The following is a 72,089-nucleotide window of genomic DNA, read 5'->3' as shown; positions in this document are numbered from 1 at the left end:
AGTTAAATCAGGCAGAAATAGCTCTTTAAGGTAACAAATATCAGGCTACCACTCGTACTCACATTCGCCATCGATAACATCTCCCTCCCAAAGAGGAAAACTGCAGATACAGGGGCATACAAAAACAACAGCAACAACATTGTGAGTGAAAAAAAGGAAGGAGTTTCTGAGAAAGAGAGCAAAAGATAAACAGACTGGGAAAAATATGAGTGGAAAACACAAAATTAGCTGCAATTTGGTTAAATTTCTGGTTAATTGTCCTTTGGGACATGATTTGATCTACAGATCTAAACATGTCTAGCTGTATAAAAAGCCTCAGTCAGCAACAGGAAAACCAAAAACTTAATTATTGCCAGCACAAGCAACTGATTATTTCTAGTAGCAATAATATCAAATGCCGAATTCTCACCCGATCAGGAATAAAACGATCACCCGGTGTGCATCAGCAGGACGCCGAGAAGAAGACGGAGATTTTTAGATTTTCACTTAATGGTCTGAGATCTGAGCTGCCGACATGGAGGAGGTGCTGTTTGTGCCTTAATATATTATAAAGTTTATTTATAAGATTTCATTTGAGAAGGTTACTGCTGACCATTTAAGATAAAAAATAAATAAATAAATAAAAAACATTTTCCATCTAAAGGCCCAAAGCACCAGTGCAAAATACTGCCTAGACATTGAGGAATATCTGATATTCAGATTAGTAGTCAACAATTATCTGTTTTCAGTGACTGATTCTTAAACTATTTACTCAGATCTTAAACATGGTTTTATATGTTAAAATAGGAAGAGATGACAGAAAACATCCTGGAGGTATTACTTTCAAAGTGCAAAAACACATAACCCACACCATTTCTATATTAAAAAAAAAAAACAGTAGAAATGAAGGATGACTTCATTCCAGGTGACTGTCTCCACAATTAGTGCACTGTGAATTGCTTTGGATGTTCCTGTTTAGTAATGAGGCGACCGATTAACTGTGACCACAGATTAATGAAGTCATACACTCTCACAGGCCTCTATGGACAAATTTCAGAGCAACAGTTTGTGAAAATGTGACTGTGTCCAGCTGTCAAACTTCTCCAGAGTGCACCAACACAAAGTACCATGTGACTTTAGCACTTTGTACAACAATAGCTTTAATCATCTCAGTAATATAAAACCACACTTTCCCATCTCAGACCAGTCATTACACCGGTCCCTGTGTAATTTGTCTCTTTCATTAGTGAGACGGGGTATCAATGAATTTTTTCAGTCTTGTACAGTCTCTATACAAGACCTCCCTATCTCATGTCAACTGAGGTCTCCCAATGGCTCTGTATCTGTATATCGGACAAACACAGACTTCAGTGTGTTTCCTCAATTGCGCTTTATCTGAGCCCAAACCCAGAGGATCATAACAGTTTTGCCTGCTTGAGCCCTGGGCTTTGACTGCTCTGAATGGGTGGGTAATGGGATGGAGGGGGGGTCCCAGCGTGATAGAGGACATGAGCTGAATACCTCAATACCTGTCAGGTGTACGGTGACATGGCAACATTGTTTGGGGAGGTTCAGACTGATTTCGGATAGCCTGGCCTGAGCAGAGGGGGCTGATTGCAGGATCGCTAAATAAAGCCATTGGTTTCATCTGTTGTCATGCCAACCTGGATGGAGGAGAAAAGAGGAAAGTAAAATGAAAAGTGACACGCAGAACTGAAAGATGGGGGAAGTCACCACAAATGACTGATGATTGCTGATAGTGTTGTGTATTTGCTGTTTGTGTTGTTTTAGAACCCGACTTAATAAAGGAATTATGCAAATCAGTTAATGCTGTAAACACAGCCCCAAAATGTGTTCTGATTGCAATTCAGAAAGTTCAGTTCTTCATCTTGCAGCCTGGTTGTGAGCTATGAACATGCTGCAGACTAATACAATCTGGCATACTTTACTGCGACTGGCACAGACAAATAGCTCTGACCTCCTAACTAACTGGTGGTTAGCGCTGAACTATCGTCTGCAAAGATGACTGTTTAGTGAATTTGAATGTTTAAAGCCAAGTATAGGATTAATCAAATTGAGTTTTTGGCTTTGGATTGTATACTAGGGGACTAAACATTATTATGTACTATGTGTTATATATAAGTAATATCCTATGACTTTCAATTAAAGTGAACTTTGCCTTTAATTCCTGAAGAGCAAAATTTTTTCCCAGTCATTTACACATTACAATATATATATAAAACTCAATCTGACCTAATGATATCATTATCACATGGCACAGCTGATTGGTTCTCTCCTGTATCCGTAGCCAATGAGCTCACTGCTCAACATTCAAATATATTATTAGTGCTTGCAGTAGCAGTTGCAGCTTGCTTCAGAAACCCTCCACCTTCCCCAGCTCCACCTGTATAGATCTGCTATGAGGTGATTCATGTATGCTATATGGGGGTTATTTCATGTATGTTATATTTGTAGCAGCAAAATTTCCTACATGCTCACAGTACTGTATATATTACAATATACTCTATACACTAAAAAGTAAAAAGTAATCAGTTACTATCCAGCACTGGAATCAGATTCCTTGTAATTAGATTAAATTTTACATTTTTAAATACTTGTAATCAGACTACAGTTACTTTTCGTTGATTACATGATTACATATTATTCACTCAATATCAATATATTATTCATAATTTATTCATTCAAAAAGTTTTCCAGTTTTGTGAACATTCACACAAAGAACAGTCATTAGCCAGGTGGCTACACAGCCTTTGACCATTGGGTTTTGTAACAATATATAGTACGTGTGTGTGTGTGTGTGTGTGTGTGTGTGTGTGTGTGTGTGTGTGTGTGTGTGTGTGTGTGTGTGTGTGTGTGTGTGCGTTATATATCATCACAAAATATAAATTATAAAATTACACAGCTCTGTATTATACATGCAACTTTATCCTTTAGTTTATCCTTATTTTTACTTTAGTTAAGTATTTATACTTACTATAGATAAGTATATAAGTATAGTACAGATAAATATTATGCAGCAAATCTAAGCTGCTTGATTGCTTGTATCATTGCAAAATGTAAGCTGTATCAATGTCTAATTCTAATCTGATGAATGCGACTATAAGGCATGAAGATTTCAAGATGTTAAACATTACTATCATGATTTTCTGTAAAGCTGCTTTGAGACAATGCAATTGTCAAAAGCTATACAGATAAACTGACTTGACCAGGAGAGACAGAATAAGAAATCTGGGGTAGATTAAATGAGAAATTAATTTAATTAATAACTGAATAAATCGGTTCCCAGATATTTCTTTTAACTAATCTATAAAGAGACGCAAATCTTGGCAGAGAAGTGTTACAATCACAACTGGAGCGTTTGGAGAGTGAAGTCCATTAACCAGCCTCCATTACGGGCCGTGCCCATGTGTGAGGTGCGCTGTGTCCTCTCCCTCTCTCTACATGTGAGAAGTGTTCTACTGATATTGAGATGCTAATGGCTTCAGTACAATTATCTCTCCATTTGAGCAAATGGACTCGGCCATGCGTGTGTGTGTGATCGCCTGCGCCGCTGTCTCAGAAAATGCGCTCTCCTGAACATATCGCGGTGAACGGCTTCCATGAATATGTAACTACATCAGATTCTGTCTTTGTCACAGAGGGTCATTATGGGAGCAAAAGCTCCACAATGAGACTTTTATATTGGGGCAGCCAAAGAAGAAGGCAAGCATTACTTTACAAAACACTGTCTGTTATAGAGATGGATCCACCATATATCTGGTGTTAACCATTCATTTTATGAATTGTGGGTATGTGCTGTGTGCATGAATGCAGCAATCAAACATTTAGTTAAGGACAGCACTGTTGCTTTTGTTGGATTCTACTAAGGGTAAGGATTTAAACCAAACCATAACAAATACAGCATGTTATTTGCCCCACACCTTGTGAGTTAAGAACACCAAATCATAAGCTTAAGGAGAGGTAGGCTTCAATGTAATGTAAGATTTAAAAAAAAGGTAACAGTTCATTTTAAATAGTCTTTATTAAGTCACGTGTACTATAGCAAAAACATTATGCATAATTATAAGCAACTAACCCTGAACCAATCCTAACCTTGTAGTCAATACATGCTGATAATTAATATTGCAATAATACAATAATAACAGTACTTATTTGTGAAAGTACTGCACAAACCGCAGACTAACACAATCTGACATACTTTACTGTGACTGGCACTCAACTGCACTTCTGGTAATATATGGTCTTTCAAACTGCATTCTGTAAAATCACAGTTGTAATATCGCTGCAGACAAATAGCTCTGGCTTCAGTTAAACTGGTGGTTAGTGCTAGACTATTCTTTGCAAAGGTTCTGCAACTGCTAAGTGAATTTGGGTAACGCTTTATCTTAAGGTGTCCTTGTTACACGTTTAATGTACTTACTATAGTATTAGCACAAAATTATGCATAATTGCATGCAATAACCCTAAATCAAACCCTAATGCTAAATCTAACCCTATAGTACATGTTGTTAATTAATATTACTAAGTACTTAAATGTAAAAAATACACTGTAACAAGGACACCTTAAATTAAGTGTAACCTGAAATTGTAACAGAAAGTTTAAACCAAAATGTAGAGTTAATCAAATGGAGTTTTTGGCTTTTGCATGTATAATAGGGGACTAAACATATTAAGTTTTATGTACAATGTATTATGCATGAGTTTTATGCTATGACATTCTATTTGATTTTTTTAAATCTATCCTGATTTTAGGATGCCCCACAGATCATCTTGTGCTTCATTGGACATAAGAACATATAACCATCTTTAAAAGGAGTTCAAAATATCATGTTTTGCCTATTTGATCAGTGAGCTATAGAAATAGGATAGAATATGAAATCTTTCTTTGTTTTAGTTTTCACATTTTACCAAATCATTTATTTATTTTCAGTTTTAAATAAAAAGAAATGCTTACGTTTCAATACGGTCCCTGATTTTTTTGGGACACTGTGTATTTTAAAATGGCATGTATAGTAGCAAAAAAACATACAAATAGCTTTTTATTACATATAAAGGTGTGTGTGTGTGTGTGTGTGTGTGAGAGAGAGAGAGAGAGAGAGAGAGAGAGAGTGTGTATGAGAGTGAGAGAGAGAGAGAGAGAGAGAGAGAGAGAGAGAGAGAGAGAGAGAGAGTGTGTGTGTGTGTGTGTGTGTGTGTGTGTGTGTGTGTGTGTCTGCGGCAGGGGATTTCCAGGTTTTTGGAAATCTCACTGCAGTCTCTATCCTCAAGATGTGTGTGTGTGTGTCTGTGTGTGTGTGTGTGTGTGTGTGTGTGTGTGTGTGTGTGTGTGTGTGTGTGTGTGTGTGTGTGTGTGTGTCGGCACGGACACAATGGTTGTCGTCACATAGTCTGGGCTAGTAATGTGCTGAGAGAGAAGGGAAAAAAGAGATTGTACATGAAGATGAGAGCAGGTTGACTCTCACAATACTCTCATTTAGAGCTCTGAGTCTTCCAGGCTCACAGGCCGTCAGCCCCTCTGTCTCCAAGCCTCAGCCCCAGGACCGGATCTCCACCCTGGGGACAGACAGACCGCTGACGCCCCTCTCCACACATGAATCACGCACTGAAGACACGCTCAGGGCAAACAGAGTCAGATAAGAGCTGGCCTAAAATAGGGACCTCCAAATACAGCATTCGGTGGTATGGCTGGTGCTTAAATAAACATTGCACATCAAAATTATAAAAAAGTTCAGTCATTTTCTCTTTATTTTGAAATCTATAGTGAAAGACACATTTGATTTGATACATTCTGCACAATAAAACTGGCAAGCAATTTCTTGATCCAGCAAGCTCTAATGTGATTGGGAGATTTTAAATATAAATATTAATCAGTTTTTAAAATATATTTGAAATGTATTTGTTTATTTAGTTAATTAGTTAGGATTTGGTATTTTTAGCATTGGTTGAGTTCCAATCCCATGTTCTATCATTGTGCTATCAATTATTTTTCTAATAAACTTACTCCTAAATAGCCCTGTATTGGGGGAAGTTCATTGCCTTAATAGTTTGAAAAGTAGACCAGACTGTTGACAGTCAAATGTCTGGCTACAAGAGACAAGCTGGACTTGACCGTGCATCACCTACAAGAGCACCAGGATCATATAGGGTGGCCACCTGTTACTGCTCGGTTGCAGGACCTAGATATGATTTTAATGCAGGACACATCTATGAGATAAATTTACTGCTATTATACTATGTAAATATTGATTTACATTAGCAGAAAAGCCATCATGTTGGATGATAACGTTTTAAATCACCAGTAAGCTTTGTTAATTGAGAGCTGGTCTATGATACAATTGTCTATTGAGTGATACAATGTCATTTACACTACTCACTATACTAAATATAATGACCTGAATAACAGGTTAGAAGGTATTTTCCTTTATTACACTATGCATGACTATAACAACATTTCATAAGGTCCACACATTCCTTTGCTCTGTCCATGCGATGGGAGAAGAAAAAAAAAACCTTTCTACAACTGCATTGGTTGGTTATTTCCCCTCTCTCCAAGAACATGACAGCTCGCAAATGGATTTTAAACCAGTCACATTTTTATTATCATATTTCTTGTATTGTAATTTCAGGTAAGAAAAAAACAAACATTTTTGCAGGAAATCTTGCGGGATGCAGGACGAAGCTCCAAATTTCAGGAAAATAAAGGAGAGCATGGGTACCAACCACTACCTTACACGGCCTTTAACACCTTTCCATATGAGTTATGAATAATGTGAATAAAAGGCTAAATCATATTAAATGATTATGTCTCTTTAGAAGATTTAGATTAAACCTCTTGGATCTTATGGATTGCTTTTATGCAGTTTTGGTGAAAAGCCTAACGTTTGGTGAAATGCCTAACTTTTGGTAACACTTTAGCATATAGGGACCAATTCTTACTATTAACTAGTTGCTTATTAGCATGCCAACTATTAACATATTGGCTGTTTAGTAGTGCTTATACAGCACATATTCAGCATAGCCATATACTACATCCCTAATCATACCCAATAAACTTAACAACTATACCTTACCATCTATAAATAAGCTGCAAATTAGGAGTTTATTGAGGCAAAAGTCATAGTTAATGGTTTGTTAATAGCGAGAATTAGAATTAAAATAAAGTGTGAAGGAACAGAAATCTCTCAGGTTTCATTAAAAATCTTAATTTGTGTTTTGAAAATGAACCAAAGTCGAATGGGTTTGGAAAACCTTGATGGTAAGCAAATGACAGCAGAATTTACATTTTTGAGTGAAATAAATCTTTAATTTCAGCCTGTTCTTCAAAAAATGCTATCATATGGCTTCATAAAAGGAGGGTGACACTATTCGTTCCATTCACATGCATCTAAACGCAGGAGACTGGAAATGCAAGCTCATGTGAATTTAGTTGAGGCCCAAAGTTTTGGTGAACATTGTCCTTTGAACTATCACATAAAGATGTGTGACAAACAGAAGACTGAATAGAAGTGTGACCATTAGAAGATTGATACATAACAACATGACCTTTCAGCTGAGTTAGATTTTTAGACTGGCTGGATACACTTAGATTTAGCTGATTTTTACATTTTAGATGTATTACCTGTTGAATTAATTATAAAAAAATTTTTTAGAGACACCGCAAAGTGTGATGTCATGTTAAATGCTAAATAATTTTATTTTATTTTATTTTATTTTATTTTATTTTATTTTATTTTATTTTATTTTATTTTATTTTATTTTATTTCACTCATTTTTTTTTAATTTTATTTCACTCATTTTTTTTTTATTTTACTCATTTTTGGAGCTCAGAGCCCATAATGAAAATAGGCTCTGGACAGTCTACAATAAAAACATCTTTGGGAAAAAAATACAGGTTTAAAATTATATATGGGTGAATTAATGATGATGCAGCTTGTTATTTTTGGGTAAACTGTTCCAAACAGAGGTAGCAAACTTTCAGATGGTCACTGTACTTAAAAATCAGACTTCTGCACTCTGTCACAAGTGATTCATTAGACTTGAGATTGAACAGTGCATTTCTGGACGCTGAGACGGCAGTGTGGTCATCGTAATCCGGCCACCTCATGTGAAGATGCTCACTCATGATGAGGCGCTTACATGTGTTTCTCTGAAAATGCTGCCTGTTTAAAATCCTACACACACACACACACACACACACTGCAGCTGGACCGGCTGGTGACCTGTTTCCCCGCTCCGGTAATCAGCGGGGGTCTATGGGTACAGATTCTCTGGCGTGTATGTAAGTGTGAACGGGGGGCCGGTGATCTCATGGGCCAATCAGGCCCGAGCGGAGAGCCCAGAGGGTCCTGCAGAGCGGCGCTGTGGGTTTCAACACTGTCTTTCTCCTCATCATCTTCATCACCCACCAATCAGAGAACAGCACTAGAGCCACTCTCAACACACTGCGCCCAGCGGGAAGACACACACACACACACACACACACACACACACACACACACACACACACACACACACACACACACAAACACACACACACACAAACACCCTTCGACACAGACATCTCCTGGCAGAGAACAGCATGAGTCCCAAAACACACTCACATGCATTTCAAAAGCCATCAGTGGGCCACTGAATATACAATCACTCACACACACAGGCATATTCTCCACCAGCCTCAGCAGGGCCTCCAATAGAGAGCCCCTTTTCTTTCTCAGACACACTCATAAATTCACATTCTTCATTCACAGTAAGATACCTCAACACACACACACACACACACACACACACACACACACACACACACACACACACACACACACACACACACACACACACACACACACACACACACACACACACACACACACACTTTCTCTCACACAATCTCATATCCTTTTATTTCTCTCTTACAGACAAATCCTGCAGTTATCATGAATCTCCTATACTCTTACCTAAACACACACACACACACACACACACACACACACACACACACACACACACACACACACACACACACACACACACACACACACACACACATTACTTATGTCATTTCTTCAAGTTCTAGAGGCCCAGAGAAAAGAGAAAAAAGCAAATGATATTTCTTTATTATCTCAACTGTTTCTTCTAGACAAAAATGCAGTGATAGAAATTGCATTCTCAAGAAAAAATATGAGTGGAACTTGGCCATCAAAACTCACTGGCACTATGTTTGAGGCCTGACAACTTTCCCAGTAAAATGTCATAGAGACCTGATGGTGAACATTTTGAATTGAAAAACGAGATTTAAAGAGATCCATAGAAAATCTTTAACCATTTATTTATGAAATTACTTATAAAGATGCACTTATGAGGTCAAAATGGCTCTGAAGTTCAGGTATTTAATTTAAACTATAAAACTCATTTAATTGCTACATACATATAAAAAGTATCAGAATTGTCAGAAAACATTACATCCAGTTCACACTGAAGTATATAATTTTAAAGTATCTTATTTTCATATTTAGTATTCTCTTTAATAACGTGCTACCTGTAAAAGTGTTTTCTTTTTTCTCAAGGGTGCCCCCTTTGACTTCCACTGTATAGATTAAAAAAAAAAAAAGAACACATTTCTCAAAATATTTTTGAGATTCAGAAATCTTTTATATCTAATGACAGAGTTTTATTTTATTTTAATTTTTTGGGGGTAAATTATCCCTTTTATTAATTGTGCGCACGATTTACTAATTTGTTCCCTTGATTTGCTGAATTGTGCACACGATTTATAAATCAAGCAAACAAATTAGTAAATCGTGTGCATGAATTAATTTTATTTATTTATTTATTTATTTTCTTGCATGTCATGTGCGGGGCTCTGTAGTAAGCAACCAGTTTGGTTACTATTGACTTCTACTGTATGGAAAATAAATAAACATGAAAGCATGAATTAATGAATGAATGACTCTTTATATATATATATATATATATATATATATATATATATATATATATATCAAGTTTCACAGAAGAAATTCTGCTGACAGAATTTTTATTTTTGGCCGAAATATATCTTTAAGTCTCCTGAGCTATGAAAGAACAACCTAAGAGAAATCAAACCATCCTGAATCAAAGGTTAAGGTGCCCTGAGGTCAAGAGGTCATTAGGGGTAAATCTAAATCTAATACTGTAAATCTCCCCCGTGCATCCTCACTGATTAGCAGAACATAAAAAGTGTGTGTATGCAGACCTTCTGATTAGGGCACGTGTATATCTAGATCTGATGGGCTTGTGTGTGTGTGTGTGTGTGTGTGTGTGTGTGTGTGTGTGTGTGTGCAGTCCTCCAGACAGTGCTGAGTGTGTCTTTTAAAATGTCTGTGATTACCAGAACCTGTGCGGCCCACCATTTCAACCAATCAGGTCACTCCATTACGACAGCACACGCAAGCAGCTCATCAATATCTAGAAAGATGTGATGAACCTCTTCCGTCCAGGTGGAGGAAAGACTGAATCCTTGATTGTGCAGCTGTTACTACACTGCTGACAAGGGCCATGACCCACATCTATCTAGCCAGTCTCCCTCATTCACTAGACCACTGTCTAGGAGGAAAGACCAAACCAGTCTCATCTGCCAGTTAGCTGTGCTACAATCACATCAGTAAGAAAAGACATCTTCAGTTAACTTTACTCACTCTCAGATCTCATTCAGTGTTGTGTACAGTTCAAGAAAAGATGTGTCAAGATGCATTGCATCAGTAAAGTGAGATGTCCTTGGTTCTGCACGTCTCGTCATTGAAGTCAAAATAAGTGAAAGCATATTGAGAGCTATATCAGAATATTTTCAATGAATAGGAAGATCACCTTCACCATCCTTGTGTTTCACGGAGGAATTAAAGTCATGCAGGTTTGTAAAGGCATAAAGGTGAGTAAAATATGTCTGAATTTAAGATTTGGTATGGACTACTCTTTTAAAACCCTAAGCAATGGTTACGTTTTGTCAAGTTGAACAGGTTTGCTTATTTAAAGGGTCAAGCATGCCAGACATGTCAAATATATGTTATAAAAATTCATATGTCCTATCAAACTAGTAAGTAACCATCAGTCGGCCCTAACAAAGATTATTGATAAAAATCAAGATCAAGAATGTTTTTTTTCTAGTTCAGAGCATTTGACTCATGTTTTTTTCCTGTAATACAGGATGCAGTAATTGCGTTACTCATATAGCTGTGACTTGAAAGATGTTGTTCAGCGATGATGGTGTTTAGCCTTCTACCTCACTTAACGTGGAGAACTAAGCAAGCTTTCATCTCCAAATAAGCTTCAGAAAGGATGGACATTGTTAAAATAAATCTTTCTCTTCATACACAAAGGACTGGATTGAAATCGTGCTTCCTCTCGGTGTGGAGTCAATTGAGAGGTTAGTAAGTGGTCTGCAAGAGAGAGAGCAGAGAGAAAAACGCATGTTGCTCTCTTGCTTTTTACTTTTGTGTGTTTTTTTTTTTTTCTGTTTTTGCCATGACTCCAGAACAAACATCATCTTCACAGACCATTTCATAGAGCTACACCATCAGAGAGGGCGGGGTGGATGACCTATCTGCTGAACACTTACACAATCACGCTCGCTCGCCTCTCCATCAACACGGCTCTGATTATAGTCACAAAAATCTAGCGTTCTGCTCTGATAAGGAAAGGACAGTTAGATATTAAGTCATTTTTGGATGTTTATGATGTTATGGATGCTTATTATTATTGTGTAAAAATCACTGTTACAGTTGAAAAAAATCATTATGTTAAAAAAAAAAAAAAAAGTATTTTGACCAGATGGATCAAACAGAAGTTTCACTTGCAGTCTTTTGTCAATTTCAGTATTTTAACCCCGTCATGGAAAATAAATCACTGTGATCTTTTTTTTTTTTTTTTTTGGTAATATAATAATTTTCTTTTATATTGAAGTTTATGAACTACAAATACAACCTACAAAAAGTTTATGAACACACACACTGCCAAATTTGTATTTATCTATTTATTTTTACAATTTTAATTAAAAAAGTCAATTCTGCTCATCAAGGATGCATTCATTTGATCAAAAAAAGTGTGATATGTTATTACAATTAAAAATAATAGTTTTCTTTTTAAATATATTTTAAAATGTAATTTAGTCCTGTTATAAAACCTAAATTGTCAGCATCATTACTCCAGTCTTCATTCTGGTTAATGATTTATTATCAATGTTGGAAACAGTAGTTCTGCTTATTTTTTTATTTTTATTATGTTTTTGAACCCGTGACACTTTTGATGAATAAAAAGTAAAATAATAATAAATAAATAAATAAACAAACAGCATTTATTAAAAATAGAAATCTTTTCTAACAATAAAAGTCTTTACTATCACCTTTTTATATACATTTACATTTATGTATTTAGCAGACGCTTTTATCCAAAGCGACTTACACTGCATTCAGGATATAATTGTAATTTTTTTTTTACCAGTATGTGTGTTCCCTGGGAATCGAACCCAGAACCTTTTGCGCTGCTAACGCAAATCTAAACAAATGATACACATACATCGTTCTTGCAGCTGTATGATGTTCATATACATTTTTATATACAACCTTGCTGAATAAAAGTAGTAATTTCTTAAAAAAAATAAAAAAAAAGAAAAAAAAATGCCCCCAAACATGGTAGAGTATATTGCTACAAAAGATTTCTATTTTGAATTAATAAATAAATAAAATAAAATGTTCTAAAATGTTTTTTTACCTACATGTTATTCATCAAAGAATCTTGAAAAAGTACCACAGGTTCCAAAAGAAATTGAAACTGGAGATATGATTTTTAAAACATCAGCAGTTACTTTTTCAAATATGGAATATGTGACTGTTTCTTGAGAATGGAAGGCCGTTTTTGGTCTAGCATGCCTCTCAAACTCAAAATATGGCAATGGAGATCTAAAAAAAGATTTTCCTAAATTCAATATATCCAAACATTTTGAAAATAACCACATTTCATCATACAGCTGCAAGATGATCATCTGAATTCTGCACGTGCAGATGCGAAAAGGACTGGCTCAAGTCTGATAATGCTAAATAACCTAGACAAGTGGATTAAGACGGGCACCACGGCTGTAAAAGTAGCTGAGCTGAGATGTCAAAGGCTGAACTCGCTGATGAGAGGCATCTAGAAAGTGCCAAGGTTTGAGCTCCCATTGCCAACAAATAATATTGGAAAACCTCTATTGACTCTGTGCGGTGCCATGTGCAAAGGATTATTTAAGGTTTATCTTTTTAGATGTCTACATGACGTGAAGATCAAGTTGTCAGGACAGCCATTTTCCATCTAGTAAACAGGTATTATGTCACTGACAGACTCGTCAAAGCCTTCACTGGATCAAACCAAGATGAAGAAGATGTCTGAGGTGTTTACAGCCCCCCCAGAGCAGGGCTAGTTCAAGGGCTGACCCACCCGTCCGCCAAGCAAAATACTCCAAGACGCATGCAATTACAGACTCAGTCAAAGGGCATGCACAATTTGCAAGCCTATTTACACAGCGGAGAACGTACCTCCCACCCTGCCAGGAATAGAACAGATCAAGATCAGACGATACAGATGCTCCCAAATGAACACAGGCCCTGTTTCAGTGGAAGTCAGAAGTCCTCAAACAGAAGAGTCTTTTGAGAAGTGGCGAAAATTAGATTGAATAAGGTTGAAGAAATATTAAAGGGGTCATGAACTGAGAAACCAAAATTCCCTTGATTTTTTTTTTTTTTTTTTTTGACATATAAGAGGTCATTGTACGATAAAAACATTCTGTAAGTTTCAGAATTTAAAACTTTCTCATTAGTCTAAAAAAAGCTTGTATTGAGGCCAATCTGCCAAAACGACAGCTAGTGGAATGTTCTACTCTATGATGTAATAGTGTGGATAAACACCGCCTCCGCAGAAGATCAACTTCTGCTTCTACATCGCTGCCTGTTTAGCCCCGCCCATTGATTCTACATCACTGCCTGTTTAGCCCCGCCCACCGATTCTACATCACTGCCTGTTTAGTCCCGCCCACCGGTTCTACATCACTGCCTGTTTAGTTCTGCCCATTGATTCTACATCACTGCCTGTTTAGCCCCGCCCACCGATTCTACATCACTGCCTGTTTAACCCCGCTAGCCGATTCTACATCACTGACCGTTTAGCCCCGACCACCGATTCTACATCACTGCCTGTTTAGCCCCGCCCACTGATTCTACATCACTGCCTGTTTAGCCCCGCCCATCGATTCTACATCACTGCCTGTTTAACCCCGCTAGCCGATTCTACATCACTGCCTGTTTAGCCCCGCCCACTGATTCTACATCACTGCCTGTTTAGCCCCGCCCATTGATTCTACATCACTGCCTGTTTAGCCCCGCCCACCGATTCTACATCACTGCCTGTTTAGCCCCGCCCATTGATTCTACATCACTGCCTGTTTAGCCCCGCCCATTGATTCTACATCACTGCCTGTTTAGTCCCACCCATTGATTCTACATCACTGCCTGTTTAACCCCGCTAGCCGATTCTACATCACTGCCTGTTTAGCTCCGCCCACCAATTCGCGCATGTGGTGTAAATAACAAGAAGTGAATGCAGGTCTACACAGAAACTGAAAAAGATCGTTCTTAAGACAACAAGATGCTGTGCAAGTTGTGGAAAAACAGTATATGCGTTGCCAAAGTTAGGAAAGAGTGAATGAACCTTATTTTTAATGAAGATCCAGACCACATCAATAAGAATTTGGTCCTTTGTTCACTTCATGTTACCAAGGATTCATTTACAAACAAGGCACAATTCAACTATTTCAGAAAGATTGAAAATAAAAGACAATGCTATGCAACAATATTTGATCCGACAGTAATGTCGCACAATTGTGAGTAACTGTTTTCAATATGTGGTCACTATTGCTTTCTCTTCTTACAGATTGTTTGATATGTATTGAGTTATTTATGCGTTTATGGCCTAAATCACAGTAAATCTAAATCCATCTATGAGGAATGTACGCTGTCAAACATACACTAGCCAATCGTAGCAGTGGGCGTTTACTTCCAAGTCTACAATCCTCTACACCAATTCAAACAGAGCGATCTGATGAGGGGGTCAAAAACAGGACAGAAAATAGCCTATTACTTCTAAATTATGAAGTTTTTTGATGTTAAAAATCTTGATAACATTATAAGTGGACCTTAGAGAACAGTACAAAATAATAAAAAAGGTAGTTCATGACCCCTTTTACGGTTGAAGAACATGCAAATGATGTGGGAATGTACATTAGTCAAAGGACTCAGTTTCATGTGGTTTTCTGAAGATGTGGTCACAGCAGGAGCTCAGATGAGTTCAGCTACAGAGCTCCTGTGACTGTGCTTGAGTTGACAAACACACATGAGTCGCAGGTGTCACCACGCACATTCCTCCAAATGAATCCATATGAGGGCACCTAAACAGCAAACAGGCTTCCCCTGCTGTATAATATCCTCCCAACACCTGTCTGAGGCAGTCGTGTGGGCTTTCTTTGCGCCACTTAAAGTTTTAAATCAGAGCATTTTCTCATTTCTACATTTCATTGCATTTGTGGAGTTTCACAGCAACACGTTTATAGGAATAGTTCACCTAAAAATGGAAATCAGCTGAAAATTGACTTAGGCCTCAGTCCTTTCGAGATGTAGATGAGTTTGTTTCTTCAACAGATGTGGAGAAATGAATCATTCCATGACTTGATCAGCAATGGATCCTCTGCAGTGAATGGGTGCCGTCATAATGAGAGTCCAAACAGCTGATAAAAACATCACAATAATCCAGAAGTAATCCACACCACTCCAATCCATCAGTTAACCTCTTCTGAAGTGAAAATCTGTGTATTTGTAAGAAACAAATCCATCATTAAGGCATTTAAACCATTGCTTCTGTCCAAAATACAAGTTCCCAATCCATAATAATGCTTCCTTCAGTGAAAAAGTCTCACATCAAAATCCATCCTAATATTTGTTTAGAACTATTTTGGACTGTTTTGATTTGTAAAGTGTTTAATCTGTGTACATTTCTTTCCTGATTCAGACGAGAAAAAGCTATATTATGGAATGAAGAGTCATATTTTAAAGCAACGGATTGAAGTTAAAAACATCTTAATGATGAAATTGTTTCTTGCAAACACACTGATTTTCACTTCACAAGATGTTAACTGATGGACTGGAGTGCTGTGGATTACTTGTGGATTATTGTGATGTTTTTATCAGCTGTTTGGACTCTCATTCTGACGGCACCCATTCACTGCAGAGGATCCACTGGTGAGCAAGTGATGCAATGATTCATTTCTCCAAATCTGTTCGGATGAAGATACAAGCTACATCTTAGATGGCATGAGGTTAGTAAGGCGATTTTTATTTTTGGGTGACCTATTCCTTTAAAAACGATGATTATTCCTAGTTGCTGGTCAAAATAGCAGCATGTGTTGAGATTCTTTGAGCTCAAAGCAGAGCGAGATGTTTTAAGGATTAGAGCGTTTCCCGCCTGATTGGGTTGGAGCAGGTCTCTCCCTCGAGAGCGGAGCAGAAAGGAGAGACCACCAGACCAGCACAGCTGCTCTCCAGCTCTGAGATCCAGCGGCCCTCTGCGTTTCCTCTCCTGCTCGGGACGACAGGCTGCCCGGAGGGCACAGCGCACCAATAACAACAACATTCAGCGTACAGAGAGCAGGTCAGCCCTGCCTTGACCCGCCATCAGAGCACTGAGGTCTGGACAGGAGCCAGAGCCCGGAGAGAGAGAGAGAGAGAGAGGAAATGTTACCACAGTCAAAGCACGAACACAGGCCACTGGATCACAGGGGTTCACATCACTTCCTGTTCTGTGTTGTCCTTCCTGTTATAAATAAACAGAACAAACAGCCCAAAGGGCCTCAGCAATGACACCTTCTAATGAGAGGCACTCATTCGGCTTTAGGCAAGGTGCACTGACTCATAAATACCAAGAGGTAATTATTAAACAATAATTCTTGCTGCATTTTTATTGGATCCTTTGATAACATTTTTTGAAAAAGATTTTCTCTAAACATTGTCTTTATACACATATATCACATTTGTTACCCTGGACCACAAAACCAGTCACAAGGGTCAAATTTTCGAAATTGAGATTTATATACCTGAAAGCTGAATAAATAAACTTTCCATTGATGTATGGTTTGTTATGATAAGACAATATTTGGCTGAGATACAACTATTTGAAAATCTGGAATCTGAGGGTTGCAAGCTCTTCGCAATGCATATTACTAATCAAAAAAAAAGTTTTGATATATTTACAGTAGAAAATTTGCTAAATATCTTCATGGAACATGATCTTTACTTAATATTCTGATGATTTTTGGCATAAAAGAAAAATCTATAATTTTGCCCTATCCAATGTATTTTTGGCTATTGCTACAAATATACCCTAGCAACATATGACTGGTTTTGTGCTCCAGGGTCACATTTTCATAGCACTAAACTGATGGGATTGTTGCTAGGAGACCTTACCAAGGTAGCATGGTTCCCAAAAAGTAACCCTCCCTTCACAGCTTGGATTGGTGCTGATGATGTAATTTTGAAAATGTTAGTAATGTTACTCTGAAGACGCTTCATTAGTCTGAAACTTCAGTGTGTATTATACATCAATAAAGGTTTCAAAATGTAGCATTCTACATTAGTGTCACATTAGCTTATTATTTTGCATGTTCAATATAGTTTTAATGTATTTGAAAAAGTCTTATGCTTACCAAAGCTGCATTTATTAACCATTATCCAACAAAATTACTCAATTACAAACTTAAATATAAATTCCTCATTCATTCATTCATTCATAGTATTATCAATTAAAAAACAAACAAACAAAAAACAAATGTGCTGCTTAATATGTGTATCAACATTATGCATTTACTCACCTAAATCAACATCTGATATCACTTATGATTCATTTTTTGCTCAGAAAATGAAAATCAAATAGAGTGCCTTTTATTGTGGGATACTTTTGAATTGTGTCCTAGTAAGTAATCTGGGTAATATGCATCAAGATATTTGCATATATAAGATGAACTATACTACTAAAGCATAACATACTGTTAAAATCAATGCTGATGCTGCTTCCAGTTCAGTCGTCACACTGGAAATGGAAGGCCATTCAGGTTTTTCATGCATACAAATGTGCATACTGTGGTAGTAGCCTATGTCTTTTCTGGACTGGACTGCTCTCTACAGCCAAACAGCTCGGGATGGATGGAGTCGTCCATGGCTCGTAAATAAAGTTGTGTGCATACTGTAGGGTTTGTGGAGAACACAAAAGCCCAGCAGGGAGAGTGGCAGAGGTGTGTGGGAGAGAGAGAGCATATGCCAGAGCGTACAGACCTGTAATTACAGTACAGTCCCTCAGAAAAACAGCATATGGCTAAGGGTTTAGAGAGGGAGGATGGCGGGAAAAGACCGAAGTGGACAGAGAGAAATTTAAATGTAACTGTAAAAAAAGTTTGACAAATGTCAATGAAAAACAAACCCTCCGACATGAAACTCCCACAGAACAGACACACACACTCGCATCGAGAACAGGTTCCCATGGCATTCATCTCACTTTTCTTTTCACAAACCATCAAAACCATCTTTCTGGAATAACCCTATTATAGCATGACAGTTTCTCGCTTTCTGAAATAACTCCCTGATGGATTGTAAAGCAAATACCGAAGAGCTGTTTGCATTATGTAAACCGCGCCGGGCCTGTAAGGCAGGTCCTAAAGGTTGAGGTGCAGGAGTGTACTGCTAGTGTTTTCCTCTCACGGACACACACTCCTCTGGTTTCTCACACACTCGGCATCATGGGAATACTCAAGGCTAATTAGCTCTCTGCTTCTGGGAAACTTCAGCTTGTCTCCTCGCGGCATTGGCAACATTCCTATTCCCTTAGTAAGATCCCGCTGCCTAAAACCCCAAAAACTTCTCTGTGAATAACTAAAAAATACCCAATAATTGATGCTTCAAATCCGTTCATTACAAAATCATTTACGATTTTTTTTTTTTTTAAAGACCAAAACTAAAAAGGAAACCCCAGAAATTTCTACATGATATGATAATTGTTTTTTTTTTTACAAGTATCCTGCAGGGTGAAAGTATAAAATATACATTCTGCTGGAAACTCAAGATAATGAAAATCCAGCAAAAAATCCATGTGAAATGAAAACCAGTGTAGTAGTGTAACTACCAGTCAAAACTATTTGTTCTTTATCATCGCTGTTTTCCACATTATGAAATAATAGTTATCAAAAAAAAAAAAAAAAACAGAAGTATGAAATTTATGCAGTGACCAAATAAAGTTTAACAAATCAAAACCAGTTGGACATTTGCTTCTCCTTCTGGATCATTCAATTATCAATCTTTATGAGGTGCATCCTGGGATGCTTTTGAAATAATATTGTGCACATATTATAGAAACTCCAACGAACCCATGTAAAAACAGATTCATATATTCATTATTTAATTAACATTTTACTTTTGTAAAGAAATTCATATGTATTCATTTATATGTATCTGCCAAATTACAAACATTTAAACAGGTTTTAGATTTATTACAGTTTATTTTATTTTATTTTTTAAATGTGTGCTCAAACTTTTGATTGGTAGAATATATAGACATTAATTAGTTAACAAACATGTAAGGGGTGGATTATTTGTAGAACTGCATGAATGATGAATGTCCTAATTATTGTATTATATTTTGTATATTATATTAGACTATTTTGTATATACAGTATAATACAAATAAATATATTTAATCTAATATAATGTAATATAATACAGATCATATAAAAAAAAAAAAAACTTATGTGGGCTTACTAATGTGTATGTATTGTTTAACAAATTCAAGCTAACTGTTAAACAAATGTATACATGGCCTCTGCAGCAAAAACACAAACACGTTCTCTCCTCAGAAATCAATCTGTAATCAGGGTCATGACCCACGGGCCCCTGAACGAGATGAGACAGATCTGTAATCTGTCTTCAGTCAGCAAAGCCTCCACCACTAGAAATATTCTAGAAATGACTAGAAATATTCTAGCCTGATCCTGGATTAGCTGCACTTATAGGGAGACATTCACTCTTTATTTATTTATTTATTTATTTTCATATGCACATTTTTTAATATTAAGTCTAAAATGTGTTTTGATGTCACTTTTGATGAGGATTGTATGATCTTTGAATAATATTGGTCTTCAAATGTAAAATATTTCAAGTGTACCTGAAGTATCCTTGCAATAGGTTCACTTTAGCACAATCAAATATATATCTTTAATTGGACTTCAGCACAAATTCTGCACAATTAAAGTGCATTAAGCACAAAAGTAGTTGTTCCAAATTAGCAGACTTTAAGTAGGTCTAAAAGTACAATTGCAGGGCATTTTATTAAGTACATAAATATGAAAATGTATTTGTAGTATACTTAGCATGAAAAAAAATGCATTTAAGTATATTTAAATATTTATTTTTTCACTAGGACTACCTTTACCCCATTCATTCATTACAGATGTTTCAAGCCCTTTGCAAGTTCCATTAAGACAACTTAACACATATTGTGATGTGACAACATTCCCAGTTAATGGGTCAAGTTGTGCCATAAAGAGAATATCAGTCTCCCCCAACAAAACAATACGAATATGAAAATAATAACTTTGCAACCATGCCACTGCACTGCATGACACGATGATGAATTAAATAAGGGCTCTTCAGTAAACGCAGACATATGTTGTGGGTTTAAACTGAATTAGTGGAAGAGTCAGAGTCAGCTCAGATCCATCACCTCACAACATCATAGACTTCCTGTCTGCCTGCCCTGATACCCTATCTCTCTATCTCTCTGTTTCCATCTTCATTTGACCATACCGCTCCTGTCCAGCCCCTCATCTCTCTCTCTCTCTGTGTGTGTGTGTGTGTTTGGTCACACTCCTGATCTTAATTGCACTATACGCCAGACGTCATCTGCACCCGCCGCTCGTTAGATTCAGAGATTAATGTCTCTGCTCTGGACCACAGCGAGACCTGATTTATTCCTTTGCACCAGTTACAAACAATCTCTCCAAGCAGCTCCAATTTCCTTCAAATGTTTCTTTTCCTTTTCAGAAAGAAAGTCACTTGTTTAAAAATTATGCAAATGTAGGTTTGCTGCATGGTGAGTGAATCTCAGCAATGAATTTGTAGCAAAGCCGGCCTTGCAACTTAATTGGCGTTAAAGGAAAACTGGTTTTGTTTCAGCACATTGGCATTGTGCTGCTGTTTGAATTGTGCTCTGTGTAGCGAGACAGCCCCCTCCTGAGGAGCTCAAATAGAAATCTTTCTAACTGTCTGAACTAAGAAAGTGTGACATGTTCACGTTCTGTGAAGGAGAAACAAAAGCCCTCAGTCGCCATGAGCGGAGGTCACTCAGCACGGCTCGTTCAGCCTAATGACATCTGCCCATTAGCATTTGTTCAAGTCAATTAAAAAAGCAAAACGTTAAACAAGCGAGCGAGAGAAATGCGATGTAACAAATGAGCTCATCAGACGAGGGCGACAAAAAAGTTGAAATGTTTGGCTACGCGGCTCTGGCAGGAAGGGGCTTCAGGGCTGCAGACCTGAGCGTTACCGAGCCACCATTCAGGATGAACTGTTTATAATCTCAGCTCTACCTACATACATCACCAGTGACAGAAAACAACAAGCACAGGACTGCAACTGTTCAATCAACGTCAATCATTACAGCCAGATGCGCACTGAACAAGTGCTTTCTTACTGCTTTTAAATGCGTATTAAATTGTAAAAATCGAATAAATCAAAACCACCATTTAGTATTCCAATTCACTATGACTTTGCCTCAGCTAAGCCATTTTCATAACATAGCGTATTCAAAACACACATAATAGCCTATGTAGAATTATTCTGGAACACTAGCAGCTTAAAACAAGTCTTTTGCAATCAATCAATCAATATAGTGCAATCTATTTTGAACATGCATGTCATAGAGTTTCAGTTTCAAGTTTATTTTCAGGAATATACAGCCTCTCAGACCATAGATCCACAAGATCACAATGACATTGCGGATACTCTTTTCTTCATATATACAATGCCAAACTCAATGCATACTCCAAATCACAAAGATTTGACACCAGTACAGACATCACCAACAAGAACAAGATCACCTCTATATTGCTTACACAAATCCACAAAGAGCAGTCATACAAGAAATGCTTCTCATCTTCTATCACTAAGAGATCTGATGTTAACTTGCAATAATTACAGATTCCCTCTGTCACTGGTGTATTGCTCCATCTGCCTGTTTCTGTAGCTAAATGATGACTTGAACATCTAAAACATCTAACAGATGTTGTCGATCTTAATGTGAACAACTTTAAATTAGTTTAATTTTATATATATATATATATATATATATATATATATATATATATATATATATATATATATATATATATATATATTCAGGTGAAAAGCTTCTAAAAAAAAATAGGCATAATACACTAAACAGCTGAGGATCGCACACTACCTTTTTGTAATTCACTTTGACTTGACTTTCAAGTCATTCCAAAACAACAAACTCATACAGAAACGTGCCTCGTTGCTAGGAGACATATGAGAAATTAAAACAATGTGTGTTCTAGATGCGCCTGAAATGTCAACTCTGACCTGATGAAATCATAGTTTGAAGCTCATCATACACTACAAGACTTTCTGTGAAATCTGTCAATTCTGCTCAAAATCTGCAGAATAAGCCAGACTGCAAATTGAGGCAACAATCTAGGCCAAAGTTGCATATTGTGTATTCTGGCCTCAAGACATCTCTGCTTTAAGGCAAGACTCCAAGGTTAGCAAAAAAAGTGCACATGGTATGCGGGGAAAGAGACCAGATGCTGTTTTTAAAAATGTATTTCAATGAAGGAGGGCTTTACTATGCTGAATAAACTGCTTTCAGCTTATCATTTAATGAATCAGCAGCCAGCTGGCTTATCTTCATCATGTTTGCCATAAAACAATTCGGATTTATCTATTTAAAAACAAAATGTTGTTTTATAGAAAAATCAAGAACAATTTTGCAACAGGTAGGATTCAGTTAATGAGAATTCTAATTTATTTCTATGACATCTGCAAACAGTAACAACTGTTGCACAACTCCGACAGAAATTCAGTGATGTCAAGGCTGTAATGTGATTGTTAGACCACTTAGAAAAGTCACACAAAGTCTAATATATAGGAAGTTTATAGGTTAGTAAGATTAGGGGTTTGTTCACATATGAGCAACAGTAATAATGATGCTTGTCTTATAATCTAAATATAGCTTTAAATGACTGAATTCCAATGAAATTCTTCAATAAAGACCTTTTTCTGACATTGATCCTGTATAAGGTTAAATATCATCAAGGATGATCTGGCTTAGAAATTCCAGCTGTGATACAAACAGGTAGATCTTTAAATCTGAAGTGAATCTCAAGCAGGAGAAACACCTGTCTGAGGTAGAGAGTGGTGCGTGTGTGTTTGTGTGTGTTTGCATAGCGTGTCGCTTCGCCACAAGCCCCTAGAGAACCTTGCTCTGTAACACACACACAAACATCAGAGTGCTCAGGTTTACAGCCCAACCTGCCCACCCGATCCCCCCCACCGAAATCTGTTGGCACACACAATTAAAAGATGTCAAACCTAGTTTCTTTAACCGTGTTTGGGTCTGGCTTGTCAGCATGTCAAAGGGTATCTAAAGAAGGTCTCAATTAAGGCAAAATAAGAGAGGGCTGGAAAAGTGAGTTTGAGGAGAACTGCTGTCCCTCAGGCATGGGACGACGCACAGAAAGACAATGGTCCGGGAACACGATAAGGACGGCATGTCTGTCTCTCCCGCCCCCTGGGAACTCTGGGACTGAGACGCTGGGATTCCGAAGGAGAGGTATCAGGTTTGTAAGGCTGCTGCGGACGGCTGGGATGAGTTCCAAGGCCAGGGATACGGAGGCGCCACCAGGTAACGAGAGGCGCAGAGTCGACGTGCCAACAAGCGTAACCGGAGATCCAAAAACCCAGATTGAAACCTCTAGTCTATCATAATTAGGGACACAAACACTGCTGTAACATCAAAATCAAAATAAACATAAACAATAACCAGAACTCAAAAAAACAAAACACTTTCCTTTAGGAAAACTCTGGATCTATATTCACACGGTTTGTATAAACGGACAAGAAGCGTGTTTACAATACTACTCTTATAATAGAAGCCTAGCAGCCAAGTGTTCCACTGGCTTTAGAAGCAGAAATGTGAAGCTTGTGTTTTTGTTAAAACACTTAGTTGTTCTTCAGTGAAACGGTTTATTTAAGCTGTTTAAATCATCATTTGTAATCAGGAATACCTGTCTAGGTGGAATAACCTCTGGTTATGCATCACCACTGTAATTCCTAGAGGTGGATGTCACTCCATATAAACATCCTCTCCGTGTCAACAGAAAATGAAAGTAACTAGGTTTGCTTTCTTTACTGGTGTTTTACTTGACAAGGCTGGTAAACCATACCACATCTCATACTAGCACATGTAATGTTTCAACATTTTGAAACTGCATATTTTAATATTTATCCACAGTGCAGTCCTCTTAGGCTTCCATTGAAAGTGAAATGGATTTTGCAGTGATGCCTCAGAATAACCATTTTAAGTTCCAGAAGAACCTTTCAGTGAACAGTTCTTAAAAGAACCATTTTAATTAACTGAAGAAACTTCTCCATTATGAAGAACCTTTTGGGGAACAGAAAGGTTCTATGAATGTACTGAAACACATGGATGCCAATAAAGAACCTTCATTTTTACAGCATTGATACATATGAACATTTACAATCTAGTTTATGCATGCATTTGTAGCTGTCTCGGTTTAGGGAAGCAAGGATTACAAAACCTAAACCCTGCTAATCTCAAAAAAGAGGTGCAGAAGTGAGATTCCTGTAATCTAACCTTTTCTACTCCCAGCACTGAACTCAGATCACTGACTGAGAGACATTCTGATGGTGATGATGATGGATCCTCTAGAATAAAACACAAAAGGCTCTGTCTGCAGTGTGTGTTAGCTCTGATGCCTGTACTCGGCTCTCAGGGGCTCAGCGGTTTGAGTGACTGCAGTCAGGGGAAACCCTGCAATACAAGCACATATTACAGTTTACACAGCTCTCTGAGTGATGCCGACAAGAACACAGTCATTTTCCCCAAAACACACATACATAGACCGTCAGTTGCTTTAAGACATTTTACCTGTGATTGTTATGGACCGTGTACTAATGTAAGAACTTTAGTGTCGTATTTTATAACACACACTTAAAATATGACAAGCAGGCCAGTGGAAATAAATGGCTGTGGGTTAAATACAAAGTTTCGAATACATAGGAGCAAGAAAGAAATTGTTGTGGAACCAAGATATATAATGAAAAACCTGCTTACGTCAGCTTAGAACACTTTCAAGTTCAAGATGGTCTTTACCAGTTTATATGGAAACTGGTAAAGTTAGTTAAGCTATTTATTGCAGCAATAAGCTACTTATAAAGCTAGTTAAGCTATTTATTGCTGCAGGAAAACCAGCCCAAGCAGTGTAGACAAGATGGGTGAAAGTACACAAATATTCTGGTCAATTACTCCTAAACATAAAAGATTTGAGGAGGTTCTTTGCAGCAATTTGGTTCCTCAAAGAAAGTTTCAGTAAAAAATTCTTCAAAGAACCATTAGTTTTTAGTGTGAAGAGCATTTTAATAATCTAAAGAACCTTTTTCCTATGGTGGCACAGCAGTGCACAACACAACGAACTCTCCATGAAATCGCCATAACACAACACAAAGGACAAATTTTGTTGTGTTGTGCAAATTTCGCTATGCTGTGGCTTGTTTCCATTGTGTTGTGCTAATTTCTCTACAGCTTGTTTCCATTGTGATGCAGTTTTTCTGTTGAATTGCAGCTTGTTTCCATTGTGTTGAGACTTGTTTCCAATGTGTTGTGGCTTATTTCCAGTGTGTTGCAGCTTGTTTCCGTTGTGTTGTGATTGTTTCTGTTGTGTTGTGGCTTGTTTCCGTTGTGTTGAGACTTATTTCCGTTGTGTTGAGGCTTATTTCCGTTGTGTCTTATTCCCGTATTACTTTGACTTGTTTCCGTTGTGTTGAGACTTGTTTCCGTTGTGTTGAGGCTTATTTCCGTTGTGGCTTATTTCCGTTGTGTTGTGGCTTATTTCCGTTGTGTTGGGACTTGTTTCCATTGTGTTGTGGCTTGTTTCTGTTGTGTTTCAGCTTGTATGACTTGTTTCCGTTGTGTTGAGACTTGTTTCCATTGTGTTGCAGCTTGTTTCCGTTGTGTTTAAACGTGTTCCAGTTGTGTTGTGACTTGTTTCCGTTGTGTTGTGGCTTATTTCCGTTGTGTTGTGACTTGTTTCCGTTGTGTTGCAGCTTGTATGACTTGTTTCCGTTGTGTTGAGACTTGTTTCCATTGTGTTGTGACTTGTTTCCGTTGTGTTGCAGCTTGTGTGACTTGTTTCCGTTGTGTTGAGACTTGTTTCCGTTGTGTTGTAGCTTGTATGACTTGTTTCCGTTGTGTTGAGACTTGTTTCCGTTGTGTTGAGACTTGTTTCCGTTGTGTTGAAACTTGTTTCCATTGTGTTGCAGCTTGTAGGACTTGTTTCCGTTGTGTTGAGACTTGTTTCCGTTGTGTTGAGACTTGTTTCCGTTGTGTTGTAGCTTGTGTGACTTGTTTCCGTTGTGTTGAGACTTGTTTCCGTTGTGTTGAGACTTGTTTCCATTGTGTTGTGACTTGTTTCCATTGTGTTGCAGCTTGTATGACTTGTTTCCGTTGTGTTGAGACTTTTTTCCATTGTGTTGAGACTTGTTTCCATTGTGTTGCAGCTTGTATGACTTGTTTCCGTTGTGTTGAGACTTGTTTCCATTGTGTTGTGACTTGTTTCCGTTGTGTTGTGGCTTATTTCCGTTGTGTTGCAGCTTGTGTGACTTGTTTCCATTGTGTTGTGACTTGTTTCCGTTGTGTTGAGACTTGTTTCCATTGTGTTGCAGCTTGTATGACTTGTTTCCGTTGTGTTGAGACTTGTTTCCATTGTGTTGAGACTTGTTTCCGTTGTGTTGAGACTTGTTTCCATTGTGTTTGCAGCTTGTGTGACTTGTTTCCGTTGTGTTGAGACTTGTTTCCGTTGTGTTGAGACTTGTTTCCGTTGTGTTGAGACTTGTTTTCCATTGTGTTGCAGCTTGTATGACTTGTTTCCCGTTGTGTTGAGACTTGTTTCCGTTGTGTTGAGACTTCTTTCCATTGTGTTGTGGCTTGTGTGACTTGTTTCCGTTGTGTTGAGACTTGTTTCCGTTGTGTTGAGACTTGTTTCCATTGTGTTGTGACTTGTTTCCATTGTGTTGCAGCTTGTATGACTTGTTTCCGTTGTGTTGAGACTTGTTTCCGTTGTGTTGAGACTTGTTTCCATTGTGTTGCAGCTTGTATGACTTGTTTCCGTTGTGTTGAGACTTGTTTCCGTTGTGTTGAGACTTGTTTCCGTTGTGTTGAGACTTGTTTCCATTGTGTTGCAGCTTGTATGACTTGTTTCCGTTGTGTTGAGACTTGTTTCCGTTGTGTTGAGACTAGTTTCCGTTGTGTTGAGACTTGTTTCCATTGTGTTGTGGCTTGTTTACGTTGTGTTGTAGCTTGTGTGACTTGTTTCCATTGTGTTGTGGCTTGTTTCCATTGTGTTGTGGCTTGTTTCCGTTGTGTTGAGACCTTATTTCCGTTGTGTTGAGACTTTTTTCCATTGTGTTGAGACTTGTTTCCGTTGTGTTGTAGCTTGTGTGACTTGTTTCCATTGTGTTGTGACTTGTTTCCGTTGTGTTGCAGCTTGTGTGACTTGTTTCCGTTGTGTTGAGACTTATTTCCGTTGTGTTGAGACTTTTTTCCATTGTGTTGAGACTTGTTTCCGTTGTGTTGAGACTTGTTTCCATTGTGTTGCAGCTTGTATGACTTGTTTCCGTTGTGTTGAGACTTGTTTCCGTTGTGTTGAGACTTGTTTCCATTGTGTTGTGGCTTGTTTCCGTTGTGTTGTAGCTTGTGTGACTTGTTTCCATTGTGGTTGTGGCTTGTTTCCATTGTGTTGCAGCTTGTATGACTTGTTTCCGTTATGCTGAGACTTGTTTCCGTTGTGTTGAGACTTGTTTCCATTGTGTTGTGGCTTGTTTCCGTTGTGTTGTAGCTTGTGTGACTTGTTTCCATTGTGTTGAGACTTGTTTCCATTGTGAGACTTGTTTCCGTTGTGTTGAGACTTGTTTCCGTTGTGTTGTGGCTTATTTCCATTGTGTTGCAGCTTGTATGACTTGTTACCGTTGTGTTGATACTTGTTTCCGTTGTGTTGAGACTTGTTTCCATTGTGTTGCAGCTTGTATGACTTGTTTCCGTTGTGTTGAGACTTTTTTCCATTGTGTTGAGACTTGTTTCCATTGTGTTGCAGCTTGTATGACTTGTTTCGTTGTGTTAAGACTTGTTTCCATTGTGTTGAGACTTGTTTCCATTGTGTTGCAGCTTGTATGACTTGTTTCCGTTGTGTTGAGACTTGTTTCCGTTGTGTTGAGACTTGTTTCCCATTGTGTTGTGACTTGTTTCCATTGTGTTGCAGCTTGTATGACTTGTTTCCGTTGTGTTGAGACTTGTTTCCGCTGTGTTGAGACTTGTTTCCATTGTGTTGTGGCTTGTTTCCGTTGTGTTGTAGCTTGTGTGACTTGTTTCCGTTGTGTTGAGACTTGTTTCCGTTGTGTTGCAGCTTGTATGACTTGTTTCCGTTGTGTTGAGACTTGTTTCCGTTGTGTTGAGACTTGTTTCCATTGTGTTGTGGCTTGTTTACGTTGTGTTGAGACTTGTTTCCATTGTGTTGCAGCTTGTATGACTTGTTTCCGTTGTGTTGAGACTTATTTCCGTTGTGTTGAGACTTTTTTCCATTGTGTTGTGGCTTTTTTCCGTTGTGTTGTAGCTTGTGTGACTTGTTTCCATTGTGTTGTGGCTTGTTTCCATTGTGTTGCAGCTTGTATGACTTGTTTCCGTTATGTTGAGACTTGTTTCCGTTGTGTTGAGACTTGTTTCCGTTGTGTTGAGACTTGTTTCCATTGTGTTGCAGCTTGTGTGACTTGTTTCCATTGTGTTGTGACTTGTTTTCCATTGTGTTGAGACTTGTTTCCGTTGTGTTGATACTTGTTTCCGTTGTGTTGTGGCTTGTTTCCATTGTGTTGCAGCTTGTATGACTTGTTTCCGTTGTGTTGATACTTGTTTCCGTTGTGTTGTGGCTTGTTTCCATTGTGTTGCAGCTTGTATGACTTGTTTCCGTTGTGTTGAGACTTATTTCCGTTGTGTTGAGACTTTTTTCCATTGTGTTGTGGCTTGTTTCCATTGTGTTGCAGCTTGTATGACTTGTTTCCGTTGTGTTGAGACTTGTTTCCGTTGTGTTGAGACTTGTTTCCGTTGTGTTGAGACTTGTTTCCGTTGTGTTGTGGCTTATTTCTGTTGTATTGAGACTTGTTTCCATTGTGTTGTGGCTTATTTCCATTGTGTTGTGGCTTATTTCCGTTGTGTTGAGACTTGTTTCCGTTGTGTTGAGACTTGTTTCCGTTGTGTTGTAGCTTGTATGACTTGTTTCCGTTGTGTTGAGACTTGTTTCCGTTGTGTTGAGACTTGTTTCCATTGTGTTGTGGCTTGTTTCCATTGTGTTGTGGCTTATTTCCGTTGTATTAAAACTTGTTTCCATTGTGTTGTGACTTGTTTCCATTGTGTTGTGACTTGTTTCTGTTGTGTTGCTACTTGTTTCCATTGTGTTGTGGCTTGTTTCCGTTGTGTTGCGACTTGTATGACTTGTTTCCATTGTGTTGAGACTTGTTTCCCTTGTGTTGTGGCTTATTTCCGTTGTGTTGTGTCTTATTTCCGTTGTGTTGAGACTTGTTTCCATTGTGCTGTGGCTTGTTTCCATTGTGTTGCTGCTTGTATGACTTGTTTCCGTTGTGTTGAGACTTGTTTCCGTTGTGTTGAGACTTGTTTCCGTTGTGTTGAGACTTGTTTCCGTTGTGTTGTGGCTTATTTCCGTTGTATTAAAACTTGTTTCCATTGTGTTGTGACTTGTTTCCATTGTGTTGTGGCTTGTTTCCGTTGTGTTGCAGCTTGTATGACTTGTTTCCCTTGTGTTGTGGCTTATTTCCATTGTGTTGTGGCTTATTTCCATTGTGTTGTGGCTTATTTCCGTTGTATTGTGGCTTATTTCCATTGTGTTGTGGCTTGTTTCCATTGTGTTGCTGCTTGTATGACTTGTTTCCGTTGTGTTGAGACTTGTTTCCGTTGTGTTGTGGCTTATTTCCTTTGTATTGAGACTTGTTTCCATTGTGTTGTGGCTTGTTTCCATTGTGTTGTGGCTTATTTCCGTTGTATTGTGGCTTATTTCCATTGTGTTGTGGCTTATTTCCGTTGTGTTGAGACTTTTTTCGATTGTGTTGTGGCTTGTTTCCATTGTGTTGCTGCTTGTATGACTTGTTTCCGTTGTTATAAGACTTGTTTCCGTTGTGTTGAGACTTGTTTCCATTGTGTTGTGGCTTATTTCCGTTATATTGAGACTTGTTTCCATTGTGTTGTGGCTTGTTTCCATTGTGTTGTGGCTTGTTTCCGTTGTGTTGCAGCTTGTATGACTTGTTTCCATTGTGTTGAGACTTGTTTCCCTTGTGTTGTGGCTTATTTCCGTTGTGTTGCTGCTTGTATGACTTGTTTCCGTTGTGTTAAGACTTGTTTCCGTTGTGTTGAGACTTGTTTCCATTGTGTTGTGGCTTATTTCCGTTGTGTTGAGACTTGTTTCCATTGTGTTGCAACTTGTTTCTGTTGTGTTTAAACTTGTTCCAACTTTTTTCCGACTTGTTTCGGCTTATTTCTGTCTTATTTCTCTTCTGTTCTGGCTTATTTCCAGTGTGTTGCAGCTTGTTTCCGTTGTGTTGTGGCTTATTTCCATTGTGTTGTAGCTTTTGTGACTTGTTTCCATTGTGTTTTGACTTGTTTCCGTTGTGTTGCAGCTTGTATGACTTATTTCCGTTGTGTTGACACTTGTTTCCGTTGATTTGTGACTTGTTTCTGTTGTGGTGCGACTTGATTCTGTTGTGTTGCAGCTTGATTCTGTTGATGTCAATCTCGTGGCATGAACAGAGAAACAAATAGAGACATAATTAGCGTAGCTGCTGTTCCAACCAAGCAAAATTGATTTGTTTAACCCAAGCTAAGGAATAATAATGTGCATTTGATCAGATATAAATGCAGTACAAGGTATTACTAAAAAGTCCAGAATTTTGCGACCTTAGGTAGCATGATGGATTGTAGCATGATAGAAGACTAGTTAGGTACACAGGAGCTTAACCATTAAGGGCCTTGTAGGTAAGTTATAATATTTTGTAACTGATACGGAACTTAATAGGTAGCCAGTGCAGAGACTGTAGAATTGGGATAATATGATCATATTTTCTTGACTTGGTAAGGACTCTAGCCGCTGCATTTTGGACTACCTGTAGCTTGTTTATTGAAAATGCAGGAAAACCACCTATCAGTGCATTACAATAGTCCAGTCTAGAGGTCATGAATGCATGAACTAGCTTTTTTTTTAGCAGGTAACGTTTCGTAGCTTGGGAATGTTTCTAAGATGGAAGAATGCTGTATTTGTAACATGGGAAATATGATTTTCATAGAAGTTGCTGTCTAATATAACACCCAGATTTTTGACTGTATGAAGCAACAGTATATCCATCTAGTTGCAAATTGTAATCCAAGAGATTATGTGTACTGTTTTTGCTCCAATAAATAACATATCTGGCTTATCCAAATTTAATATGAGAAAATTATACATTATACATATACATTTTTAACACACTCTGTTAGCTTAGATAATTTAGAAGTTTCGTCTGGTCTCATTGAGATATATAGTTGAGTATCATCAGCATAACAGTGGAAACTAATTCCATATTTCTTATAATATTACCAAAAGGTAACATGTATATTGAAAATAGCAGAGGACCTAGGACAGATCCTTGTGGCACTCCATACTTTACCGGTAATAATTGAGATGACTCCCTGTTTAAATAAATAAAGTGGTAGCGATAGGGTAGGATCTAAACCATCTTAAAGCCTGTCCCTGAATACCTTTATAGTTTTGTAATTGATCTATGAGTATGTCATGATCTATAGTGACGAACGCAGCACTAAGATCAAGTAAAACTAGCAAAGAGGTGCAGTCTTGGTCTGACACAAGAAGCAAGTTATTTGTAATTTTAACAAGTGCAGTTTCTGTGCTATGGTGGGCCACAAAACCTGACTGAAATTCTTCATAGAGATTATTTTTTTGCAGGAAGGAGCACAGTTGAGCAAACACAACTTTTTTTTAAAGTTTTAGACATAAACGAAAGATTTTAAATGGGTCTGTAATTTGCCAGTTCACTAGGATCTAGTTGTGGTTTCTTAATAAGAGGCTTAATAACCGCCAGCTTGAATGGTTTTGGGACGTGACCTAAAGATAACGACGAGTTAATAATATTGAGAAGCGGTTTTTCTGCTACAGGTAACAACTCTTTCAGTAATTTAGTGGGTACAGGTTCTAATAAACATGTTGTTGATTTAGATGCAGTGCTAAGTTTATTTAGCTCTTCCTGTCCGATAGTTGTAAAGCACTGCAGTTTATCTTTGGGTGCGATGAATGAAGCTGAAGTATTAGACACTGTAGAATCTACATTTGTTATTGTATTTCTGATGTTATCTATTTTATCAGTGAAGAAAGTCATTACTATTAACCTGTGAGAGAATATTTAGATTGGGGGACATCTGGTTAATTGTTAATCTAGCCACTGTGCTAAATAAAATCCTTGGATTGTTTTGTTTATTTTCTATGAGTTTGTGGATATGTCTATAGCTGGACATACTGTTTTTTTTCCACGCAATTCTAAAAACTTCCAAGTTAGTTTATCTCCATTTGCACTCAGGATTAAGAGTTTCTTTCTTGAGAGAATGGGTATTACTGTTGTACCATGGTTATGACTTGTTTCCGTTGTGTTGGGGCTTTTTTTCCGTTGTGCTGTGCTAATTTCTTTGTGGCTTGTTTCCGTTGTGTTACGACTTGTTGCTGTTGTGTTGTGGAGATTTCGTTGGGTTGCACACTACTGGACCACTGTATTTTCCACTATACATTAGGCCCTAGAGAAACAAGCGAGCAGCCACCTTTAAAATTTGGTCTTTGAACTTCCGTTTAATCCCTACTGATTTTATGTAGCTCCACCCATTTTATTTACTTGTCTTCTGTCTTCCGTTTGTATTTCAGTCACGCTAATTACGAATGAACTGCTCATTTTTAAATCTTCTTGTCTGTTATGTCATCTGCTTTAAAAATTACAATGCACACAATAGCTTTCATTAACTCTACAATAAATAAACCCACTTCTTCAACAGTGATGCAACAGAACTACTGCAAAAACGGAAGTTCAAAGACAGAATTCTAAAGATGGCAGCACTTTTGTTTCTCTGAAGCGTAAGGTCTATAAAGAATGGAAAGGTTCCATGTATGTTAAAGATTCATTGAACTATAGATGCCAATAAAGAACCTTTATTTTTAAGAGTGTATATCATTTTACTTTGCTTTTTAATCTTGTCACCAGCTGAAAAGCAAAGGTCTTCAGAACACTTGGGTTAGCAGTTACCTGGGTCAAATCTTTCTCAAAATCCCAAAAGAGGAGCATCATTATGAGTTCCACCACAATATCTACTGTCAAAATCTTTCCACCTTAAAGTGGAAATCCTCTTTAACACTCCAGATACTCCAGCCACATTAATTATTCCTCTCTCTTTGGATTTAGACGAGAGGCCTTGATATGAACTCAGGATACAGAGGAACATGAGAGGATATAATTAATATCTGACATGGTCAAGAGTTCTGTGCTGAACTTCTCACATTTGAAGTGGATGACAAATGAAAATTAACCTCCAGACCTTAATTTTTTTTAACTGCATAGAGTAAAAGGGAAGAGATGGTAATTCATCCATGGAGTGGTCGGTGTGGCGACAGGAAGGGCTTCAGCTTTACGGTCATTAGTGAAGCACTCAATGCTAAATGCAATCAGAAGATGCATTAGCTGCAAAAGGGAGGGAGCAAATTTTACAGCACATTTCTGCTTGCAAATTGATTTGACTTGAAATGAGTGAATGATCAGAGGTTTAAATTCTGTATCATTGTGCAGTAATATCAGCTAAAACTCTTCTGTGCATTACATCCAGTGTATCGCCAGCTAATCTTCAGATCTCATAAATCAGTGACTGTCTTGACATTAGTGCACTTGGCAGTTTCAGAGACGCCCAGGAATTTAACCATTGGGTTTAGAGTCCACAAATGAAGTAGCCTTCAGCAAGCTTTTCTTATGAAAACAAAGTGTAAAAACAATAAATAAATAAGAATTTAATTTCTTGGAATAGAAAGTTCAAAAGAAGAGCATTTATTTTGAAATAAATCTTGACAAAAATAATTTTTACTGTCAATTTTGATCAGTTTAATGCATCTTTTCTGAATAAAAGCATTGCTTTCTTAAAAAAAAAAAAAAACACAGTTACACTTTATTTTAAGGTGTTCTTGTTACAGTGTAATTATACATTTAAGTACTGAGTAATATAAACTTACTATATGGTTAGGGTTTTGCTTAGGGTTACTTGCATATAATTATGCATAATTAGTTATTATAATAGTCATTACATATACTGTGTAACAAGGACACCTTAAAATAATGTGTTACCAAAAAACGTACCCCAAACTTTTAGCTGTGTATTTCAAAACACATTATTATGCAAGTTTTAAACACGGTAACATCAAACAGTGCAGGGTTACAGTCTGATAAGTAAAATGAAGAAGTTTTTTTTTTTTTCATTTTAGACCCATCACCAGAGATACATTTGAGTAATATACAAAACATTTTATTTGTTTTTCATAGGAAGTGCTTCAAAATCTACATTTTTACATTTTAAGGAAAATGTTTTATGGAAAAACCAATAACAACATCAACTCAAAAATCTTCAGAGTTCATCTTCGCAGTAGACCAATGCACTCATCTCTAATTATGTGAATAACTGCCCATCGTCTGTCAATCACACAAGTAACAAATGCAGATGTGTCAGGTTTAAACCCTTATTAACACTGGATACAATGTAATAGAACAGTGTGTGTGTGTCTGGGCCAGTCTTTTCCAGATCTTTCCAGCAGAAGTCTCCATGTGTTCAGACCTGAGCCAGTCGCTCCAGGACTCTGCGATACTCTGCCAGCACATCCTGGTAGCTTTTCTCCAGCTCCTCGTGTTGCAGTCTCGTGTCCATCTGGCTGATGTGGGACGCCAACTCCTCTGGCCTCAAACATTTCCGCATCTTAGTCAGCTCACGCTGGTTTTTCTACACACAAGGCAAAAGTGTTGGGAGAAAACACACAGGTGTCAGTATGGCGCAGGAGAAAATAAGATGCAAAGCAGCTCACCCGATCCCATCCAAAACCTGCCACTGAACAGAAACCCCAGGGCAAATCTGATTACATCACAGCTAAACTTCATGCATAAAAACACAGCGAGAGAAAGAGAGGAGAAATAAAAGAGCCGTGAACAAAAATTGAGTGTGTAAGGTTGTTGAGAGGCTTTGGCACTGAACCAAAACTCCCAAAACATGAATTCAAAAGAAAGCGCACACACACACAGAACACATCCATATTTAGCATTTAAACACATACACTAAATATAAAATATTCCATCTGTTCATACTTCTGTCTCAGCTTCATAAGCAGTAACAAGTATAAGCAACCCGTCAATCAGCTGATTTCCATCGTAATATACTTGTTCTAAAACAGAAGCACGTTGCATGGCAAATCATCCAACCACTGTTGTCCCTTATATATATACATAAAGCTTTAAAATTTACATTTGAGGTATGTCTGTGTAATTTATGATACACAAATGTTAATGTGTTGCCACAGACCTTATTTTATTTTTTAAAAACGTATGGGAAATTCCAGAGAGAAGCAATGGTAAAGTAGACGATATCACGACTGAACAGCTCTATTGTGTAATTCCTTCAGTGAGACACTGTGTGCAAATCTAGGGATGTCAAAATTATTGGGGCAGGATTCACAAGACATTCTTCTTCTTAGATTAAAGTTAAGAATATTTTGTGTTTCCAAAACATTTTTCAAGAATGTTCTATCTTTTCCCTTAGGGCTGTTCTAAAGACAGATTTTAAGAAGAATTGACATTTTTTATTATTAAAAGTCATCATATTAGAACCACCACACATTAATATAACAACAAAGGAGACAATTCCTTAAAAAAAATAAAAAATGATATAAAATAAATAAATTAAAATATCTTTTTAGGAACAGCACATTCTTATAAACTTCTCAGAATTGATTTTAAACGTTTTTACTTCTTAAGAGGATTTTCATGAATCTAGTACTTTAATACTAAGTGGATACATAAAACTGTACGTAAAAATAAAACTACAATGTCTACCTGCCACAAGCGTCTGCCTTCACACTGTGTGTATGCGGTCTACACAATGAGTGTGACAGCCAATGTTCAAATCCTCTCGGTCTAAACACCTATTTTAGATATATTAATGTCTTAAGTTAAGGTAAACAAGCAAAACTGCAATGTTAATCCATCTTGTATAAATAATATTAATCAAACTACAATTTACTGATATTCTGAGACCTTCAAGCAAGTGTGTACTGAACCAAGTGTTGGACCAAGTTCATTATTAATGAATCACCTCCTACATCCCCACACACACACACACAAGATGTTGTGAGGACAGGAAAATCTGCAACACATTCAGAGTAAAGAGACCTCTAGAGGCATGTGGTCTGCAGATCCTGCTCTATTTCCTTTCCAGCCTCATGTTTTTCACTCTTTCTTTGGCTCGGTCTCTTTCTACTTGTTTATACTTCTTTAATATTCCTCCATACTTCTCAGTCCCATCAAGAGACATCACCAGATCCAACACAATACAACACATTAACCCTCATATAACATCAAACAAAAATAAAACAAAACAATCTGCAACATATCAACTAATATCACCACAACATCCCAGGAGAATTAAGAAAAGAAACAGTTAATCGAGCTAGAATATAAATGAAATGAGATGAAAAGATAAAGACCACTGCACAATATCTTTGGCAACAGAAATATGGAAAAACCTCCAGAGAACTGGAAAGTTCCAAAACCAGTCTGACATTCATTCTACTGTGGAGCTCAAAAAGAGAAATTCGGCACCATGTTCACGCTGCTCTTTTCCATACAATGAAAACATACTGAAACTACAACATATTAAAATAATAACAATGAAATGTCATAAAAAGAATTCTAGAAGTACGTCATATACTATATTCCAAGACTTCTGAAGACATGATACACTTGAAAGTTTTGTGTGAGAATTATGACCTATTTTTTCTCATTTTGAGTTCCACAGTAGAAACAATGTCATAAATTGCTTTTTTGACATGACAGCTACTAGCCACAGTATGCTTTCACTAAAGAACAATTCTGAAAAATATCTTAAAATATGGAAGAAATTCAAACTTTGAACAAAATAATGATATTTGAAATGATAATTCTCTTTTATTTTTTACTACAGCACCAATGAAACGTTTTTTTTTTTGTTGTTTGTTTTTTTTACAGGTGAAAATGGTCGTGCTGTGTGCTTTTTTTAATTTACTGATGAATAGTAAATTATTTAAAAAATATAAAAACAGCATTTCTTTGAAATACACATTTTTAACATCACAAAAGTCTTCACTGTCACTTCAGATCACTATTAATGCACTGTTGCGGAGTAAAAGTCTTAATTTATATATAAATATATATATATATATATATAGATATATATACTAAAATAAATCTTACTGAGGCCAAACTTTTAAACAGTAGTGTATTTCTTTAAATATTTTTGCCAGTAAGATAATGCACATATTTTGCTTCTCTGATAACCAGCGCAGAGGTTGTGTGAGTTTAAGGATTACTACTTAAGACATTAAACTATAACACATACACAAGCCTGCAGAAAGATGACTATCGAGGTCAAAAGAATGTAGTGATACTGCACAGCTCCAGTCCTGAGATACACAACTGTAGCGTGTCTTCATGCAGAGAGAGCGGATTAGAGAGAGTCCGTCCGTGCGCAGGTGACTGGGTGCTGCGTACTCGCTGCTAAATGGCTCCGCTTAAATCAGATGCAAATCTGTAATAATGACACTTGTTGTGAATAGAGCTCGTGGTGTGGATGTGGAGACTGCGGCTGCCGCCCGGTGTGAGCCATTATACCCTCAAACAAACCCAGACCGAGGCCTCGGGTCCCTCTCGCTCTTAACACCGCGTGAGAGGATCACACAGGAAACGGCGCAAACTATTCACATCACTCAATGAATAAATTATACCAGACAAAGCCTGCAGAATATCAGAACAGCAGCACTGAAAGAGTTTTGTTTCTGCTCATTTTTATACAGCACATATAAACACAGCTAGAAATGTGCGGCTCTCTTTGAAGTCCAGAAATGCTTCATTTCACATGTTGTAGTTTGAGCCGTGCGGTTTGGAGAACGTTACACAAGCAGGCCGATCTTGGCAGTCGCGACCGGGGTTTGTTTTGGCAAGACTTCACTTGTTTTGTTGTTTCTTGAAATCCATGTTCAGCACACGAAGCTCAGGCTCCGCTCTCTGTGCTTTATGACTGTCTAATCATTGCATGGGAGTTGTAGCAGTTCAGTGTTTCCCATACATTGATTTATTTGTGGCAGCCGTCACAATGTCAAATCTGACCGCCACAAATAGATTTTCCAAAAAGGCTTTGACTTCACTGAATAAACATGAGCACCGCACGTTTCAAAATCGAAATCCGGTGCGGGTGTTTTTATATCACTGTATTTCTGAAGAGTCATTTTCATTTAATTTTGCATGTAATGTCTGATAAAGCAGGGTTAGTGAGCGGAGCCCTGCTTTGTGTACAGCCCTTACCAGAGAAACCTCTATCTCTCTCTCTAAGCGCTTTCTGCTGGCAGAGAATGAATATGTTTCATAGTAGCCTATGAGACAATGATCCGCACTCACAAAATAGTCTTCTTTTTAGAGTTTATTTTATATTAATCATCAATAGGATAAGACACCGCTGCCTGTGTTTTATAAAAAAAAAAAAAAATTGAAAATTTCCTGAAATTTAAAAAAAAAACAAAAAACAGAGTTTCGAGAGAAGGAGGTAAAAAGCAATACAAAACAAATAATGTACCGGTTATGTTGTCATTCCTTTGCTCTCTAACTGAATGCAATGTTATAATAGGCCTAGTTATTAAATAATAACATTAACAGTGAAGCATGCATTTATCTCTGGGTTGAAAAAGCACAGTATAATAAAATCACCAAAATAAGTCTTCATGTTAAGAATCAATAGTACACAAACATTTCCAAAACTGTAAAAGGCTATTTAAAAATAAAGCATTCATTAATTATGACAAACATTTTACGGTCTTAAAGTGCACTCATTTATTTAGCCTATAAATTAAAATAATAATAATAATAATAACTATTATTTTTATTATTATTATACATTTAGGTCACATATGCATTTAGAAAAAGCTTTTATCCAAAACGACTTCGAAAAAAAAAAAAGAACAAATGACTCCAAAGTCAGTCACAATGGCAGGTTTATTATACAATAATAATCAAGTGCTAAGATTATCATAAATTAAACAAGATTTGTTAACACGTAGGCTACCTATGAGCTTGCTGCATGAATCCATGAGTACAGTTTACAAACCCGAGGGAACGGATTGCGAAAGCGTGCGCATGGATTATGTATTTGTGGGTACAGTTTGTTAATCTGTGGGCATGATTTGTTAAACCGAGGGAACAGTTTAAGAATTTGTGAGTACGGTTTATAAACTGAAGGGATGGATTGCAAAACTGTCAGCACGGATTGTTTATTTTTTCTCCTACAGGTGACTTTGCGGGCTCTGTAGTAATGCACTCCGTGTCCTAAATCAGATTGCAGTCATTCTGCTTCTTAAAAGCAGTCAGTCAATGCAGACAAACAGGGATGGACCTACAGCTAACCTGAGAAGATAAAACACACACTTACTCTGTAGGGTCCATAGAGTCTTTTTTTCACCTCCAAACGAAATTCTCTGGCTTTCTCTTCATCACTCATGTCTGTGTTTCGGAGACGCAGGATTTCATAAACACGGCGTGCATGTTTCTGAAAGTTAGACAGCATACAAGAGACATACTGTAAAGCTTTGTTTGTAAATATTCTAGATTTTTCAAGATAAAGTTTAGGGACAGCATCTGTGGCATCTTGAGCAGAATATGTGATGTTCAGATTTTCTTGCACTTGCATGGATTCTTTAGTAAAATGATTTATTCAAATTGTGAACATTGTCACTACAGTATTTTAGAAGTTGAACTACTTTCAGTTGAAAGTCTGGTTATGTGTTACCAATGTAATTCCAGTGAGCAGAGTTCAGGAAGCCCAACATTTTTGCAAAATAAACACAGTTAGGGTGATAAGGATACAAAGCTGAGGGGCCTTCTATCACCCTGAGGGGGTTTATTTTATGATAATGACCAGCTGACTGTTTTAAATTGATTCAATTACACTGTTTTCCCAAACAAATAAATAAAACATGGACATGAAATATTGAATTGGTTTTTAAATGATTTCATGTGAAAATAAAGAAAGCATTGAGTGATACAAGATCTAAGAACTAGCGCAGCTACATTAGAAAAGCATAAAAACTGTCAGTGTGCCACAGATGCTATCCATAAAGCATAAGCTATGACATTCACAAATGCAAAAGTTAAAACCTGAATCAAAAGAAGAACGTCAGGCATAAATAATCAGATGAAATAATCTTCACTGTGTTATGTAGGTAACTTCCCTAAATTATTTGTTTCTAATTGATCAGACATGAAATCGTACGTTGTGTCCATATGCTAGCTCTCAATGGAGAATAATGCAGTTTTGTAACCGCAAATAGCAGCAATTACAGACTGACTCTTTAACCTTGTCCAACCTTACCCATTTTTTTGGGGGTTAAAAGCATCTTGCCCTGGGATTCCGGTGCTATTCTGAATCTGTAACCATGACTCCTTCAGTAACCATGACTCTGAGAGGTCCACCATACCTCACGCAGTTCCCACTAGGGTAGTATGGAGAGCCAAGCATTTTGCCTGGCCATGCCATAGGCACCACCCTGGGATAATCACTCACAAACAACATGAACAGAGGGGATTGTGGGGCATAAAAGGGGATGCTGGGTTATAATTGGAGCAGTTAAAGAGCGGCTGGAGTGGCGAGAGAGAGGAGTCCCACAGGGGTCACTGTTAGGCCCACTCCTACTCACTACCTGCTAATGGCCAGAGGCCCCCAGAGGAAACGGATGTTCGCTCCTACATTTAGGGGCATTACAAGTTGAAAACCGGGTCATTACCTCTATATATAAATGCACAAACTCTTTGAAGAATTAACTATTTCATTGATTGGCTTTTTATCTACAGTTCACAGCAACAGTGAAGCTTCAACGAAACAAGGCAAAAAGAGGGCTGGGTAAAATAGCTGAAAAAATATTCAAAATACAAAACAGAGTAAAAAAAATAAACAGTTATATAAACATGCTTTCAGTTTCCCAATTAATAAACATAGAATGATATTTAATTAATTTAACTGATATGCACCAATATAACCATGTAAAATAAACAGTGCTGCACACAATATCAACAAAAAAAACATAAAAAATACAAAAAAAACATCAAGCAACAACCTATAACAACTTTTTGTGATAATCACATACATCACATTGCAATTAATCAAACTATTTAATGAGGTTTGAAAACAGGTGCTATTTAAATAATCTTGGTGTTCACACTCTTGTGAAGCTAGCCTACTGGGATGGTCTTCAGAAAACTTAATAGCAAAATAAAACATTAAAATCATTAAAACTCTAAAATATATATTCAATGTATAACACTGAGCTGTGGTGCTCGTGTGGGCAATGCAGGTTTGAATGCAGTTTGTGACTTAACTCCTACAACAATTTCATTCCCACCTGTTCTTCTAATTAATAAAATTAATTAATAAAAATGGACAGAAATAATAAGCAACTAAACCTGCAAGAGATGTTACCTTGTTGATCTTGAGTTTCTCTCTGGCCTCAGACACCATCTCGTCACTGAAGCCCTGAGAGAGTTTCTCACTGGAGAAGGACGGCAGAGTCAAGCACAGCTTCACCAGCACAAAATCTCTCAGCTTCACATAGTTTTCAGACGGGTCCTCCGCTGCAGAGCAGACAATTACGAAAAGTCAGCTCATGAGAGTCTTGAAAGTTTTCAATTGGTAAAACACAGTATTGAGGCACTGACGCCAGACAAACCTTCATGAAAACACTGATTACATATGCTGAATGCATCAGTGGTGAAAATTAAGCTAAATGTATGTTTACTCTGGTAATCAGGGGAAACAAATACTTGCAAAACTACTGGCTAGTAGTTAGTCACTGACTGAAGAGAGAGACAGAAAAGACCTAGTTTGGCGCTGGGCGATATATTTAATATTTACAATATACTGCTGCTGTGCTGATGATGGTGACGATATAAAAAAAAAAAAAAACGTGGCAACAAGCTAATATCATGATTTTAATGAACACACTGCCTCGTAAACACAAGAGCATTAAGAAAAATATAATAATATTTCATTCATTTTTTTAACTGAATATATATAGATATATTGATAGAATCACTAAGTTTGATTTATTTCTTCATCACAATAACTACATTTTGACTGTGTTCTTGAATAATTCTTGAATTACACGCTTTGGGTGATAAAAAGTTATTTCACGGAAAAAATAAATACATTTTATATTTATTTCTCTATACATGGAGAGAAAGAGAGAGAGAGAGAAATAAACAGAAATAGTAAGACAGTGAGTGCTGGGTAGATCTGGTAGAGTGTGGTCGCCCCCACTCTCTCTCTCTCTCTCTATGAATAATCGTGTCTTTGTTGAGGGGGTGAGTGAGTGGCAGCATGTGGCCAGCACATTTCAGCAGCAAACTGCCAGCAATTAACATCACATCCCTTCACCTCCCCAAAACTGAAGGCAGAGCAACTCAAAGCAACAACTGCCTTACCAGAGGAAATTCACAACACTTTGCCCTCTCTCCCTTTCACACAGAGAATATCATTAGAATGGATGTGTGATAATACAGGTTGGCTTTCTGAACACTCTCTAATGGTGCAAGGCTATAATTCCTTTTTTTTTTTTTTCTCAGATAAAACCATTTTAAAAGGATTTGCCAGATCAAAATCAAGAAAACAACAAGCCAAATTATAACTGACTGTATTAGAACTTTCATGTTGTCATTTTTGGCTGCATTAAATCATGTAAAAGTTAAGGATGGATGGATGGATGGATGGATGGATGGAAATAGTCTGATTGAAGATGGATGGATAGATGGAAATAGTCTGATTGAAGATGGATGGATGGATGGAAATAGTCTGATTGAAGATGGATGTATGGATGTATGGAAATAGTCTGATTGAAGATGGATGGATGGATGGAAATAGTCTGACTGAAGATGGATGTATGGATGTATGGAAATAGTCTGATTGAAGATGGATTGATGGATGGATGGAAATGGTCTGATTAAAGATGGATGGAGGGATGGAAATAGTCTGATGGATGGATGGACGGATGGATGGACGGATAGAGTCTGATTGAAGATGGATGGATGGATGGATGGATGGATGAATGGAAATAGTCTGATTGAAGATGGATGAAGGGATGGAAATAGTCTGATGGATGGATGGATGGATGGATGGATGGATGGATGGATGGATGGACGGATGGATGGATGGACGGATGGATGGACGGATAGAGTCTGATTGAAGATGGATGGATGGATGGATGGATGAATGGAAATAGTCTGATTGAAGATGGATGGATGGATGGATGAATGGAAATAGTCTGATTGAAGATGGATGAAGGGATGGAAATAGTCTGATGGATGGATGGATGGATGGATGGATGGATGGATGGATGGACGGATGGATGGACGGATAGAGTCTGATTGAAGATGGATGGATGGATGGATGGATGAATGGAAATAGTCTGATTGAAGATGGATGAAGGGATGGAAATAGTCTGATGGATGGATGGATGGATGGATGGATGGATGGATGGATGGACGGATAGAGTCTGATTGAAGATGGATGGATGGATGGATGAATGGAAATAGTCTGATTGAAGATGGATGAAGGGATGGAAATAGTCTGATGGATGGATGGATGGATGGATGGACGGATGGAGTCTGATTGAAGATGGATGGATGGCTGGATGGATGGATGGGTGGATGGATGGATGGAAATAGTCTGATTGAAGATGGATGGATGGATAGATATAGTCTGATGGATGGAAATAGTCTGATTGAAGATGGATGGATGGATAAAAATAGTCTGATGGATGGATGGAAATAGTCTCATTGAAGATGGATGGGTGGATGGATATAGAAATAGTCTGATTGAAGATGGATGGATGGATGGATATAGAAATAGTCTGATTGAAGATGGATGGACGGATAAAAATAGTCTGATGGATGGATGGAAATAGTCTGATTGAAGATGGATGGGTGGATGGATATAGAAATAGTCTGATTGAAGATGGATGGATGGATAAAAATAGTCTGATGGATGGATGGAAATAGTCTCATTGAAGATGGATGGGTGGATGGATATAGAAATAGTCTGATTGAAGATGGATGGATGGATAGAAATAGTCTGATGGATGGATGGAAATAGTCTCATTGAAGATGGATGGGTGGATGGATATAGAAATAGTCTGATTGAAGATGGATGGATGGATGGATGGATAAATAGATATACATAGTCTGATTGAAGATGGATGGAGGGATGGAAATAGTCTGATTGAAGATGGATGGATGAATGGATGGATGGATAGAAGAAAATAGTCTGATGGATAGATGGATGGATGGCTGGATAGATGGATAGTCTGATTGAAGATGGATGGATGGATGGATGGGTAGATAGAAATAGTCCGATGGATGGATGGATAGATAGAAATAGTCTGATGGATGGATGGATAGAGTCTGATTGAAGATGGATGGATGGATGGATGGATGGATGGATGGATGGATGGATGAAAATGAATTATAGATGGATGGATGGATGGATGGATGGATGGATGGATGGATGGATGGATGGATGGATGGATGGATACATAGATATAGAAATAGTCTGATTGAAGATCTATCTAAATATAGAATTAATCATATTCAATATAAATTCACTAATTAACCCAATCATACAAGAAAACACTCTTTTCTCTAATGCCAGTTACTCACACAAAAACTCTGATTATAGATGGATAGATGGATGGATGGATGGAAATACAGATAGATAGATAGATAGATAGATAGATAGATAGATAGATAGATAGATAGATAGATAGATAGATAGATAGATAGATAGATAGATAGATACAGTAGATAGATAGATACAGTAGATAGATAGATAGACAGACAGATAGATAGATAGATAGATAGATAGATAGATAGATAGATAGATAGATAGATAGATAGATAGATAGATAGATAGAAATAGTCTGATTGAAGATGGATGGATGGATGGATGGATAGATAGAAATAGAAATAGTAATAGTGTTCCTGAGAAATACTACTACTAATAAAACTTACTAGTAAAATCCTCAATAAAAGCAGAAATAAACTACTCAAATAGGACTCCTAACTGTTTAATCTAGGCCTCAGTGTGGGCTTATACCTGTGATGTCCTGTACTTTAGCAGAAGTGCAGTAGTATCGGTGGACTGTCTCTAAGAGCTGAGCCCCGTGCCCTTCTCCCTGGAATGGTGGCAAGATCAGCGTCTGGCTACACACACACAGAGTACAAAAGCTTTAGTGATGCTGGACAGAAGAGAAGATGCTTAGGCACAATACCAATTTAAGGGTAGAGCTCTTGAGCCTTTGAGCAATGCTTCTGCAAACACAGAGGCCTGTTACACCTCCAGCACCCTTCAGACACATGCTACACTACTGACTTTACAGAATCTACTCTGACACTACAAGCCTGTGGTTTTGCTTAAAGATCAACATTTACATTCAACATCTAGTGGGGGCAAAACGCTGTAACAAAATTGTTAATCCCATAAAATGGAAAGGAGAATATGGAGGTCTTACTTAAGGAGGAAAAAACCCTTAATTTTATTCAGAGGCCTAAACTTAGCAAATATACACATTTTGGTGCACTTTCTAATATTTACAATGCAAAAAAGATCAAATTCTGCTTGTCATGTAAATCAATAAAATCTTTTTAACAATATAACACTACTTACATGACCTGCATATAAATTATATTAATGCATATAAAATTCACACTATATATCCCAAAAAAATCTCATAAAAATTATAAAACTCATATTTATAATAAAAAATCTCTATATTTTATTATCGTCACAAAAAAACATACAATGCAATACAATGAAGATCAAGCAATCCTAAGCTGCTTCAGTTCAGCAAGTCTTCATCTTTAAATATTACTAGCAACATAAAAGTTAATCTTATTATACTCAATTAACAAAAATCAACCTGAAGGGGGATGTTTTTACAATTTTATTTGATTAAAAAAAAAAAGTATAAACTATCAATCAGACGGCAGAAGGCATGTAAGAGATTGTTCGACAGCAAATTTCCGATCATGTTGATAATTTAGAGACCTTAGAAATCGGCGTATCAAATAGGACAAAGCTTTCTTTAAAGGGTTAATAGGCTATGCCAATTTGATAAATGCATAAAGAACAGCAGTAGTGTGATATGATAAATCAGAGCTAAATATTGCATTATATTTGCCATATTACCAAGAGAAAGAGCGACTGGAAGCATGACTTTTGACATCAACAACAAAACAAAAGGAAGCGTTTTGTCCTGCCATTAAAAAGTTGATAAGCCTGTTTATTCTACACACGATTATGCACTTAGCTGCAATTCATTATTTGCATTCAGCATGTTTTTTTTTGGGTTGCGACCCACCAGTTGAGAATTACTAATACAGACCGCCACACTTCCTTCCGTCCTCTTCCTTTTAACTGGGAAAAAAATATTCTCAAATACAGTAAGCAATGATATCATCAGTCTCCGAAAGGTTATACGTCTTCATTCAGCAGTGGCCGACGTAATGAAACGTTAGCGCGTCTTGCCAATCAATACATTAGACTCGTTTTCAAAACCAGCTTTCGGGCGGGTGATGCTGAATTCGTGGGTCTTATAATACCCAGAGAGGGGCTGGCGCACAAGAGACACAAGACGGTAATTTGGGAGTTTTAGGGACAAGGGAGAGAGAGATGTGTAATTTTCTTTTCCTTTTTTTTCGCAGAATAAAGCAGATAGTGGGCACGTGCTTCCTCAGTAATTACCTGACACGTGGTCTGGTTTTGTCTGGGTATACGTAGTAATTATACACTGTCATGTAGCCAACCGTCGCGTAGAGGGTCTCTCCATCCTTATTGTACTTCTCGAATCTGTAAGAAAGACAGAGAGATAGAGAGAGATGACAAAGGCGGCCAGGTCAATCGTAGGCACGCTCCCATGCACCGGACCCCCTCCCCGTCATCACTGCAGAGGGCCAGTGGCCTGTCGCTGCACCTGCTGGAGACACTGAATGCATTATGCACTTAATTGGTGCACTGCAACTTAGAGCAGAGAGGCAGGCATCTAGCCTCTTCACATCACTCCAGTCCATTTGCCCATTGTCTGTTTTAATAGGTGCCAAAGCAAAGAAAACACAGGCAGAGTCCCCTTCACTACCGCTGGAGACTTCATTATTCAGCGTTTCAAAAGACAACAACATTCAATTCAGCCTCTTGGCCTGACTCAAGAAAGAAAGAAACACAAGAGCAAAGAAACCAGACAAACAGCACAAAGGAAACTCTTGCCAGATCAACAATTTGCCTCAATGCAGGAGAAAATATAATTAAAGCAGCCTGATAATTGGCCCCACAAAAGCCGGAGAGACGTCCCGTTCGGACGCTTTACACGTGTGTGTGTGTGTGTGTGTGAGAGAGAAACTGTTCAGAAAGTTACTGTTCACTATTAATTGACACTACCTTCTTATCAGCACTCGCTGGCTTTGTGAGAGCACTTGATTATTATTACAGTTATCAACACGAGTCATGAGTTTTTGCCAACAAGTTACATTTGCTCAAACGCTGAGAAAAATCTGAGAGACTCTTTGCATTTTGCATTTGTCTGTCAGTGGTTGTCAGCTGGTTTTGTTTCTGGACACAGATTTTACATTCAAGTGAAGTGGCAAACAAAAAGGTCCTTAAAAAACAGAACTTTATTAGTCTTAGCATGGTCTGCGTTGACTAACAATATGTAAAAAGTATGTTATTAACACGCCATAGACTTAAAAACATTGGATACTGAGACAAACAATGGAATATTGCATTTTTATATCTAACAAATCTAATTAAAAGTATTATCTGGGGTCCAATACAAGGGATAGTTCCCCCAAAAATAAAAATTTTGGCATCATTAACTATATGACTTTCTGCAGCAGAACACAAAAGATATTTTGAATAATGCTGGTAACCAAACCATTCCAGTGACTTGGATATGGATATGGATTAGAAGTACAGTGTTCCTACACCTTGGTTAACTTCAAATTCAAGGACCTTTCAAGGACTTTCCAGGTCCAGTACCCTCAAATTCAAGGACTTAATGTGACACATTTCAAGTGAGAGTGAGGTTACATCGTGTTACCTTGTACGAAACATTGTTACAGTTTCATGTGTCAAACACAACTATGCATAAAAGCTTTTTTGGCCATATGACAGAGATCATATATTCTATTTGTTGTATCTGAATGCATAAACCTGAGAATATTCTGTACATCCTATACTGTATTCTAAAATGATCTGATATTAACTTCAGCATCAGGGTTGCCATCTTCAGAAAATGAAAATAAGGGGCAACTGTGATTCTTTATAGAAAAATAAGGGCCAGAATAAGGGATGCTCAAAATATTTGTTCTGTACCACAAGACCATGTCATTCCCGTGTCTACAGTTTTAGAGTTCAATTTTTAACTAAAATGTTATTGCAACCATGTAGCCTATGAATTAATGAAAATTAATATTTTTTTCAATTAAAGAGAACTCAGAGTGTGTAGGCTGCTTTTGGTGCTTGAATTTGTTCTTCAATATTAATGAGGTCCAGGTTTAGGAATATGCTAGAAGTTACTATTTTAAAAGCGTGAGCGCGAGCCCTGCTCGCTGTGAAGTGGGAGCGACAAGCTGCAGAGGATTCTGCGAGGTCTTAAAGCCTTCCTTGAGTGGCCACTGACTACTTTTACAATTCAAACAATGATTTGTGCAAAAATAATGATTAATTGTTATTTGTATGGTCTAGATCAGCCCTTCTCAAAGCCCGGGCTCCGGTCCGGATCCAGACCGGGAGGGAATTCGATCCGGACCTGCCTCCACGTTGTATTTCAAGTGCACAAACCTTAACCCTAAAACCAATAAAAAAAACAAATACACAGGGGGCACGAACCAGTGTTGCAGTTTTTACTGGCTTTTTTGTAAGACAAAGCGCATAGCAACTAGTGACCTTTTGGATAAACCTTTCTCTTTAATTCAATAGACTAATATCACCAGTTTTGCCCCGCAAAGAGCAAGGTTTTTCCCGACCGGCAGCTGACTGAGCCGCAACAGACTAGTGAATGAATGAGTACAAAACAGCGTTTCCAAAAACCTATCACTGCTGACTGTCTGGGCATATGAATATGAACATCTGTAACTGTCAGGCCTAAATATGCACATATTTTGTTACACAGACAGACGTTTGTGCTGCATGGTATAAATATAGTAATATAATTCACTGCTGTATAACAGCGTATTGCAGTTATAATTCAAGATGTTTGCTACTAAGTTGAAGTGACTATAGGTTACACTGAAGTACTATTTCAGAAACAGAAATAAGTACATGAGAACTGCTTCTTTGGGCCTTTAGTTGTATAAAAAAGGCTGCTTTAATGTAGCTAACAGTTACTGGGAGTAAATGCAAGTACGACTTAATGACAATGAATATGAAAATTGCATAGGCTATATAAAGTTGAATTGTTATATAAAGTTATAAGCATGTTTATTAAAAACTAGTTTTGTAATAACAATTATTTCGGACCTTTTCATGTTGATGACAATTCAGATTCAGTCCTTTGAATGTAAACGTTGAGAACCCCTGGTTTAGATGGTCATATGGCGTATGCCTGCGAATACGGGACTAACTGCGTTTCGTATAGCTTTCATATGGAACGCTTCTCTGAGGCCTTAAATACAGGACAATTCCGTATTATACGAAACGGTTGGCAACCATATTTTGCATGGATTTTATTGAATAGAGCTTAGGCTCATGTAACCAGAAGATTTAACATATATGAATATGCTTTTAAGATTTTCTTGCCAAGCAAAGCAATTCAACATTAATTTCACGGCATGTCTGTGAAACGTTGAGGTACCATAGTAGTTTCATGCAAGCGTGAACGTCGTAGCAAAGTACCTGTGGCGGGAAACACTTGTACGCGTAAATGCGCATAACTAATGTAAATCAATCATTTTTTTTGAGACACACTATCCCTGTGAGTGGACAGCACCATGTGTATGTGTGAGAGGTGCTGTCATTACCACAGCCAATCATTTAGATTTTAGTTGACTGTAAAAATAAACAAACATTGCACATACCATAATGGACATACGATGGATGTCTATGGGGCAAGACATTTCAGCAGGTTTCAAAACAAAAATGTGATGTTTGTTTCAATTTTTTTTATTCATATAAACCACTCAAAAATGTGTTATTTGACTTGTACAGATGTCTAAATGATCCGGATTACTGTTCTAGAGGGACTTTACAGCTGGTTATGAGTTACGGGCATTTCTAAACATGTTCTGACATCCCTGCATGTATGATGCAACCTTTTAAGTATTTTTCACATATGAAGACTTGCGGTTATATTATTGAAAGGGTCTGTATTTAAAACGGTTTGTGTCTTGCCTTTTAGACAGAAGAGCATTACAAAATAACAAAAAACACTCTTTGCAAATATTCTCAAAGTGAGAAACGAGGAATTCTTTTCTGTGGTAATGAACAGAAGGCCACACATGCTCTCAATAGTCTCCCTTGAATCTAAACTGTTCTTTTATTATGAATAAATGTGACAAATATAAGAATACTTCAATGCTGATACAGACTGAATCTGATCTGGATTAGACACTCACACGAGGAAGAAATCCCAGCGATCGTCATCCACATCGATGAAACTGGCCGTCTCGATGAACCACATGAGAAACGTCTGCAAGCGCTCGTGGTACTCTCTGAACCCTGGACACGAGACATCCACCTGAAACGACGAAGAGCAGATCAAATCCAGATCAAATGTTGCAGTGGCAACATTTCCTAACAACACTTTTGCATAACATGGTTCATTGTAAAAGTCAGTCTAATAGGATGCAGCAAGAAGATTTATTAATAAGATAAGTAAAAGTCAGCAAACCATAAGCGATGGGCTATACAGTTATAAATACAATAATCTTTCATTCAGCTTCTGAAACATTTCATTTTCTGCAGGTAACAAAGTCTATGTGAGCAAAAAAAAAACTGAGCATGATCCACACTGCCAAAGCTGGTACAACTGCCTGAGAACTCGATCATATTCCAGTTTGACATTGCCAGCTGTCAAAGCGGTGACTCAGCGTGCTGCAGGAAACTGTACCTTGTGTATCTGGTAGGTGAGATCCTCTCCTGCCTCCACACTGTGAACTTTGTAGGTGTGCAGCAGGCTGCCGAAGGGTCTGAAGTTGGCCTCTTTCTCCAGGAGAGAGATGAAGTCATCTGTGTTACAGCAGAACCCAGCAGGAATGATCTCTCTGATCTTGCCCTCCACATCATCTGGCTGAGAGCAAACACACAGAACGAGCCAGCTGCCTTTAAATGACCAACTACCAACGTTTGCATCGAGAGAATAGCGTTTATGCAAGAGACCAGAGAGTATATTACACTTCAAACAAGAGAAACCAAGCAAAGTCAATATTTAAACTGTGAATTTGAAGTCACACTGAATTTACTCAGTTTAAAGAAAAAAAGGTGTATATGTGGAAAACAACTGTGTTAACATTAACTGATTTCTTTTGCCCTCCAAGGCTGCATTTATTTTATCAAAAATAATAACGATTTCTATTTAAATATATGTGCCCTCTAGAAGCTTGCGTTCTGCAAGTGAACATCGCTTTATTGTTCATCCCAAAGAAGCACAAAGTCACTTTCACAGACTTTTAAATTAAATGTTCCCTCCTGGTGGAATGACCTGCACAACTCAATCTGAGCAGCTGAGTCCTTAGCCATCTTCAAGAATCGGCTTAAAACACATCTCTTCCATCTTTATTTGACCCTATAACGTTTGCACTCACTATTCTAATTCTATTAAAAAAAAAAAAAAAAATCTAACTACCTTTCTAATCTTTTTGTATTCTATCTATTTTCTTTTCATTTATTAAACAATTATAAAAAAAGACCTCTAACACTAGCTTGCTCTATTCTTTTTCTATTCTATCTGTTTTCTTTTTATTTATTATATTATTTAAAAGCCCTTGCTACGTGTACCGCGAATAAGCTAACTGAGACTTCTTATATCACTTATATATCATTGCTCTTTTGTTGTTTTTGATTGCTTCCATTGTCCTCATTTGTAAGTTGCTTTGGATAAAAGCGTCTGCTAAATGACTAAATGTAAATGTAAATATATTGTAAAGTGTAATTTATTTCTGAATTTTTTTAGCATCATTACTCCAGTCTTCAGTGACGCATGATCCTTCAGAAATTACTCTAATAAGCTGATTTGCTGCTAAAGAAATATTTCTGATTATTAACAATGAAACCAGTGCTGCTTCATAGTTTTGTGTTTGATGCATTTTATTAGGATTTCTTTTTTGAGCATTTATTTGAAATAAAAATCTTGTTTAGAAATTGTTTTTACTGTCAATTTTAATGCATCCTTGTTGAATAAAGTACATCTATTTTAAATATGATTGACATAGAATTTGGGTTACTTTAATAGTGTCTTTTGTCCTTTTAGGAGCTAAACAGCCACTGGTCACGCTCAGATTTCATTGCACAGAAAAAAGCGGCTTGAACATTCTGCTAAACTCCTCACTTTTTGCTACATGGAACAGCATGAGGGTTAGAAAACGGCAGAATATTGCGCCAAACTACCCGTTTAAAGGCAAAGATCAGCTCACGAGACAGAATGTGTGCATCTCTATAGAGGTAACATGCATTCATCTTAATCTAAAGCACGTTTCAAGCTCCCACGGAGCGAGAGCGGTTAACTCAGCTGTGTCTAGTATACAGTGAAAGCAGCTGAATTTAATCATATAAACTGAAGTGGCACATTTATGAGTTATGCGTCTATCCCCCCGGCGCTCGGCCTTACATATAATCACAAAAGAGCCCTAACAGAGTAATTCCCTATTGTTCTGTCATTAAGCTATACTTCAGCTGTGATTGGCATGGCGCAAAAAGGAATTAAAGGAGAAAAAAAAAATACATATTTTTGTGGCACAAAAAGGAGAGCCATTAGGCAATTAGCAATGTCAGCTGAGGAGTTTCCAGCCCCCCTCTTCCTGTGCCTCCTCTGAAAGACCACTTAATTGAATACATTTACTACTTATCTTAAACCATGAATATCAGATGAAGTTCCCCCCACCGTAATGTGTCCCAGCTTCTCACCGGGCAATAAAATTCAATGAATTGATCTCGACTTAACAAAAAAATAAAAGCCCGGACATGTATAATAGGCTGCTGTGTTCTGAGGCTGGTGAGTGAACTCAATCAAACGAGTTTGCCCTGTCCATTCACGGGCTCCGGGGCGGACAATAGCGCCGCCCCCCTCCTCCAGCCTCTCTGAGATTTTTTTACCCAGCAGAATGCGCACCCATGTTTGCATTGTATCCATTTCCAGCAGGGCTGACATGAGAACACTTTGTATTAAGTTGCTAAGCAGGGCCCTTTGGCAGCGTGATGGGCTGCGCTTGTGTCGCGGGACTCTTCATTCACAACGGCCACAAAACACACGACAAAAGGCTAATGCAACACGCCGCTAATTCCTGCTCATTCAGACATCAGCTAATATCAGAAGGGGATCGGTGCACCTGCAGCTCAGTAACACTCACTATTGTCCCACTGCGTTATGGGAGCGGAGAGACAAGACGACGAGAACGGAGCGCACAGAAAATGGTAAAAACAGAGTTTCTCAGGCAAATTGCACAAATGAAAGCACGGCATTGTGACGTTACCGTATTAACTAACGGCGCTTAAGCATCCAAGACTCTTCAGAGTTTCGAGAATGCGTCTTCTTTATACGACGGGGTTCAACAGCAGCATTGAATCCAATTACACTGAAAAAAAACCCTTTTAATCAAAGACATCTTCATCTAAAAAGATGAAGAAAGAACCCAATATGAGCAACGGTGAAGCTCTGTAAATAAAAGACATAATGAAATCAACTATCCTCACACAATAAACACCTTAAGTAGGTTTAGCGGCTATAATTACACGCCACGCGTAAAGGTGGAAGACATTCAGAAATGCCACTAAACACAGTCACGTGGTGTCCGCACAATATATGATTAGGTCTAATATTAATAAGTTTAGGTCTGATTTTATTCAACTACCTGAATCATTCACACAGACGAGCAGGCTTGTTCTAATCCTGTGGACAGGATGAGCTGCAGTATAGGTCAGTGTGTCTGTTAAACACATTTGCTCTATGTAAAGGGTTTTTTATGTAATGAGAATGGGATGGTGTGAGTTAGGCCTATAAACTGTGAGTGTGTGTGTGTGCGTGCATGTGTGTGTGTGTGTGTGTGTGTGTGTGCGCAGTAGTAGAATAGATATCCAGCACTCATACACCTGATCAACACAGGTGAACAGTACTCATAAAAAACACAAATACAAACTCTCTTCCGAGGAACACAAAAGGTGTTTTCCAATTATTCTCTGGACTATAAAACCAACCTGTTTATGCTACAAGGGCTTTCCTGTAGCTCAAAGAGTAGATGTGTTCGATTCGCAAGGAGAGCAAGAACTGATAAAATGTCAAATGTGTACCTATGAAGTAGCTTTGGATAAAAGCTTGTGCCAAATGCATAAGTGTAAATGTATATTCCATGCCTCTAAACCAGCGGTTCTTAAAAATGGAGACTCAGCAAACTTATATGGGGACCAACGATTACTTACATGACTTAAAATAAGACAAAAAAACCAAGCATTAAAAATGAGCTAAAACAACTAAGAATTGCTCGGTCTGTTCCTACTACAAAGCATGACAGACGGCTTAAATAAAGCACATGATGCTGGGCAGCCAGAACATTTCTCCTTTGTTATCTGACACAAGAAAAAGACATATGGGTTTGGAGGCATTGTGAATTTGTGGCAAAATTTTAAATCTAATTAAGTACTACTAGAATGTATCCACAACAGGTTTTGTGCACCATTTGGACAGAGTTTCTCATGTTTAATTGAATTCATCAAATTACTCGCTCTCTGTGAATGGGAGTACGAGTACTGAGCTTACCTTGACATGGCAGACCGATCACGTCATTCACATTTAAACAACAAGAACACACACTCACCACTGCACTGATAAAACTAATGCTAATAAAAGATGCCCACCATGCCAATACTGTCCTAAAGAGAGCTTTTCGTTGAGAGATGTTTATTGTAAATCCATGTAAATGTCAGTTTTGCCGTTTGCTTGGCTGCTTGTGCGCTTGACTACCGCAGCACAGACACAAGCACTCCAGACTCGACAGGTGTGACGTGTTTTTCTAAAGGACCACAAAGAACGAGCCTAAACTTACTTCCAATGGCAACAAAGCATCATAGGCCTATAGAATATACTTACATGCAAGGTCTAATAATAATAACAACAATAATCACAATTATAGCTTTCATTTTCAGCATAAATTTCCATTTTCTAAATGCATTTTAATGGTCTGTAAACTATTAATTTATGTTTTTTTTTTTCTTCTTTTATCTTGTAATTTTTAATCAAAATGTCCTAATTCAACCTTCTGGTGAAATGACAAACCTTTCTCTGGTGCTTGACTTCTTTAATTCCCGCCCCTTTGTTGCATTTGGCTGCATTTAGATTGAACTGAGCCCCATCCTAATGTTTTTTATATTTTCTGATATTCTGTAATCTGATGTTCATTAGTATTCATTGAGATGCTATTATAGTTTTTATGAATATTTTAATTCTTTTTATTTTTTTTATTTAGAATTTCTGTTTTCATTTTATTTTTAGTAATAAAGTTTCTTTATTTTATTTATTCTTTACAATTTTGTTGTATGTTTTTGTCATTTACCTTTTTAGCATTTGTATATTGTTTTTGTTTATTTTTATTTCAGATGTAGTTGTTTTAGTGCAAATAAATCAAAATGGGAAATTCTGCCTGGGCAACTACAAAAAAAAAAAGGTTTACTATTTAATTTAATGCAAATGGTTTTTGACGGTATGATAACCTTAAGCAAAAATATCACGGTTTGACGGTATCACGTTATTGTCGTTACAGCTCTGAAATATGTTATTTTTAAAGGACTGGGTAAAAAAATATATATATAATTCCTGCTGGACACAATATCATTTGTTTTTGAGCAACATACAGAATATTAGAAACAGTAGAATTAATTTATTTTTTCTTTGATTTGTTTCCTAAAAATAAAAAAATAAAGACTGACATCTTTATTTAATTTAAATCTGTAATTACAGTTATTTAATTTTAGTTATATAATTCATATACATATAATTTATATAATTTCATATCATTTAGTTATATAATAATAATCATACACATAATTTGATTTAATAATAACCCAATTTGAAGCAAAAACAGAATGTTCTGACAAGCTTTGTGAAATTATACCATGTAAACTTTTCAGAAGACAGTCAGCTCCCCTGAGAAACACATTCATATAAACCCCTAAATCAATGTTGAGGATTTATTCCAATAGTTTGCATCATAAACAGTGAGTGATCTGCCTGCTACAGTATTTTTCTCTGTGCGTCCGTCTTCAGCGTCTCTCGCCTGTGTTAACGGGCGTTAACAGACTTCATATTTTCACATAAATTACATTGTGCAAGTCCAGAACAGAGAGTTGCAATAAGGCAAAAATTGGCCGGTTGCCAATCGCGTAAAGGTCAAAGTATATTTGACCTTACATAATTTTTGTCATCAAGAGGGCTTGTGGACAGCCGCGCACCCCGTGGTACTGCGCATGTGTCGAGCTCATCCGTCCGCGCTCATCTGCGGGTGATATACTTTTGAAAGCGGACGCGGCTGTGCGTGCGATGGAAAGGAACACTGAATGTGAAGTGTACCCGGGCCTTACGTTCGGCCAACCTACACACATGAGACTGACCGCTCGCTTGCACCAACCGCTCGCTTGCACCAACAGGAGGAGGAGGGGTCAGTGTTACTCACTACACTGCACTCAGTCTGAGGGATTCCTACTCTTTCAGTCTCTGATGAGACATGGAAAACAGCGCATCCCGCAGGAACGGTATAATGGAAAATATTAGTGGTTTTGAAACTGTGACATTTTCAAATCGCGGTATACCTTGAAACCAGTAATCGGCCCATGCCTATTTCAATATAGAGAAATATTTAGAGTTTGCATAAAGTCTGCATTGACTGGCTCCTATATGCTTACTTATGTTTTGAAAGGCACATGGTGTGCATGTATGAAGTGCGATGAGCCTGATTCTACAGTCGGCCGACTCTCTGACAGCATCCCTCTCTGTTATGACACTGAATGCGGCTCTCCACCTGTGCAGATCTTGTTCAGAATGTGATGCAAATGCATATTTTCACTGGACTGTATGCATATGAAAACTGTGCATGTCAGCGCAGTCAGTGAGACGGATGTGTACGACATCAAATGAGCGAGATGTACCTCCACACAGTCAAACGTGTCTGTGACCCTGGCCGTGTACTTGACTTTGAACAGGGTGCTCAGGTTCCCTGCGCTGTAGTACAGCTGGATCTGAAGCCCTTTGTAGCCAAACGCCACTTCGCTGCGCAAAAACAAAACACAAGGATCAAAGAAATGGTTCAAAATAGTGGTGCCAGGAAAAAACACTCACAACTGTAACATATGTCATTTGAGCCTAGCATGCAATGGTGTGTGATACATACTCATCTCCATACAGCTGATGACTGTACTCGGGGTGAAACGTTGTGCTTTCATCATCTAGATCCTCCGGGAACCGCACTGCATCAGACAAAATGCATCAGACAACTGAATAGAAGGTGGGCACTACATATTAAATGGAGCCAAATTATTATCTATTCACAACCAAAGCGACATCAGTACAAAAACAAGTTAATATTTCATGAAACATGACAGAGACAAACATTTTTAAGATTTGGAATAACATTTAATGACGAATCGTTTACAGCTGCGACCAGTAATATATAAAAATTAGTGCTGTCAAAAATAAGCTTTTGTTTACATAATATATGTGTGTACTACTGTATATATTTATTATGCATACATAAACACACACACATACAGTATGCATTTAAAAACACTTCCATGTATATATTTATATTCATATATAATTATATTTAATATATGAGCATAACAATTTTCTTAAATATATACATGCATGTGTTTACACAAAGATACACAACGCACATATTATACAAACAAAAACTTTCAATAATAGTAATATTAAAGCACTAGTAATAATAAAATAAACAAAAATGGTTCACTTCATGTTGATTTCTATTATTCAGCAGGATAAAACCATTCCGAATATAAACAATTGATCATACAACAAAAGATTCACATATATCTTTATATATAATGTTAGACATTTTTCTTTGTAGGTGAGGATTTACCTAATTTCAGACACACAGCTTCATTGGTGTCGCATTTATACTCTGCCAGCTTCTTCTCCATGTCAGTCATAGCTGGAGGAAAGGCACAGGGAAACAGATACAGTGGAAATAAAAATGTCATTTCTGTCATTAGCTACACAACTTAGACATGAATGTAATATAATATGATCCAATACAATAATGCAGCTGCAGATGGACTACAAATTCACGGATTAATACAGTATGAATGTGGTGGTGTTTAAATCTTACTGCCTAAAATAACATAACTTCACTAACCAAATTGAAACTTCTTTGCACAGAAAATAAGATTTTCTTCCATTGCTGTCTGACACATCTCAAATCATGCTGGAAAGCAGGATCATCAGGTGTCAAGTGCTTTAAACTTTGAGCTGCTCAACTAAGACTTGCTACAGTGATCATATCATTTGTATAACTTGCAATGACAATAAAATGTACTAAAATGCTAAATAGCAGCATCTGCAATGGTCCCAAGTGTACGCAAGTATATCACTATCTAGCCATGAATGCAGCTTTTAGCACATGTGTATCTTCTTTACTTCTATTCGGCAGATGTTTACTCTTAATGATCTCAGATGCACACATGAACACATCTAAAGCTCGTCACACTGACAGCTCACATACACACAGTACTAATACACTGCATACAGACGCAACCCGGCTGGTCATGCTAATGTACAATGTGTTATCTGTGTGATACTGTGTGTTTCTGACATTAAAAACGAACGCATGACCATGTAAACAAACGTGCTGCTCATCTGTGATGATTAGCATTAGCCGCAGCTAAAGCTCTACCGTGTCTCTTCTCTGATCTATCTGCTCCCAGACATCAGCAAACAGCGCCGCTCGAGCGCTAACATCACACAAACACACACGCTTCACAGCGGCTGCAGTTATAAACACAGAGACGATATTTTAGAGGGTTTTTCACACTCACCCGCCATTTCTGCACGTCTTTTCCGCTCAACCCGCCAAATGCCGAAACTACTTCCTGTTTACCCACGTGCTTCCGCTCGTTAACGCCATTGGAGGAAATCTCACGGCGTTGTTTTTCTCATCGAGGCACCGTCAGATTTGACAGCAGCACCGCTGTATCCTCAACGTTACCTCTGTGTTTAGTGTTTTTAAAATGTCATATATTTTCGCGTTGCACTTAAAAGAAACTCAAGTAAAAAAAAAAATTAAATAAAAATAATAATGTCACAGCTAATGTCACAAATAGGCCCTATGTAGTTTTAAACGCAGATAATAAAATAAATAAATAAATGTTTCAAAATGAAGAACCACATGATCATAAATGGCGAAACTACCACCTTAAAGCTGCGTGTAAATTAACAAATAAATCAAATTAAGCCTGTTTTAGGATAATTTCGATTTTTTGATACTGTGAGTATTCATGAATATTAATAAACCCATTATTTATTTATTTATTTATTTATTTATTTTTACATTTGTTAAAATAAAATAGGCTAATACAATGTTTTTTATTATTAGTATTTAAATATTTAGTTAGTAGGCTATATTTAAATAATATGTATTATATTTAATATTTTAAATTTAGACATAAATTAAAGGCTAAATACCTAAATACTTTGCCATTTAAATAATAGAACATTATTTGTTACATAATGAGAAACAGAGAAGGGTTTAAATTAAATTAAATTAAATTAAATTAAATTAAATTAAATTAAATTAAATTAAATTAAATTAAATTAAATTAAATTAAATTAAATTAAAATAAATGATTAAATTAAATATTACATTTTACAATTTAAATAAAATTTTAAATTAAATTAAATTAAATTAAATTAAATTAAATTAAATTAAATTAAATTAAATTAAATTAAATTAAATTAAATTAAATTAAATTAAGATGTTACAAAGAAACTTAATAATAAATCTAAACAGTCCTAAAACAGTCCTTTCAGTATGGTGAATAAAATCCTGAACAAGTTTACCACAATAAGCTGTCTTGGAAATAAATTGCAGTAGCCACAGAAGATTTTATGTCAGATATAATCATTGAATAAAAGTTTCCAGAAAAGTAACAAGTAACCACCATCTTCAGGCATTTATGAATACAGAAAGTTCAAGCAGATCCAATAAATAACCAGGTTAGTCTCTATAATCTGACCAAATGTGTCTTATACGATCATAAAATAGCTCTATGAGAGAGAGAGAGAGAGAGAGAGAGAGAGAGAGAGCGAGAGAGAGAGAGAGAGAGAGATCAGGTAAGATGTAATATGTTGTCAAACACTAAATTGGGTCTTTATGAAGTGGGCCATTATGTCAGTTGACTCATAGATTGGATACACAGGGAAAATTTCCCCCAAACGGGGAAGACAGAGTGGGAGCTCAATAAAACACATGACCTTTCTGGAGCGGAGGATGGAGCGGCTGTGCAGACTGACCCTGGGAAATTCATGTCATTATCCCTGCCATGGTGATTCTGAGCTCAAACTGCTCGTGTCTGTAATATCCTGACTGATTCCCTAACAGTACTGGATTATGGTTTACTGAAGGCACGTGACCTCATGACCTCTAAGAACCAGAGAAGAGTAAAACTCGTGACTGATTTGTGATGCGTGAGGTGGATCCCCGGGAAAACCCTGCTCCTGATATGAGGAGGAGGTGTGCAGTGGTCATCTCTGAACCTCCATTACATCTTTCAAAGACCATCTTTCTCAACTTAAAATATATGAATTTACAGCAATTTGTTTGTGCTCACATGCAACAAGCCTTCCATTTCTATTCTGCTCCCTCAGTTTTCATTCCCTCTTTTTATATTGTTGGTTTATTCGTGAATCAATCTTATAAACTAGGAAAATGATGTAATACTTGTTCAGTGTGTTTCAAGACATAAAGTCAGATTCTTTATGAATTTAAACAGTTTTTGTTTTCTTGAAAATGCTAACAAAAAGAATGTATCAGATTTAAACATTTATGTTTAGAAGTACAAGTTAATGTGTCATCTGTTGCATTTGAGCTCTGCACTTTCTTGAATCTATCAATTTCTTGAATCTAGTCAATTGATTTATAAAAAAGGTAACTTAGGAAAAATTAAAATTAAAAAAAAAAAAAAAAAAAAAAAAAAAAAACTAGTAAATTTATAAAAACATTGCACCAACCTAAGAATTAAGATTATTAATTAAGCACCAACAAAATAAAAAAATTAACATTAAATATTTAGTGACAATCATAATAAATTAAAAATAAAAAACTTTAACTGTGTGTAAAATGAATTAAGTACAAATGATTTCAATACATAAAATCTAAATATTATATATTTGATTTTTATTTGATTTATTGATTTCTTTAAGTATAGAAATCTAAATATTACATATATTTAGATTTTTGATATGAAGAAAAAACACAAGACTGTAAATGTGTATATATATATATATATATATATATATATATATATATATAGTGTTGTATGTGTGTATTGTAACATTTACAGTCTCATGCTTTTTCTACATATCAAAAATCTAAACAATAAAAAATAAAATAAAAATAAAAAATGAATTGAAAGACTTTAGAATGTTTGAAATATAAAAATGTTTTTCTGTATAACTAAACAAATAAATTGAATACAAATCTGAATTAATATTTTGATGTGTTTGGAAAATGCTTGCTCTTTATCAGTGTGTTTACTCTGATGTGTTGGTCTGACTAACGTCTGACATTTAATCTCTTGAATGCTAATGACAGCATTAATTACACAGTAGCAGAACGTGACACTGATTTATGAGCTTAGTACATGTGTGTGTGTTATTATTATGTGCTTTATAGGGTTACAGTGTGCTTTGTATTATAATATCATAGCCTCTGAAGAAAATAACTATTAAGTAAGTATTGTTGAATTGCATTGTTAGCAGCAGCAGCAGACATTGAGCGCACTTGTCACTGTTCATTGCTCTCAACAGTGAGCTGTTCAGTTTAACCCAGTTCCATTTTAAAAGCCTCTCTCTCAACACGCATCACTGCATAGTTAACCTCGCCTGTGAATGATCAGATCTATAATTGATGGAGTTATGATTTTAATACCCCCCTTGTCACATGAAATAATTAAGCAGCTCTTTGGAATTAAGACTGCTTTAATGTGTAAAGGAACCACTGCTAGCAAGAGCTGACTACGTGCTTGGTTTAGCGATGGAGTACTTCAGGCTTATCAAGCTCAACTTGTGCTTAATTATGTGAAGTGAATAACGAAGCTATTAAATAAATTGTTTGGAATTAATGTTTTCTCTGGAAGCATTAGGTGTGACTGGAGACGTGTGTGGGTGCAGACGGTGATGGACACATGTCACCGCTTGTATCACTTCCAGCTAAATGATGATTCACGTCTTTCTCACACTGAAAATATTAATATCATTACAATGTGAGAGCTACACACAACAGCCCCTGGTTTTCTCTGTTGAACATTTCATTGAACGTCTCTACTGTTTTTCACTGTTATTGCACAATAGATGCAGTTATTTGAATATTTAAATATCTCTTTTAGAGAACTACAGACTGGTTTTCCTTCTCCCTTTCAATGCAAAAACACTTGAACGAGCTGTGTTCAAACAAGTCTCTGCCTTTCTCACAAAGAAAAAAAAAACTCCTGGACAGCAACCATTCTGGTTTCAGAAGTGGACATTCAACCGAGACTGCCTTGCTCTCATTTGTTGAAGCCTTGCGACTAGCAAGAGCGGCTTCCAAAACTGCAGTACATATCTTGCTGGATCTGTCTGTATTATTTATTATATAATAATAATAAAAAAAAAAACCTTGCTATGTAAACTGTGTTAAGCTAACAGAGACTTGTAGCACTTGTGTATCATTGCTCTTTTGTTGATCTTGACTGGTTTCATTGTCCTCATTTGTAAGTCGCTTTGGATAAAAGCTTAATGACTAAATGACTACATGTAAATGTAAATGGTAATATCTCTTAAAAAAAAAGAATTGTGTGTAATGACACCCGCCCCACCCAGATGTTTATGAAAAAAAATAAATTCTTAAAACATAGTTTAAAGTTCATTTGAAATAAATATACTGTGGATATAAACTGCAAGAAAAAACAAACATTTATAATACAGCTCATGTGACAACTTGCCCCAATCTCCATACATGAAATCATCTGATGTGCCTGATTGCAGCGAGACACCAGAAAATTAATCGTCCTGCATTTGCATTTGAAGCAAGTAAAGCACGATGAACGCAATCAGACAGGGATGCATTTATGCTGCCAGGTGTGAAAGAAGTGGATAAATCATATTTGAATATGAGAGGTCTGAAGTCTAAAAGTGGTCTAAATAATATTATAATATATGAACATGTTTAACAGGTAACACATTAGGATTTGTTTGGCCCCCACTGAATACAAAACTGAAGTGAATTAATAAACCTAAGTTGTGTAAGTTTTATTTGGATTCTATTACTGAGATTACACAGTAGCATTACATTCAAACCACACCAAGAGTGTGACAGAACTGCAAACTAAACTGAACTGCTCTACCACTGTATTAGATCCAGTTTCTTCAAATTTAATGACAACTGGAACAATTAACATATCTTCAAATCCAGTTTGACTGGATATATATTGTTTAAAAAAAGTTTAAAAAAAAATGTTTGTCTGCATAATCTTCCATCGGAATCTAAAAACTAACTCTACTTCTGAAACAAACCAAATTTTATCTGATCTCATCAAAACTGCAAAGAGCACTGGATAATATGAACCAATGGTCACGTTATCGTTATAATGCAGATTTATGTTAATGTAATAAAGGTTATGGTAAGAACCATCACAATTGGGATATGTGAAGATGCTCTTGAGAGTAAACTTGACCTTCACCCTTCACATCTCAGTTTAAAAGTGGGTGCAGCTGGTGTTTCTGAGGGAGTAGACCTCCAAGATCCACTGCAAACTTACACAATCAAATCAGCATATTCAGTTATTATTGCTCAGAATAAGAGAATTAAGCATGGTTCACAAATACGTTTCTCAGAGCATGAAGAAACGTTTTGTAACAAGCGATCCGAGTCTAAAACACAAACAACCTTTTCTTCTAAAGTCATTTTAAATTTGAAAGCGCTGTGAATAAAGAGCCATCATCAGATGCCAGCTTTCATCTGAATGACAGGTGAACATTGAACCCAGAGTTTTGAAACTCGACTGTACACTTTTTGTCATCAGTGGAATCTATGAAAAGAGTTCAGAATTATCGATCCGGTTCAGAGAGAGAACATACTGATTTTGTTGAGAAGTCGGAATCAATGACTTTGGTCTTTTCTCGGGCAGAATAAAAAGGAATGAAAAGCAGCTTTAGCTCAGAGAAAATGAAGCAGCCGTCTGATCGCTCGGAGAACAATGATACAAAGGAGTGATTTTCCTCCCTGTTCCCTCAGAAGAGTTTACAGAGCAAACAAATGTTTATTTGTGTGGAGCATTTCATTTCCCACTGCTATCAGTGCCTCCAGACGTGCTGTTGAGTGAAAAATACTCTGAGATTTTTGCTCTTTTCCATTCCAGGCTTTGGAGTGATTTAGCGACGAGCACTTTAATGACAATGACAGACCAAACATTTGTCAAAAATGACTGTATTGGTGAGTCTGCGTAAATGGAGTGAAATATTGATGTTCTGTTGCTTGTTTTGGAATTTGGAACCTTTAACAAGCAAATGGTACGCCAACGTACACAAGAACGAAGAGCGTTTAATCGTGTAAATATTGACTGGAAACTATAGGAAGTGGCTGCACAAGACAACTTCAATCCACGAGCTCTGTTGGTGCATTTGAAAAGAGGGTGTAGTTATTTTGGTGCTGCTAAATGAAAAAGTGTGTAACCTTTGTGAAAAAAAAAAGTAGCTTACTTTTACACAAATAATATCCTTTAAAAGAATATAGCTTCTTAAGTGTGAACTGAATGTAATGTTTCGGAGACCTAACTGCATGTTAATTGCAATTACATAAAATGTATTATAGTTTAATAATCTATATTAAATGCAATTATTATTTAGTACATCTTCCCATGTAATTTTATATACTTGTATTGTCTTTGCAATATAAGTGCTGAATGTACTGATAAGCATTTATGGTGAACTAAAATATGTACAAACATATTTGCGATTACATATTTGTAATCAGAAAGTTGCAGTTTGGTACATTTCAGTTATATTGGCTTTAAATGAAATTTTGATTGCATCAGAATAAACAAAAACAATATCAGAATATGAATCAAAATCAAAATAAGTACTTTTCTAAAGCACAACAAAAGATTAATAAAAAATAATGATCTGCAATGTACTTTAAACATTTTAATTTGAGATAATTACAAAGTGTATCTTTTAAAGTGAACTTACAGTAAGTGTCTCTCTTTAACTACACTTGAGTTTATTTCATTAACGTTATATTATCTGTACAGTTTTTTTTTGTTTGTTTGTTTGTTTGTTTTTTAAGTGCACTTAAGATTTGAAGTACAAGTGCATATTCAGTACAATTAAACACACTTCTTTTTCACAAGGGAACCTCTGTTTACGTCATTGGGAATGTCCTTTTAACAGAATGGCCCTCAACATCTTTGGACTTTCATACATCTAATAAAATCAGCAAACAGCAGCTGAGTTAAAGACTGCCCATGAGAGTGCTCTGGACACACGCATCTGTCTGAGGCTCTCTGGATCTGTTTCTGTCCACTCAGCGGCTCTGGCTGCAGTTACTGCTTGCGTGTTGAGTTGTGGAGATCAGAGGCTCTGCTCTCGTAATATCTGATCAGTCCTGACAGCAGCACAGACTCTGGCAGCGGCCCCCATCTCCTGCGGCTGCAGCGGCTGATTGAATCACGGCCCAGCGCTCCGGAAGCACCTGCCTCCTCTCCAGGGCTCAAAGCTCAGGATCAGGCTACACCTGATGTGGTTTTCATTAAACACATGCAAACTCTCTCTCTCTCTCACACACACACACACACACACACACACACACACACACACACACACACACACACACACACACACACACCAGCAGAGCTTCCAGCAACTGCCAGTCAAGATCTTCACATCTGTAATCCCCATAAAACGGAAGAACTGTGTGACTCAGCCTGACAAAATGTTTTAAACACACATGCACAGGATTCTGCATTGCACACATTTGATTCTTCAGTGACCCTCATGAAAATGTAGCACACTTTAGCATACTAAAAAGAGTACTAAATAAAGATTTTTTTATATATAGTAATGTTTTTGGGGACTTGATTGCATGTTAGTTTCAAATAAATAAAAATGCATTTTAGTTATTTACATTAAACACATGTAAGTGTGTTACTTTAATGTAATTTCTTCTGAAACATGTTTGTCGTGTATTTAGATTAGTTTGTAATTGAATGTTTAATGAGGAAGTTGTTATAGAAGTTTGTAAGAGAAAATGTGCTTTAATAATTATGCACATCTGAACAATTCCAGCCTTCCTTAACAATTATATACCATGTATAAACCATTGCATACAAAATTAATAGTACTTATTAAGATGTGGTTTGGAATTGCTTTATTTTATTTTATTTTATTTTATTTTATTTTATTTTATTTTATTTTATTTTATTTTATTTTATTTTATTTTATTTTATTTTATTTTATTTTATTTTATTTTATTTTATTTTATTTTTGTCACTCTGATACCCCAATAAGCATTTCTTGTCCAATGGTCACACCTTAATTTTGCAATTTCTGTAATATTGCCTCCTTCTCACTGGCATTTAATATTTTGTTATTTAATGTATGTATGTATTTACTGATTTCTCTGTCCATTTCACATGTAAAAGAAAACTTGCTTTAATAATATGCTCATCTGAATATAAGGTATTTTCACTTCCAGCCTCAGTAGTAGTTATTCAGATGTGGTTGGGAATTTAAAAAAATAAATAAAAAATGATCAGAAGATTGACTTGCCTAATAATTATGCATACACTGTAGTATGTTAGTCAACACATAAAAATAAGTGTATACTTCTTTAAAGCATGATAAAAAGAATATTAAAACAGATGACTGAATTATTAAAATTGTTTAAAATTAACTTTATAGTAAAACTTTACACATTCAAACTTTTAAAATTGTACTTAGTGTTAAGAAACGTCATTATAATTTTCTCCCTTTAAGTACACTTGCCATTATCTGCTGTAATCAATAGTACATTATATGGAAGTAAATTATTATTTTTTTAAATATAAGTTTAAGATTTAAAGTATACTAAGTGCACACTCAAAACAATTAAGCACACTTCTTTTCACATGGAAACGTGTAAGATAAAAGCTGCGAGTCATCTTTCAGGATAAACTGAAACTGATAAACCTAAAAAGATTGAAATACTTGTCAAAATGTATGAATGTCATTAAATGAAAAAGTGTCTGTATGCACCACACTGTGTTTTTGAAACAGCAGTGGAAGTTGGTTAGTGTGATTGTCTACACCTGTGGTTCCTCTGATAGGACTTTCATACATCCACTAAATCACCAAAACACCAGCTGATTCAAAGACACTGCACCTCAAAAGGGTAATGAATTCAAAGAAGCTCATATAAAAGATTTCTGAATCGACTCCAGGCACAAAGGAGCCACTGTCCAGTTTTTATGAAGTAAAGTGGACTAATCAGGGGTCGTATCCTCCAGGCCCTTAGTTCACTCCCCATCTCAGTCTGAATACCAGTGCCATAGGTGCTTAAATAATCGAGGGTAATAACACACCGTTCCCACCATCTGCCCAAGTGGTTATTAATTTTGATGTCAGTATAATTTCTTGTTAAATGGTTTTCCTATACAGTATCTGTAATGCTTTGGCTCGAGGCTCTGAACACCCTGTATGTCTGTTACGTGTGGCGGGAGATTTCATATTTCACTTAAGCCTTTTAGTCTTGCATATTAAACACGCTCAACAGCCTTTGTGATTAAAGCTAAAGGGTATAAAAACATTACGACCGCATTTATAGCTTGTAAATGTAACATTATTGCTCAGTTATTTCAACAGCAGTGGCTGCTGGGGTTGATTTAGTGGAGCATGTGTGTGCGTGTGTGTGTGAGTGAGAGAGAGAGAGAGAGAGAGAGAGAAAGTGTGTGTTTGTAAGAGAGAGAGAGAGAGAGAGAGGGTGTGTGTGTGTGTGTCTGAGAGAGAGAGATAGCGAGAGAGAGAGAGAGAGTGTGTGTGTGTTTATGTGTGTGTGAGAGAGAGAGTGTGTGTGTGTGTGTGTGTGTGTGTGTGTGTGTGTGTGTGTGTGTGTGTGTGTGTGTGTGTGGTGTGTGTGTGTGCGTGCATGCGTGTGCATGTGTGTGTGTGTGTGCTGTGGCTCCGGTCCAGTCTTGTTTTCTTGTTTGTGTGTACAAACAGGCATTATAACGCAGCAGTAATGCAGGTTATAGGACTGTAAAAAGCTTGTGGAAAAAATGAGCTCATGCTGCTGGGAGCAAGTCTGAGCTTCCCAGCGGGGAGAGATGAAGACTGCCTTCCTCTCCAGAGCCAGGTTCTGTCTTTCCTTTCCTCCTCCCAGGAACAGACTTGGACTAAAAATCAGCCTGAAATCTATATGGTAGCTCATCACAACCCACAGCACATGATTACCTATATCACATACATGAAAAAAATATATTTTTGCTATGTTCTGATATGTCTGAAATAGCTGTTTTGATAACGACATTTGGAACAATAAAGTGGTTAAAACGAAGACAAATGAAGTGAAAAAAAGTATATATTTCAATATATATAATTATATTTCACTGCATGTACACTACCAGTCAAAAAATTTGGAATAATTAAGATCTTATACTTCAGTGTCTACATTCCCTTACCAAAAAGTAGCATACTTCAAGTCTATTTTAAGTATACTTAAGTAAAGTTCAAGTATATTTTTAAGTATACTTTATGAAGCAAGTATACAAATATCAGTGTTCTAGTAGTATACTTAAGTGTACTGTTTCAATACTCCTTGGGACTAAATTGGCCCACTTTCTAGTATATAAAAGTATACTTTTAAGTATACTTTAAGTATAACAATAGCAAACTTTAAGTACAGAACTAGTTTACCTCTATGTTTATAGTTTGTACTGCAATTATACTAAAAGTGAACTTACAGGTATACAGACAGTTTACTAATTAAATACTTTGTTCACTTTAAAGTATAGTCTGAGTAAACTACTAGTTTAGTAGTTTTATACTGCAAGTATACTCATGAGTTTTCTTTAAGTGAACTTTACATCACACTTTAAGTATACTACTATGTCCCTATTTAGGTTTTAATTTGTATATATTTTGTTACATGAATATCTGAACATACAAAACATCCAAAAAAAGAACAGGATATCTGCTTGTAAACAAAAACATTTTATTCTAGCTTCATTCATTTTTTTTAAACACTTTAATGTGGGTAAGTTTCATAAAAAAAGAAAAAAAAAGAAAGAAATATTATTTTGAAAAAAAAAACTGAAAAAAGACTATGAATTGGATTCAGAATGATAATCAAAACGTAGATGGAGTCGATCAACACCCCAAAGCTTGACTGTAATTATTACCTCTTCATCAGTCGACATTTTTTTCCGTAACGTTACAGTTCTGATGCTGTTTCATGTCAGATGATCGTGTTACATGTGTTAGTTTCTGTTGTTTCTTCTTCTTCTTTACTTGTGTTTTTTGGAAATTCTGTGCAGAAGATGTGTACTAGCGCCCCCTACCGTATAACAATGAGAACACAGATTCTAGGAGCACAAGTATAGCTCAAATATATTAGACTTTTTTGTAAGTATAAGTTAAGTATACTTAAATGTCATTTTAAGTATATTTCTGAGGAGTACATAAAGCCCATTTCTGAGAAGTACATAAAAACTAAACTAAACTAAAAGCATACTTTCCTATTTTTAGTTTAAAAGAAGTATACTAATAGCACACTTGAATAAACTTCTTTTTCATAAGGGTTGTCACATGATACTTCAGAAATCATTCTAATCCACTGATTTTAAAAACAGTTGTGCTACTTTATTTATTTATTTATTTATTTATTTATTTGTGTGTGTGTGTGTGTGTGTGTGTGTGTGTGTGTGTGTGTGTTTATTATTGTGTGTGTGTGTGTGTGTGTGTGTGTGTGTGTGTGTGTGTGTGTGTGTGTGTGTAAACAGTGACACTACCCTTCAAAAGGTTAGAGTAAGATGAAAAAAGAAAAAGAAAAAGAAAATAATCAAGAATAAAGAAATTAGTGCCCTGTTATGTTAATAATGTTACAAAAGATTTCTGTTTCAAATCAATGCAGTTCATTGAACTTTCTATATATATATAAAAAACTACATCATGGTTTCTGCAAAAAAAAAAAAAAAAGAGGGCAGCAAAAAGTCTTTCCAACACTGGTAATATAACAACAATTATGAATAAACTGAGCCAATAATAATTCATAGCAAATCATCATATTCAAATGATTTCTGAAGGATCATGTGACAATGAAGACTGAAGTAATGATCCTTTGCATCACAGGAAAAAATTACTATATATTACAATATATTTAAAATATATTACAATAGAAAACAGTTCTTTTAGATTGTAATAATGTTTCACAATATTAATTTTACTGTATCAAATAAGTGCAGCTTTGGTGAGCACATAATTCCAACATGACAATAGTTTGGTGTAAGAAACAGACTAAAATTTAACTTATTACACATGAAAATCTTACCCTCCACCACAGCAACCAAATCAAGCACAGCATCATATGATAACGAAGGACGTTTGGTAACAGGTCAATGGCAATCAATAAACAGAAAATTATGACACAATGTCAGATTTCTCACATTCACACTCGACTTCAGTTGACATACAACAGAGCTATAAAACAAATGTAATGATTTTGAGACACCTTGAGAGATTATTGAGATTCCTGTAAAATGAGAATAATATGATATTTCTCTGAGAAGCATGAGACTTTTTCTTCTTTTAATCTCATTGCCGTCTAGGAGAAACATGTCAGATATTGCAGAGATCT

The 72,089-nt window shown here is 36.8% G+C and overlaps 1 protein-coding gene across 2 annotated transcripts; it reads right to left on the bottom strand.

The window, feature by feature from the left end:
• Positions 1-34,982: 34,982 nt before the first annotated feature.
• On the bottom strand, positions 34,983-60,170 carry LOC109075096 (histone acetyltransferase type B catalytic subunit). 2 transcript variants are annotated; one of them, XM_042730626.1, is made up of 11 exons: positions 60,046-60,169; positions 59,091-59,162; positions 58,383-58,458; positions 58,141-58,261; positions 51,902-52,081; positions 51,408-51,529; positions 47,545-47,649; positions 45,898-46,004; positions 42,232-42,383; positions 40,189-40,305; positions 34,983-35,466 (listed from the first exon to the last, which is right to left on the bottom strand). In XM_042730626.1, exons 1-11 carry the CDS (start codon positions 60,050-60,052, stop codon positions 35,299-35,301), a joined length of 1,227 nt encoding a protein of 408 aa, XP_042586560.1. In that variant the 5' UTR covers positions 60,053-60,169; the 3' UTR covers positions 34,983-35,298. The 2 variants fall into 2 exon arrangements, with proteins under 2 accessions (XP_042586560.1, XP_042586561.1); XM_042730627.1 differs by having other exon boundaries at positions 35,302-35,466; positions 40,185-40,305; positions 60,046-60,170.
• Between the last annotated feature and the right edge of the window lie 11,919 nt (positions 60,171-72,089).

The sequence above is a fragment of the Cyprinus carpio genome, chromosome B9 (genome assembly GCF_018340385.1).
Source record: "Cyprinus carpio isolate SPL01 chromosome B9, ASM1834038v1, whole genome shotgun sequence".
Taxonomy (NCBI): domain Eukaryota; kingdom Metazoa; phylum Chordata; class Actinopteri; order Cypriniformes; family Cyprinidae; genus Cyprinus; species Cyprinus carpio.
Note: the sequence above shows the minus strand (reverse complement) of the source record. Positions and strands in the feature narration are given on the sequence as shown.

Bases quoted from the DNA above. Each gene is read 5' to 3' on its own strand.
- LOC109075096 (XM_042730626.1), bottom strand. The intron at 58,262-58,382 runs GTATGTATCACA...GTTTTTGCGCAG, and splicing joins CATCAGCTGTATGGAGATGA to CGAAGTGGCGTTTGGCTACA. The intron at 40,306-42,231 runs GTAACATCTCTT...TCTAACTTTCAG, and splicing joins AGAAACTCAAGATCAACAAG to AAACATGCACGCCGTGTTTA.